Source organism: Aegilops tauschii, chromosome 2, assembly GCF_002575655.3.
Source record: "Aegilops tauschii subsp. strangulata cultivar AL8/78 chromosome 2, Aet v6.0, whole genome shotgun sequence".
Lineage (NCBI taxonomy): Eukaryota > Viridiplantae > Streptophyta > Magnoliopsida > Poales > Poaceae > Aegilops > Aegilops tauschii.
In genome coordinates, this window is record NC_053036.3 from 45355289 (window position 1) to 45427377 (window position 72089).

The window sequence follows — 72089 nt, forward strand, 5'->3', positions numbered from 1 at the left end:
CGCCATCGGAACAACCCATGAGCCTGCCATCTTGAAGTTGGTACAACGAGTTTGACTCATCAGTGGCCGACTCGCCATCAGAGCCGGCGGTCGCCTCATCACCAGACCCAGATGGATCAGAGGGCCCTCCATGGATGCATCCCACAAAAGCGCGCCTTAAGGCAGGCCGGGCCCGGGCGGGTCGTGCGTGCTGAGCCGTTTCGATGAGATCGGCGCAGAGATCCGGCTCACCAATCTTGCCAATGAAGACATGAATTCCGCCAAAGGGGACCCGGTACCGTACTCAATTGAGCCGGTGTCGGGGCCCCAGTCCGCATCGTTGATGTAGAGCTTGCCGCGATGACTCTTGGTCATCCGGCCCACAGCGTATCCCTTGAGCCCTTCGAAGCTGCCCTTCAAGAACTCAAATCCACCGTGCGCTGGCCCCACGGTGGGCGCCAATTGTCGTGGAATTGTCACGGCAGATGTCCTCGAGCTAGGACTTAGTCGTGGAGCCATCGCAACTAGGAAGCTTGAAGGGGCTATGTGGGACAAGGAACACGAGGGTTTATACTGGTTCGGCCCCTTACGGTGAAGGTAAAAGCCTACGTCCAGTTTGAGGTGATATCTATTAGGGTTACGATCGCCAGGGAGCTAAACAGCTATACCCGGCTCTCGATCCAATTGTTCTCGTCCTTAAACCGCTACCGGGTTGTCCCTTTATATAAGGAGGCTGACGCCCAGCAGCCCTTAGAGTCCCGGCCGGCTCATAAGAGTGTCCGGCTCGGACTCTAAACAATACTTGCCTTACACTACAAGTTCTACTATAATGATGATGGTAACTATGGGCCTTAAGCCATATCCGGGTCTCAGCCCATCTCTGGCCCGTTGTCTTCAAGCTTGGCTCCGGGCTTCTGGTAATGACCATGCGAGTAACCCGGCCCCTCCTGGCGGGTGACTCTAAGGTCTATATCCTCAACACCACCGGTCAAGTTTCGTTCCATTTGGAGGTCGTTTGGTACTCCAACGGTTAACCGGGTAACCGCAGATGCCTTCTGTGTGTTCCAGCAGACCCCCCTAAAAAACAGCCCAAAACCCACCAAACTCTCTTCCATGCTGTAGGTCGTTCGATCACGATCATGTGGGCGAAAACCGCACCTCATTTGGACTCTCCTAGCTCCCTCTAGCTATATAAGTGCATCCCCTCCCGTATACATTCGCAGTCCAACCCTAAAAATGGCCCTCCGGCGCCGCCGGACGTGTCCGTACGTCGCCGGACAAAGCCGCCGCCGCCTCCAGCCACTCACGCGCCGCCACGTCACCCCCGTACCCCGCACGCCGCCGAAGCCCGCGAGGGCCCAGCGCCGGCCCTCGAGCCCGGCCGCGCCCCGCGCCGTCGCCCGCTGCCCCGCCGCCTCGCCGTCTTCGCCGCCTCGCCGCAGTGCACCGCCGCCGCCGCGTCGCCTCCTCTTGCCGGCGACGAACTCCGGCGAGCCCGCCGGCGTGCTGCCGCGCCCCGCCGTCCTTCCCCGCGCCCGAGCCCCGAGCTCCTCTCCTCCACGGCACCACCGCGCCGGCGCCGTCCTCTCCTCCCCTCCGGCCACCGCTGCTTCCATCTCCGGTGGGCCACGCCGCCGCCGTCGAAGAACCCTAGCCGATCCGATCTGGGTCAACGCCAGAGGTTGACCCGAGACCCCCGATTTTTCCAAAGTTTTTGCAATTTCATATTATATACCCATGTTCATAGCATCTTAACTCTCTGCATATAGCTCCGTTTCGTGTGTGTAATATGTCAAATTGTTCGTCTCGTGATGCTCTACATTTTGTTCAATTGCACGATGTTCATTGGAGGCCATATTGATGCCCAAATCTCTGGTGCAAGAGTGCTAGTTGCTGTTATCTGCTGGTTCTTAGCAGAACTTGGAGATTTGTTATTTTTGTATCATTTAATCTGTGCATCTTATGGTCATGAGCCCTACATGTGTTGTGTTGTATGACATGCTATATTTCCAGTGGTGCATGCCATGTATTTTTGTGATCTCTGTGGTGACTAGCACAAGCATGCAAACTAGGTCCCGTAATGTTTCTGATTTCAGGGACTTGGTGATTTCTCTAAGTCTTTGTCTGCTGTTATTTTGTTGCCATGTAAACTTGATGCTACAGGGAGATCTATGCATATTTTGGAGATGTTCAGTAAGGATGTTTTGTAGCTATAGTTGTAATTGATCCATTCCTTCCCTTGTTTGCAATTAGGGAGCACCATAGCATGACTCAATATTGCTCTACTTTTGCTATAAAATATTTCTGGCAGATTGTTTACGTGTTATTCAATTTTGCCAAGCTTATTGAAGTTGATCCATATATGCTATGCTTTTGTTCTTGCTATGGATAGCTTCATAAACATGTCATCTTGCTGTAGGTATGCTTGTTTTGTCATGCATAGCTCTGTAGTGAGTGCATCAAGCTCACAAAGATGCCTTCATATTATTGTTTCTGCCATGCTCTGTTTTCTGCCAAGTCCGAAACCTGTTAACGAAACTTGCTATGTTTACATGGGTGCCATCATATCTTTTGGTCCTTTTTGGCTTATGTTCAGTAAGGGACTTTTGTTATATGCATTTAGTAGGATACTGCCATGCCTTGCTTTGCTATGTTAAGTTCCTGTAGCATGTTGATTTCGTGCTCTGAACATTGCTACCTGATGCTGTTTCAGGCATGTCCAGTAATTTCACCAAGTCTGTGAACCTGTTATCTTTTGCACTTTTGCCATGCTTGTTTGAGTTTGTTATGTTGTGAACTAGCCGTAGATCAGTGTCCATCTTTTGTCAAGCATCTCCTGTAGATTACTTTCATATGCTTTGTTGCTATGTTGGAGTGCTGTAGCATAGTTTCTTGATATATTCTAAGTGCTATCATGCTGTTAATCGCAGATTCGTGTCATTCTTGTTTTGCTTGCCATTTGCAACCGTGCATCCGTTTCGGGTGATCTTTATATCGATTTCGACCGAAATCATCTCATCTTTCCAGTGACATGCTTGGGTTGCCAAGTTACTGCCTTGTTCATCATTTTCCTTCCGGAGCACGCATATGCATCGCATATCATATCTTGCATATCATACATGTTTTGCATCATGTTGCTTGTGCATTTCTCGTGATTGATTGTGGTTCCGTTGCTTGTGTTCTTGTCTTGGGTAGAGCCGGGAGATGAGTTCGTGAACGAGGAACCTGTTGAGTACGCTTACGAGGATCAAGCTTTCGACAACTCTGAGAACCTTGCAGGCAAGATGACCACCCCTCGAAATCACTTCTATCTTTGCTTTGCTAGTTGTTCGCTCTATTGCCATGCTGCGCTACCTACCACTTGCTATGTCATGCCTCCCATATTGCCATGTCAGCCTCTAACCATCCTTTCCTAGCAAACCGTTGTTTGGCTAAGTTACCGCTTTTGCTCATCCCTTCTTATAGCGTTGCTAGTTGCAGGTGAAGTTGAAGTTGGTTCCATGTTGGAACATGGATATGTTGGGATATCACAATATCTCTTATTTAATTAATGCATCTATATATATTTGGTAAAGGGTGGTAGGCTCGGCCTTATGACTGGTGTTTTGTTCCACTCTTGCCGCCCTAGTTTCCGTCATACCGGTATTATGTTCCTTGAGTTTGTGTTCCTTACGCGGTTGGGTGATTTATGGGACCCCCTTGACAGTTCGCCTTGAATAAAACTCCTCCAGCAAGGCCCAACCTTGGTCTTACCATTTGCCACCTAAGCCTTTTTCCCCAGGGTTTTCTAGAGCCCAAGGGTCATCTTTATTTTAAACCCCCGGGCCAGTGTTCCTCTGAGTGCTGGTCCAAACTAGAGCCCTTTGCAGCGCCACCTTGGGGAAACTCGAGGATTGGTTTTAGTTGTACGGACTGCTCATCCGGTGTGCCCTAAGAACGAGATATGTGCAGCTCCTATCGGGATTTGTCGGCACATTCGGCCGGCTTTGCTGGTCTTGTTTTACCATTGTCGAAATGTCTTGTAAACCGAGATTCCGAGACTGATCGGGTCTTTCCGGGAGAAGGTTTATCCTTCGTTGACCGTGAGAGCTTATGATGGGCTAAGTTGGGACACCCCTGCAGGGTATTATCTTTCGAAAGCCGTGCCCGCGGTTATGAGGCAGATGGGAATTTGTTAATGTCCGGTTGTAGAGAACTTGTCACTTGACCCAATTAAAGTACATCAACTGTGTGCGTAGCCGTGATGGTCTCTTCTCGGCGGAGATCGGGAAGTGAACACGGTTTGAGTTATGGATGACGTAAGTAGGAGTTCAGGATCACTTCTTGGTCATTGCTAGATGACGACCGATCCGTTGCTTCTCTTCTCGCTCTCTTCTGCGTATGTTAGCCACCATATATGCTTATTGCCTGCTGCAGCTCCACCTCATTACACCATCCTTCCCTATAAGCTTAAATAGTCTTGATCTCGCGGGTGTGAGATTGCTGAGTCCTCGTGACTCACAGATTCTACCAAAACAGTTGCAGGTGCTGACGATGCCAGTGCAGATGATGGGATCGATCTCAAGTGGGAGTTCAACGAGGAACGTGGTCGTTACTATGTGTCTTTTCCTGATGATCAGTAGTGGAGCCCAGTTGGGACGATCGGGGATCTAGCATTTGGGGTTATCTTATTTTCATTTGGATCTTGACCGTAGTCGGTCTATGTGTGTATTTTGGATGATGTATGGATTATATTTATGTATTGTGTGAAGTGGCGATTGTAAGCCAACTCTTTATCCCATTCTTGTTCATTACATGGGATTGTGTGAAGATGACCCTTCTTGCGACAAAACCACAATGCGGTTATGCCTCTAAGTCGTGCCTCGACACGTGGGAGATATAGCCACATCATGGGCGTTATAGCGACTGAGCGGCGCGCGCCGGATTGGACCGTAAGCCTGCTCTTGTATTAAGGGGGCTAGGTCTGCTTCCGGCCGCCCACGCAACATGCAGGTGTGCAATGGGCGTTGGGCCCAGACCCCTGCGCCATAGGATTTAGACCGGCGTGCTGACCTCTCTGTTGTGCCTAGGTAGGGCTGCGACGTGTTGATCTTCCGAGGCCGGGCATGACCCAGGAAAGTGTGTCCGGCCAAAGGGGATCGAGCGTGTTGGGTTATGTGGTGCACCCCTGCAGGGAAGTTTATCTATTCGAATAGTCGTGTCCCTCGGTAAAAGGATGACCCGGAGTTGTACCTTGACCTTATGACAACTAGAACCGGATACTTAATAAAACACACCCTTTCAAGTGCCAGATACAACCCGGTGATCACTCTCTCACAGGGCGACGAGGAGGGGATCGTTGGGTAGGATTATGCTATGCGATGATACTTGGTGAACTTACCATCTACTCTCTTCTACATGCTGCAAGATGGAGGTTGCCAGAAGCGTAGTCTTCAACAGGACTAGCTATCCCCTCTTATTCTGGCATTCTGCAGTTCAGTCCACCGATATTGCCCCTTTACACAGATACCCATGCATATGTAGTGTAGATCCTTGCTTGCGAGTACTTTGGATGTGTACTCTCGGTTGCTTTGCTCCCCCTTTTCCCCCTTTCCTTTCTTCCTGGTTGTCGCAACCAGATGCTGGAGCCCAGGAGCCAGACGCCACCGTCGATGACGACTCCTACTACACCGAAGGTGCCTACTACTACGTGCAGGCTGTTGACGACGTCCAGGAGTAGTATTGGAGGATCCCGGGCAGGAGGCCTGCGCCTCTTTCGATCTGTATCCCAGTTTGTGCTAGCCATCTTATGGCAACTTGTTTAACTTATGTCTGTACTCAGATATTGTTGCTTCCGCTGACTCGTCTATGATCGAGCACTTGTATTCGAGCCCTCAAGGCCCCTGGCTTGTATTATGATGCTTGTATGACTTATTTTGTTTTTAGAGTTGTGTTGTGATATCTTCCCGTGAGTCCCTGATCTTGATTGTATACATTTGCGTGTATGATTAGAGTACGATTGAATCGGGGGCGTCACATTATTCCCCAAAGATGAGGATCGCTGGGGGCGGGTGTGGGCTGGACTGCAGCGCATGATTCAACATATTAAAACCATGAGGTAAATAAGTTGGATATATGTGTGTATAAGTGCCTTTGAGTACTTACGATTTGACCAGGGGCTTCTCCCTGGGGCGCCACTCGGAGCTGCTATCAGTGTCCAACACGGAGTTGTCCGCAAGGGAGACATTCCCCTTCTTGGACGCCTCTGCCTCCAGATCCGTGGAGGCCGCCGTTTTCTTCCTTCCCCCCCTCGGGGGGGGGGTGAGAGTTTCTTTCCTCCTCCTCCTCCTCGGCGGCGGGGGAGGAGTGGGTTTCGGCGTCTTTGGATGTCACGTCCGAAGTGCCTTTACGGCGAAGGCCGCCTCTTCCCACCTGGCCCTTCTTCTTGGCCTTCTTCTCTGGCGCTTGGTAGGGCGCCGGGACCAGCATCTTCATCAGAAGTGGGATAGCTGGGTTTTCAGGCAGCGGAGCCGGACACTGGATCCGCTCCGCCTTCTTTGTCCAGCCCTGAAAAGACAAATGGGGAAGCTTAGACATCTTCCTTGAATGTACAGGTGAAGGATACACCTTGAAATACGAAAAACTTACCGGAATGGCGGGATGGGTCAGGTTGTACCCACGGTCCTCGGTCGTCTTCGGCCACGTCTCATTGGCCTTAAAAAGCACCTTCTAGATTCCTTCGTGTGTAGCGCCGAAGAAATGTTGCAAGGTCTTGTGCTTGGCCGGATCGAACTCCCACAAATTGCAAGTCCGGCTTTGGCAAGGAAGGATCCGGCAAAAAAGCATCACCTGGATCACATTGACAAGCTTGATGTTCTTGTCCACCATGCTCTTGATGCACGTCTGCAGCGCTGACACCTCGTCCGACGACGCCCAGTCCAGGCCCTTTTCTAGCCAGGAGGTAAGCCACATTGGGGCCCCGGACTTAAATTCGAGAGTCGCGGCTAGGGCTGGGCGTTCGGTTTATATGGTTAATTCGGTTCGGTTTCTTCGGTTTTCTGTAAATTCGGTTTTGAGAAAATGAACACCGAAATAGTTACATAAAATTTAGACACCGAACCATTTTAACCGAAATATATCGGTTCGGTTTATTCGGTTAACCAAAAAACCGAATTACATGCACCCATCAGTCTAAGTGTCATGACTAATGTGTAGTGTGGGCATTGTACAGAATGCACAAAATAACTAGATCCATGAGACATATGTACGCATATTTACTTTTCTTCACCAACTTTTTTGTTCCGGGGATTCACTAGCTCTTTGACCATCGTTGCATCCAAAACAAAGATAAAATATTCCAAATGGATTAAACTAATCATTAGCATGGTGTCACGTATAATTGTGAGATTGGAACTAAGCATTGTATGGTGTTACGTATATTGACAGATAAGAACTTTCATTTTAGAATGTATCAACACATTCGAACTTGAAGAAGCTAGGGAAGTATGCGACCGGTCGGCTGGACGTCGTGGAAACCATATATTAGTTTTTGTTACGAAAATATATGATTGTGGGGCATAGCGGGCAGTACTAGGCGCCGGTCGACCGGCCGAATTTCGGCCGGTCACCGTGCAGCCGTTTGATTAGGCCCACACCAACCACTTGATTCGCGAGTGAATCGTTCCCCATCTCTACCGAACACTTGGTCAACGCAATCCATGGCCAAGGAACATGGGACTTGGCCGGCGATGACGCTCCAGCCCCCACCGAGTCGTGCTCGCTGCCGATCAAGCCGCCGGCTCCAGCAAAACTTACGCCTCCCTCGCCGGAGCACAGCCATGGCCTAGTAGCTTCATCCGTCTAAGGTTGCAGGAAAGTTGCCTCGACGTTGCAACACGGCGTCGCTCCCTTCAGCCTCGTCGCCCCGCCGTTGCAGCTTGGTGCCTCGTCGCCCCGCCATTGCAGCTTTGTCCTCGTCGATGGTTGCAGCAAAATGCGCCAACGGTTGTAGCACTGCGGCTGCCGGTTCCAGCAAAAATAACCATGCCCCCACGTCGTCTCCAGCAAAAGACACATCGATGGAAAAATCTTGGAACCAGCGAGATGATTTGCTGGAACCGCATCTAGCAGATGCTGGAACCAGTGGCCGCATTTGCTGCAATCAGCCAGTCGCCTCCAGCAAAAACCACGGGCAACGGGTGTTGGAACTAGCGAGATTTTGTGCTGGAACCCGTGCTCGCGTTTGCTGCAACCAGCAGTCACATTTGCTGGAACCGGCCATGGTGACCGCGGTGCCTGCGGTGACTACTGAGTCCCTGTCCTCTGCTGACAGGGGTTGTAGCTCCTGGCCTCAACGGCAGCTCCCCATGACGAGGATGCAGCTTCTGCGCGCAAGTGGTCCCAACATCCCGTGGTCATGGCCCCTGCTCATCGCGCCGCCGTTGTAGCTCACCCCACGGTGACCATCGCAGCTCGCCATGGTCGCGGATCCAGCAAAGCGGCGGGCTCGGCCGACGCAATCCGGGAGGAAGAGGCGAGTTATGGTGGGAAAAGCAGTCTGAGAGAGAGAGAGAGAGAGAGAGAGAGAGAGAGAGAGGAAGGAAGGGCGTGAGCTCGGCTGACACAATCCATGGCGGTCTTGTGGTGGTTGGGAGCCTCGGACACGCGAGAAGAAACGGAGGATGAGGCTAGGCGAAGAGATAAGGCAAGAAGAAGAAAAGTGGTCGATGGGGACACACGCGAAGGTAAATTAGGGCCGCTCGATTGAGATGCATCCAACGACCCACACGAGGCCGGCGGAAATTTCGGCCGGCGCCCCGGCTGGAAGCGTTTCCCATTGGGTTAGGCCGATCAGCACATTAACTCGGTTGCTGGCTGTTGCGCTTGCATTTACGGTAACCAGCCAAACTAGAATATAGACAGATCAGTTTCTCGGTGAATTCGGTTTCTTAGCGATGGAAACCAAACATGACACCAAACACCGAATAACGACCATATTTCACACCGAACCATACAACCGAACATCGAATAAACTGACAAATCGGTTCGGTTCGGTTTGGTTTTTTGGTTTTCGATTTTGAAGTGCCCACCCCTAGACGCGGCCCAGGTGGTGTCGCGGGGCTCTGTAACGTAGAACCACTGTTGTTGCCACCCTTTGACGGTCTCCACGAAGGTACCTTTGGGCCATGAGACATTGGAGAGCTTGCTCACCATAGCGCCTCCGCACTCTGCGTGTTGACCGCCCACCACCTTCGGCTTCACATTGAAGATATTTAGCCACAATCCGAAGTGGGGTGGGATGCGGAGGAAGGCCTCGCACACGACAATGAATGCCGAAATGTTGAGGAAAGAATTTGGAGCTAGATCGTGGAAATCTAGCCCATAGTAGAACATGAGTCCGCGGACGAAGGGGTGGGGAGGACACCCTAACCCGCGGACGAAGTGGGAAATGAACACCACCCTTTCGTGGAGCTCCGGGGTGGGGACGATCTGCCCCGTGGCCGGAAGCCGGTGGGCGATTTCCTGGGCCAAGTACCCCGCCTCCCGGAGCTTCGTGATGTTCTTCTCCGTGACGGAGGAGGCCATCCACTTGCCCTGCGCTCCACATCCGGACATGGCCGGAGTGCTTTTTTGAGGCGGAAAGGATGGAAGCTTGGACGCTGGAGCTCGAGAATGGGTGGGCAGAGAGAAAGAAGGCATGGGTGAAAGGGTGAATCCTTATCTCTTTATAAAGGCAGCGAATACCAAGCGCCTCCCCATTTGCCTTAAAACTCGCATATTCCCCAAGGGCCGTGCAGGCGGCGCGGTTGGATTACCCACGCCCGTATTGATGAGAATCCTGCAATAAGGGGATACGATCTCTGCTTCGACAAGAGGTGCCAATGAAAACCGCATCTCGAAACATGGAGCGGGAGGCTAAAAAATGGTTCGAAATAATGACCGGGCAGGGACGTAATGTCTCGCTACAAAAGTTGTCAGTAGATGGGACCCATGAAATATTACTCTCTCTGCGGTTGTGTGTGGTACTTGTTTTGCAGAGCCGGACACGTTTTCTGTGTTCGAGGGCTGCTTTGGAGTATTCGGAGGATGTTGAGGATATAGACCTTAGAGTCACCCGCCAGGAGGGGCCGGGTTACTCATATGGTCAATGCCAGAAGCCCGGAGTCAAGCTTGAAGACGGTGGGCCAAAGATGGGCTTAAGACTCGGATATTGCTTAAGGCCCGTAGTTGCAATCATTATTATGGTAGAACTTGTAGTGTAAGACAAGAATAGTTGAGAGTCCGAGCCGGACACTCTTATGAGCCGGCCGGGACTCTGAGAGCTGTTGGGCGTTCAGCCTCCCTATATAAAGGGACGACCCGGCAGCGGTTTAGGGGAGGAACAATCTCATCGAGAGCCGGGCATAGCAGTTTAGCTCCCTGGTTATCGAAACCCTAATCAATACCACCTCAAACTGGACGTAGGCTTTTACTTTCACTGTAAGGGGCCGAACCAGTATAAACCCTCGTATTCCTTGTCCCGCCTAACCCCTTTAAGCTTCCTAGTTGCGATGGCTCCACGACTAAGTCCTAGCTTGAGGACACCTGCCGTGACAATTCCACAACAGTTGGCGCCCACCATGGGGCCAGCGCACGGTGGATTCGAGTTCTTGAAGGGCAGCTTCGAAGGGCTCAAGGGATACGCTGTGGGACGGATGACCAAGAGTCGTCGCGGCAAGCTCTACATCGACGATGCAAACTGGGGCCCCAACGCCGGCTCAATTGAGTACGGGTACCGGGTCCCCTTCGGCGGAATTCATGTTTTCATTGGCAAGATTGGTGAGCCGGGCCCTGAGCCGGATCTCTGCGCCAATCTCATCGAGACGGCTCAGCGTGCACGACCCGCCCGGGCCCGGCCTGCCTTAAGGCACGCTTTTGTGGGATGTATCCATGGAGGGCCCTCTGATCAATCTGGATCTGGTGATGAGGCGGCCGCCGGCTCTGACGGCGAGTCGTCCACCGATGAGTCAAACTCATTGTATCAACTCCAAGATGGCAGGCTCATGGGTTGTTCCGATGGTGACAGTATTCCGGACCCGTTTGAGCCGCCAAGTCAGGTTGGAGTCTTTATGGCCGGTGCGCAGCCTGTTCAGAACCCCGCTGCTGGAGCGGGAAACCCGGTGCCTTCTCCGGCTCAGGTATTGATGGATCTCACGGACAAGATGACGGCCCTGTTAACCGCCACGGTTGACCCGGCAGATCAAGCTCAGCACGATGTGGAGGTGGCACAGTTAAAATTGGATCTAGTGAAAGCTAAGGAGGATCTTGCAGCGGAAGGGATCAGGATGGCTGCGGAGAGGGCGGCTCTCGACGCCCAAACTCAGCTGATCCAGGCGCAGTCCTTCCAACTCACGATGGATCAGAACGCGTCCAATGAGGTCATGAGAAGGAGGCATCAAAAGACCCAATCTCGACTCCCTCCGGTTTACGATCCACGCAACCTCTTCAACACGCCAGGTGGAGGGTCTAGTAACCCGCCAGGGGTCATAGTGCCTGGGTCTGGGACCCCTATTCAGCCACGAGTGATGGGGCCTCCCCAAGTGCCCCCTGCCCCGCCTCAGTACGTGCCAACAACCCCGGGTCATTATAATAACCCGCTGCAGAACACGGTCGCTGGGGCAGCACGGCTGGCGGCTCTCCTAGTTGACGGCGACTCTCCAACGGCTATTGAGACCCGCCGGGTCAGGGAACTCCTTCAGACAACACTGGCGCAGCAAGAGGCGTACTCCTACAGCCGGGACAGGATCCACTCGACCCCTCGTCCAGGCCGGAGCCCGAGTTATAGCAGACACATAGTCTCAGCGACCGGCTCAAGTAACGTCCGACGCCATGACCCGCCTCCTGGCCATGGCCCGGCTCATAATGGAGCCTTTCACGCAGCAGACCAGGACAGAGCGCGGCAAGAGGCGGAGCAAGTGCCTCAATTGACGGCTTACCAGACTCCCCCGGCTTATCCGACGACTTCCGTCGACGTGGGTATCTCTACCAGAACTGGAGGTGTCCCTTGTTTAGTGCCAGCTATCCGTAATGAACGTCTACCTAAGGACTTCAAAGGCCCTAGGAAGGTGCCTAATTACACAGCTGACTTACAACCCGCAGCCTGGATCGAGAGTTACGAGATGGCCATGGAGCTGCTGGAGTTCAGTGAGGTGGCAATGGCCAAGTATTTCACCATGATGTTAGATGGGACTGCCCGCACTTGGTTGAAAGGGCTACCGCCGAATTCCATTGGGTCTTGGGCTGAGCTGAAGGCCCGGTTCATCCAAAACTTCAAAGATACCTGTAGGCAGTGTATGTCAATTGTGGATTTGACTAACTGTAAACAGCAGGAGGGTGAGTCTACGACGCATTGGGTTCGCCGGGTTAAAGAAATAATACATTCGTCTGATAAAATGGATGCCGGCTCTGCAGTCTTAATGTTGGAGCAGAATTGTCGCTTCGTGCCCCTGAAGATGAAACTCGGGCGGCTAAAGCGCGACTGCAATGATATGGGTACACGGATGGCGGCTCTCGTCAAATACGCCGATTCTGATGGTACCAAGGACCCCGCTTCAGATGATGAAAGGACAGGGAAGGGAAAGAAGAACGGCAATGGCAAGAGTCATCAACCTAACCCGGGGAACCAAGGTGGTGGCAAGCGTAAGGCGGATGGCAGCCTAGAGTTCGTGGCCAACACCAGCTCACAAGGTAATAACCAGCGACGCAAAGGGAGGCCCCCTCCCCGAGGCGGCAGGTCAGGCCCGACGCTGGAGCAACTGTTGAATGAGCCTTGTCCAAGGCATGGCTCTAGAGAGAAGCCAGCGACTCATCTATGGAAGGACTGTCCAATCATGAAGGCCTTTAAGAATTACAATGGCCCGGGCGGCGGCTCAGGCGCCGGCGGTTTTCATGGCCCGGGCGGCGGCTCAAATTCTAATCCTCAGAACGGTCAAGGTGGCTTTAATCAACAGTCTGGCCAGGGTCATCAACAGCAGCAGGGGGGTTATCAGACCAATCCAAAGCAGCTTAGCGGTGGACAGTATCATGTGTTTACCACCAGTTTGTGTAAGCGAGATTAGAAGCTTCATAAGAGGGCTGTGAATGCTGTTGAGCCGGCGGTTCCACGCTACTTGCGGTGGTCTGAGTAGCCTATAGTGTGGAGTAGGGAGGATCACCCTCCTCGGGTGGATAACCCGGGCCACTTGGCCTTAGTGGTGGCTCCTCAAGTAGGAGGATATAAGTTCACTAAGGTGCTCATGGATGGAGGCAGCAGCATCAACATCCTCTATTATGAGACTTTTCGCCGTATGGGGTTGGTTGATAAGCACCTCAGCCAGTCAAACACTATCTTCCATGGTGTGGTACCTGGTAAGTCGGCTTATCCAGTCGGCAAGATCGAATTGGAAGTGGCCTTTGGAGATGAGAACAACTACAGGGTGGAAAAATTGACCTTTGAGGTGGTCAAGATAAGAAGTCCGTACCATGCTATATTTGGGCGGCCGGCTTACGCCAAGTTCATGGCACGGCCGTGTTATGTTTACTTACAGCTCAAGATGCCGGGTCATAATGGGACCATTACGGTTCACGGCAGCCGGAAGGTGGCCTTGGAATGTGAGGAAGGCGATGCAGCTTATGCAGAATCTGTTTGTGCAACAGAGGAGTTGAAGTTTTACAAAGACAATGTTGACCCAACTGATATGACCTCTCTGAAAAAGCCGACTACGGAGCATGAGCCGGCAATGAAATTTAAGTCGGCTGATGAGAATAAACTTGTCGATTTCGTTCCAGGAGATTCATCTCAGCAGTTTAGCATCAGTGCCAACCTGGATCCAAAATAGGAAAGCGCGCTCATCGAGTTCATCCATGAGAATAGGGACATCTTTGCATGGAAACCTTCTGACATGCCAGGTGTACCTAGAGAACTCGCTGAGCACACCCTCAATGTTGATCCGAAATTTAAGCCGGTCAGGCAGTTCCTTTGGCGGTTCAATGAGGAGAGGCGGAAAGCTATTGGGGAAGAGGTGGCCCGGCTCTTGGCGGCCGGGTTTATTGTTGAAGTCTTCCACCTAGAGTGGTTAGCTAACCCGGTGCTCGTACTCAAGAAGAACGGCACCTAGCGGATGTGCGTGGACTACACGGACTTGAACAAGGCGTGTCCGGCTGATCCTTTTGCCCTCCCCCGTATTGATCAAATCATTGATGCTACGGCGGGTTGTGCACGCTTAAGTTTCTTGGATGCTTATTCCGGATATCATCAGATTAAGATGGCAGTTAAGGACCAGGAGAAGACGGCGTTCATCACTCCCTTTGGAGCCTTCTGTTATGTGTCTATGCCCTTTGGGCTCAAGTGTGCACAGGCGACTTACCAGCGCTGTGTACAGAACTGTCTTCATAAACAGATTGGGTGCAACGTTCACGCTTATGTGGACGATATTGTGGTTAAGTCCATAAAAGAGGAAACCCTGATAGATGATTTAAGGGAAACCTTTGATAATCTCCGGGTCTACAAGATGATGCTTAACCCAGCCAAGTGTGTCTTTGGTGTTCCTGCAGGCAAACTCTTGGGTTTTTTGGTTTCTGACAGAGGCATTGGAGCTAACCCGGAGAAGATCAAGCCCATCACCTCCCTGGCTAAGCCGGCGTGTATAAATGACGTTCAGCGCTTGGCGGGTCGCATCGCTGCTTTAAGCCGGTTTATAAGCCGTTTGGGTGAGAAGGCCATGCCATTATATCAGTTGATGAAGAAAGCTGATAACTTTGTCTGGAATGATGCAGCTAATACTGCCTTTGAGGATTTGAAGAAGCAGCTGGCAGAGCCTCCAGTCCTTGCTGCTTCGGTTGATAAGGAGCCCTTATTATTATATGTGGCGGCGAACACACGAGCCGTCAGTGTGGCTATGGTGGTGGAGCGCAAGGAGGAGGGTAAGGAGCATCCGGTTCAGCGGCCGGTTTATTATGTCAGCGAAGTGCTTATTGAGTCCAAGCAGCGGTATCCGCATTGGCAGAAGCTTGTTTATGGTGTGTTCATGGCGAGCCGGAAACTTAAGCATTATTTTCAGGGTCATCCCATCACTGTGGTCAGTTCTGCCCCTCTTGGTGATATCATTCAAAACAGAGAGGCCACAGGGAGAGTAGCTAAGTGGGCTATAGAGCTTGGACCTCATGGTCTCAAGTACGTGCCACGCACTGCTGTTAAATCTCAGGCCTTGGTGGATTTCATCAATGACTGGACAGAGTCACAAGCGCCTGAGCAAAAGCCGGATAACACATATTGTACTATTCACTTCGATGGGTCCAGGCAGTTGGAGGGCTCGGGGGCTGGAGTCATGTTGGCTTCCCCTAAAGGTGACAAGTTCCATTATGTGCTACATTTGCTGTTTCCTTGCACTAACAACGCGGCTGAGTACGAGGCCTTGCTCCATGGTCTTCGGATGGCTAAGGAGATGAGCTTAAGCCGGGTAAGGTGCTTCGGCGACTCAGACTTGGTGGCTCAACAAGTTTCAGGAAAGTGGGATTCCAAGGACCCCCTCATGGCGGCTTATCGCCGTGAGGTTGATGCCATTGCTGGGCACTTTCAGGGTTATCAAGTGGAACACATCGATCGCAGGAAGAACGAGGCGGCGGATGCTTTCAGCCGGCTGGGCTCTCAGCGAAAACCGGTGCCGCCTAACACTTTCCTGGACGTCCTGTATAGCCCTTCTGTTAAGTTGCCTACAGAGGAAGACTTGGCTGTCCCTGACCCGGAGGCGCGACTGGTGGCGGCTCTCCATATCATACCAGACTGGACAATGCCATATCTGGCTTACATGACCCGGGGCGAGTTCCCTGAGGATGAAACTTTGGCCAGGCAAATAACCCGGCGGGCTAAGTCAATGATTGTTATCAATGGGGAGTTGCATCACCGCAGTGTTACGGGGGCGTTTCAGCGTTGTATTTCCCCTGAGGAAGGTCAAGAGATCTTGCGTGAGATCCATGAAGGGGATTGTGGCCGTCACGCCGGCTCCAAGTCTCTTGTGGCCAAGGCTTTTCGTCATGGTTTTTATTGGTTGATGGCTCATGCTGATGCAGAGGACTTGGTCAGTAAGTGTGATGGTTGCCAAAGGTTCTCGCGACGGGCTCATGTACCGGCTCAAGAGCTGAGGATGATCCCAATTACTTGGCCCTTTGCGGTCTGGGGGCTTGATATGGTTGGGCCTTTCAAAAGGTCCAAGGATAAGAAGACCCACCTTTTGGTGGCGGTTGACAAGTTTACCAAGTGGGTTGAAGCGGAGCCAGTTAGCAAGTGTGATGCAGCCACGGCGGTTCAGTTTATGAAAAAGGTGATCTTTCGCTTTGGTTTTCCGCACAGCATTATCACTGACAATGGCACCAATCTCTCCAAAGGCGCCATGGAAGAGTTTTGTCAACGAGAGCATATCCGACTTGATGTTTCCTCAGTGGCTCATCCTCAATCCAATGGTCAAGCTGAGAGGGCTAATCAGGAGATTCTGAAGGGCATCAAGCCCCGGCTTTTGGTCCCTTTGCAACGGACGCCGTGTTGTTGGGTGGAGGAGTTGCCTTCCGTGTTATGGAGCATCAACACTACTCCTAACAGGTCTACAGGCTTTACGCCTTTCTTCATGGTTTATGGGGCAGAAGCAGTCCTCCCCAGTGACATCCGTCATGACTCACCTCGAGTGGCGGCTTATGTTGAGACGGATAATGAACAGGCGCGCCAAGATGCTCTTGACTTGTTGGACGAACAGCGTGATGTGGCAGCAGCCCGTTCAGCAATTTACCAACAAGACCTGCGCCGTTATCATAGCCGCCGGGTTAAATCCCGGGTCTTCCAGGAAGGTGATCTCGTGCTTCGGCTCATCCAGGATCAAACAGATGTACACAAGCTATCCCCGCCTTGGGAAGGGCCCTTTGTGGTCAGCAAGAATTTGCACAACGGGTCATATTACCTCATTGACATTCGGGAGCACAAAGATTCACGTAAATCGGAGGAAGAGACCCGTCGGCCGTGGAACATAGCTCAGCTTCGGCCTTGCTATACTTGAGCCACCGGCTCTCATGATGTATATACTTCTCTAAACCATGTATATATTATGATCAATAATAAAGCAGGACCTCTGTCCTTTTTTCTCCTCCAAATGTGCACGTGTTGTTTTCATTGCCAGATTACATGATAACTTGAAGGAGGATCCGGCTTATGATCGTATTCGAATCTAGCCGTAGGCGATAAGGTCACTTGGGGGCTTCCTGTTCAAACATAGGTCGTATTCGAACCAAAGATAACACAGCTGTCGATACCCATTTGATTGGCAAAGTGGCGAGCTCATTGGGGAGTTTTCTTTGATCATATTTGAATCTTAGTTTAACCCCTTTGAGAACCGACGTGGATCGTATTCGAATCAGCGTCGTTAAACAAATCTTAAAGTCATTTGGGGGCTTCCTGTTCAAACATGGGTCGTATTCGAACCAAAGAGAACATAGCTGTCGATACCCTCTTGATTGGCATCGCCACACCCACTGGGGGCTATATGATCGAATTCGAATCCTAGCATAACCCCTTTGGGCCGGGTCTCTGGTCGTATTCGAACCGGAAGCCCCTAAGTTCCTCTGCTTTGTCACAAGTTTTCTCTGATTATTTTCAAATGTGTACGACCGGGTCTCACTTTGCCGGCTTAACTTTGGGTTACAGTGATAGTTGAATACACTGGGTGTCATTAAGGTTAGCAAATCGGAATTAAGGTATCAACCTTCTTATCCGGGTTATCTAAACCGGAAGTATGCTTGCAGACCGTTAATTGTGTTATTACGGCTGTATTAAGGACATACCTGAGAACCAGTCTTTTTTGATTCATAATCCGGGTTATATGTCTAAAACATATGATTCTCCGAGTGGTAAGCCGCCTGGAGACTTGCGATTTGTCTTTTTATGCAGGATAGTTAAAAGCAGTTATTTGAGACTAAGGGGAAAGAATGACCCGGAGAAATATAAAGGAGATAACTTCGATAAAATTTCAAGCATTCAAGGCGTGCACGATGACACGGCAAAGATAAAGTGTTGATCCTATTCTATTACACGACTCGTTGAGTCCAAAAGGGTGAGGCATTGGTTGGTAAACCGCCAGCTGAGTTACGACGCTTGCTGAGTTGAAGTCTCTGGCTCGTTCCTATCTCCTCCTCCGGCTGATCCCAAGACCTGGAAAGTTGATGACTTCCAGTCGATGCCGTTGAGAGCTTCGAATTGGGCTTCCTCGTCAATTAACCCCGCCGGGTCAATTTCCGGGGCGAAGGTGTGCTGACGAGCTGGCGGGATCAAGTTGAGGGCTTCATAGCGTGGAGTAGGGATCCTCTGATTTTCTGCATCGTAACCCGGCTGATACTTCGTCAGATCTGTATCATTGCCAATCAGAGTGGCCACCGGGCGTACGGCCTTCACGCAAGCTGCGAAGTCCTTCTGATCGAAAGCTGAGCTGTCTTCCTTCAGGCTTGGATAGCCAAGGGCGATGTCCGCCGGGTCTAACTCCGGCAGGAATGCCTTGGCCCGGCTCAGTGCGGCGATCGCTCCGGCTCTTGCAGAGGCCCGTCGCAGCTCTTGGATCCGTTGAGGCAGTACAGCGAGCCGGCGAAGGACTTCTACCAGGTGAGTCGGCACCTCGTTGGATAGGGCCACCACAGCTAAGGCACGCTGTGACCCGGTGTAGAGCTGCTCCACCAGGGTATAAACGGCCTTCAGCTTGGTTACCACGCTCTGGTTGAGGTTGGCACTTCTGGGACCTGTTTAACAGAATCAGGTAAACCGTTGACAAGGATGAATTATGAGATATAAACATTCTCAACTTGATGAAAGCCGGTGAGGCGACTTACCGAAGATTGCGGCCACCATCTGGGACACCTGGCGCTTTAGGCCGGAGAGCTCAGCGGCCTTCTCAGAGAGAGTCTTCTCCGCCTGTTCAGCCCGGGTCAACAATGCGGCCTTTTCTTCGGCCCATGCCTTCCGCTCAGCGTCAAACTCCGTCTTCAGATTCTCTTGAGCGGCGATGCTAGACACAAACTTGGCGTTTGCCTTCCGGGTCTCCATCTCTTGCATCTTCACCCGGTTCTTGAGATCAGCCATGTCGGCCTCTAGCTTCTTACCAGCAGCCTGCATACATTTCCGGGTTATGACATGAACAGTTACTATATAAGTCCCAAGCGTTTTCCAAGCAAAGACACTTGGCACTTGGGGGCTAATGCATATTGAACGTATCTATCTACAAACTACCAGCTCAATTGAGTAAGCCGGAACCTAAGTCTACAACATATTCAATCATAAGTCGTCGACTTGGGGGCTAGCATGGTAAGTAAGAGGACAGCAGAATGATACCTCAGATTTCTGCTGGATCTGGTTCACCATGGCAACCTCTGCGTCCCGGCTCTTGTGCACTTGGCTGATGTAGCCAGAGACGAGCTCTCCAATGCTCAGGTTGGCGTAGTCGGAGAGGTTCAGGTTCACCCGGTGGGGCTGCAGCAACTCCCCCTTAGCGGAGCACTTGGCTAGCACGGTAGGTCTCCCCGGCTCAACGAACTCCGTCCGGGTGATTACCACGTCCGGGTCGTCTGCTGGTGGAGCCGAGCTGGAGGCCTCCTGGTTAACAGAAGCTTCTGTAGTTGCCTTGGTAGTTGGGGCAGCGGCCTCAGGTGCAGAGGCGGCTGGCGGCTCTTGAGCGGCTGCCTCCGGTTCAGGCAAGTCCGGAACTCCGGCTGACTTGGTTTTCTTCGCTCTCTTGGTGAGCTTTGCCTGGGCACTGAAAGGACAACAAAGGTTAAGCACAAAAAGGGTAAGTAAAGACAAGTATAATATGAGATGGTTGTCATTACCCGGGCGCGGTCTTGAAAGCCGTAAGACTCGACTGCATAGAGTCGCCCGAAGAGGGGGAGGTCTCCTGATAATTTGAGTCAGAAGAATTGAGTGGCTGACGGATAACACCCGCCAACGGATGAAAAGGGTACAAGTGGGAAAAAACCTCAGTTCGGCGCTTCCTCGATGCGTCAGGTAGCCCGGAGGAGAGGTCGGCATCCTTGTTGGTCCGGGTGTGACGCCGGCTCTCATGAACCTGTCGCTTCAAAATAAATTGAGGATCTTGATAAGCTAAGGGATGTGAAAAGCTTACTTTCCGGGTTACCCTTCGGACTTTCAGCCTTGGCAAGGGCTCCGAGTCGGAGGAAAATGACATTACCTCTTCAACCACCGGGTTACTGGCTCCGGTGTCATCCTGTTGATGAACAAGTGTTGGTAAGGCGGACAGAGATAAACAATACAACATAACAAAGAGCTTACAGGTTCAGGGGTTACCTCTGACTCGGAGCTGTCGCTTAATTGCATCAGCTCCGAAGCAGTTGGTCTACTCCCCTTCTTACGGGGAGCGGCTTTCTTAGCGGCTTTCTTCGCCTTTCTGGCCTTCTTGGCCGCTTCGTGGTCATACTTGACCCGCCAGAACTTGTCATCAGCCTGAAAGAATACAATGAGGTTTTCTTAAAAATGTTTCAGATGAAAGATATATACAGAAGAAGATAAAATGTTCAGTTCAGCGGCTTACCGCTGGGGCTGGGTTGGTCTTACAGAAGGGGGCTAACCCGGTCCTTCCGCAATCTGCCAAGCTCTCATTCAATAGAGCCTTGGTCATCTCCTCTGCAACATCCTCAGGAAGGTCATTGCGGCTGTGTCTCTGAGGGTCATCTTTTTGGCCCGTGTACTCGCACATTAAGCCGGGGCGGCGGCTTAATGGGATCACCCGCCAGGAGATCCAGACCCGGACCAGGTCGATTCCGTTCAGACCATTGCCCAGGAGAGCCTTGATCTAGTTGATGGTTGGGAGCAGAGGTTGGCGCTCTGCTTGAGTCAGTTTGTCTGACAGTGGGTGAGTCGGCTCCAGACGGGAGGGGCGAAAGCCGGGCAACGGACTCTCGTCAGCCGGCGACGTGTCTTGGCAGTAGAACCACGTCAAATTCCAATCTTTGGGGTGGCTTGGCGGCTCTGCGTATGGGAAAAGGCAGTCCCTCCGCCGCTGGATAGAGATGCCACCTAGCTCCAGACTTGGCCCGTTGGCGCACTCGTTCTGACGGTTTAAGTAAAAAAGCTCTCTGAAGAGCAGCAGGCTAGGTTCCTCTCCAAGATAAACCTCGCAGACACTTGGAAGTTGCAGATGTTGGACACTGAGTTGGGGCCTATGTCCTGAGGCCGCAGGTCGAAGAAATTCAGAACATCTCTGAAAAACTTTGAGCCGGGCGGTGCAAAGCCCCGGCTCATGTGATCCGCAAAAATGACTACCTCCCCGTCCCTTGGCTGTGGTCTCTCTTCTGACGGGTCAGGGGCACGGTAGGACATGACATCTTTCTTCGGCAGGTGGCCTGACTTTACAAAGTCCGCTAGTGTCTCGTCGGTGACATTGGACCTCATCCAATTGCAAGTGATGGGAGCTTTAGGAGCTTTGGGAGGCATGGTGAAAGTCGGCAGCCTATGATAAAAGGAAAACGTCCGGTTTAATTATAGGCCGGAGGAAATCTACCGTTCTATGATAAGGTGGCGGCTTATGAAGGGGACTAATGGTATATGTCTAAGTGCACCGGGTCATTTAAGCCGCCCGAGGTATTGAGAGTAATTCGATTGTCTACGGCCTTATCATAGATGAGCCGGAAAATTCTATGGCGCATGGTTTCCTTGAAGCCGGAAGTTTCTACGGCACGTGGTTTCTTTAAACCGGAAATGTAAACCGCCATGATTCAATACTTGTAATTTTTTTTACTAAGTGTGGTAAAACAAGTTTCACACATTGCAGTAAAAATTTCGGATCAAAATGGTCGACTAAAAGGAAAAATTCCTAGACCTAAAAACAGAGGCAGGAGAAGTTCTTGGGTTCGAACAAGGTTCTTATGCAGTACAAAGAGGGCTACTCGCGTGTGAAATGGGTCTTAAACATCTACCGCAGTGGTTATGTACAGAGTTAAGATCAAAAAAGGGCAGTAAAAGTCAAATCCACCAAGGGACGCGACGAACTACGAAGAACAGAGGATAAACTCTGGAGCCCTAATGCGGATCTACCCTATGAAGTGTTGAGGACTTACCGGTGCTGAAGAGTCGCGGAGGTTGACGCGTTTGTCTGGACCAAATCAGGGTGATGCAGCGGCCAAGAACGACGACGACGTGGAGCTCTGTTGCGGGGGAGACGGCGGCGGAGTTCGAGCAGGCACGGGGGCAGTGAGAGGAAGGAGACGACGGAAGAGGGAGAGTAAGGAAGGCCCGTCGGGCCGGTCTATTTATAAGGACGAGCTCATAAAGCGGGCGCGAGAATCAAGGAGACCACGGCATGGTTACTCCCCACGAAACGCCTCGATTTTCGGGATGACAGTAAAGAAAAAGATCCGTTGCGGATCTGGCGGAGTAAAAAACGAGCTTAATGGAAGATGATGTCACAGCGGATTATCCGGAGTCCAGAGGATGACGTCACGCCGGGTTATGGCCTTCACACAATTGTAAGCCGGAGGTTTTCTGTCGAAGGAATGGAAAATTGACATGAGCCGGCTCAAATCAATTTGGGGCCTAATGTTGAGGATATAGACCTTAGAGTCACCCGCCAGGAGGGGCCGGGTTACTCATATGGTCAATGCCAGAAGCCCGGAGTCAAGCTTGAAGACGGTGGGCCAAAGATGGGCTTAAGACTCGGATATGGCTTAAGGCCCGTAGTTGCAATCATTATTATGGTAGAACTTGTAGTGTAAGACAAGAATAGTTGAGAGTCCGAGCCGGACACTCTTATGAGCCGGCCGGGACTCTGAGAGCTGTTGGGTGTCAGCCTCCCTATATAAAGGGACAACCCGGCAGCGGTTTAGGGGAGGAACAATCTCATCGAGAGCCGGGCATAGCGGTTTAGCTCCCTGGTTATTGAAACCCTAATCAATACCACCTCAAACTAGACGTAGGCTTTTACCTTCACCGTAAGGGGCCGAACCAGTATAAACCCTCGTATTCCTTGTCCCGCCTAACCCCTTTAAGCTTCCTAGTTGCGATGGCTCCACGACTAAGTCCTAGCTTGAGGACACCTGCCGTGACAATTCCACGACAGAGGAGGAACCCACCTTGCAATGCCGAAGACAATCTGCGCGCCGAACACATCGTCATTGAAGCCTGGTTCAGGGGCTACTGAGGGAGCCCTGGATTAAGGGGTCCTTGGGGCGTCCGGGCTATGTGATGTGGGCCGGACTGATGGGCCATGAAGATACAAGACAGAAGAATTCCTCCCGTGTCCGGATGGGACTCTCCTTTGCGTGGAAGGCAAGCTTGGCATTCGGATATGAAGATTCCTTCCTCTGTAAACCGACTCTGTGCAACCCTAGGTCCCTCCGGTGTCTATATAAACCGGAGGCTTTAGTCCGTAGAGGCAATCACGATCATACAGGCTAGACATCTAGGGTTTAGCCATTACGATCTCGTGGTAGATCAACTCTTGTAATCCTCACATTCATCAAGATCAATCAAGCAGGAAGTAGGGTATTACCCCCATCAAGAAGGCCCGAACCTGGGTAAATATCATGTCGACACCGACAGTGGTAGCCGGCCGCAAGGAAGAACTCGATGAACTCCCTTGCGCTCCTCCACCTTGATATCGCCCACACCCGAAGTGTGTTCTATACATAGACTCCGGCAGGGTAGAGCCTCTCCGGCACCCGGGGGGCGGTAGGTCGGATCGTTGTACTGCATGGCTGTCTTGGCTTGATGGCTTGCTTTGGGTCTGCTTTGTGGAGAAGAAGTAGGGCAAATGGGAGAGGATGGGATATGGATGAGTGTGAGAGAAAGAGGAAGACGATAGGTGGTTTAACTAGCTATAGTGCGACGTGTTGATTCACCGTGGCAGTAATAGACGGATGGCGGCATCGGGAGTGTACACGCATGGGAAACCGAAGGTTGCATCAATAGCCATAATGCGACAATTCAGTGTTGCCCACATGGGGTGGGCTGAGAGCGCGTCACTTGGCGTTATACCTGGCCATATCTCGGGCCGGGACGGGCTTCGGGCCGGGCCTAGCCAAGCCCGACGCAAAAAACCAAGGCCCGAGGCCGGCCCGGCCCGGCCGTCGGGCCTGTTTTCTGGGCCCGAGCCCGGCCCGAACACGTAAAAGCCCGTCGGGAAAATCTAGGCCCGGGCCCGGCCCGGCCCGGTCTTCGGGCTCAAAATCTAGGCCCGAGCCCGGCCCGGGAGCGGCGTCGGGCCGGGCCGTTCGGGCCGGGCTGCCCATGGCCAGGACTACTTGGCGTGCTCTCAGCCGCCGCATGTCGCGCTCTAGATGCTCCCTCCGGATTTTTTTCGCATGCATTTTCAGATTTGTAGATGGGCTTTTTTCCCGGTTTTCTACCTGTCTTTCTTAGTTTTTTGACAAAAACAAATTTCAAAAAAAAACTCCCGCCAAAAAAGCAATTTTTTTCTCGTGAGAGGCACGGTTTGCTTCCGTGAGAGGCACGGCCGTGTCTCTCGTAAACGGAAAAAAGAACGTGTTTTCTCTTTCTTTCTTTTGTTTCCACGAGAGGCACGGTTTTGCTTCCGCGAGAGGCATGGCCGTGTCTCTTCTAAACAAAAAAACGCGTTTTATCTTTGTTTTTTCCATAAGAGGCACGGTTTTGCTTCTGCGGGAGGCACGAAAAAAACGAACCGATATCAAGTTTTCTTTTTCCTTTTCGGACCTATCAACATGGGATCTATTTTGAAGATCTTGATGCCAGAAATCCAACGGTGAAATCGGTTCGAGATTTGGATGCACGAATTAAGAGATAAAACGTTTTGAATAAACGAATCTACGAAAAAAGGAAAAACTCCCAGGTTGCGACAAGTGATGCACATGCAACGCGACACTTATCACATCTTGAGGAGGGGGTCATCTTTGGAAGGAGTACTCCTCAATTAGGGATTTCGCATCTGGACTGATCGCGGTTGATAAGTTGACCGGTCAACCGTTAACTTTGAAAAAATTGATAAAATAACTAAAAATATCACAAAAATTGTAAAAAAGTATATTAAAAAAATGTTCATAGATTTAAAAAAAGTTAACAAATTGCAGAAACAATTGAATGATTTTGAAAAAGTTCATCGAATTTGATAGAAAAGTTCACAAAAATTGAAGAAAACTTCATCCATTTGGAAAAAAGTTCATCGAATTTGAAAAAGGGTTAATTGATTTTGAAAAAAACTTCATCAAATTTAAAATAGTCCATTCATTTAAAAAATAAAAAAGTACAGAAAAAGGAAAAAGATTAAAGAAAAGAAAAAAGAGAGAGAGAAAACCACATAGAAACCAGTCCAGGAAAAAAACTGCAACGAGAAAAGAAAAGAAACCCCAGCTAGAAGCTTTGCAAAACCAGGGCTTCCAAGAACTGGTGAAAGTATAAATAGGAAAAGGGATGTTTCTATGCATGCGTAATTCGATGTTCTAGTGGTTAGCTTGCTTCCCTCTGAACATAGAGATCATGAGTTTGGAACCTGCACGCGCACCATTTTTTGGTTCAAAACGAAAAAAAAGGTTAATGGGCCGGCCCAGCTCAAAGAGGGGGTGTGCGCTTGTTGGGGAAAACGTCTATAACTGGCACATAAGGCGCCAAATAGGGTTTGCCCTCTTTTTCCCCTATATTTGTTTGAGTTCTTTTGTGCGGAAAGAGTTGGAAGCTCACAATTAATAATCCAGCATTACATCCCTCACAAGAAGGAAAGAACAACAAGGGTTAAGGGGAACAACACGAACACCACCTCCAGGATGGGTTGATGGCACGCCGCCAGTACGTACTGTCTTGCTCCGCAACCGGGGCCTATCCAAGCATGTATGAACCGCTTGACGGTAAGTCGCTGGATGGGAAGTCATCGAGTCGGCGTCAAAGGACCATCATACCAAAGGAGGCGTCGCTGCATCTGGACCATCGCGAACGCAGACGAATCCGGAATGCCTCTGAGCGGTAACAGAGCCCGCACCGGTTAAGCAGGGAAGAAGCCTCAGAATCAAAATACTCTAACGTTGTGTTATTTCTAGATGGACCAAGCGACTAGAACCACCATACCGTTCAGCTTGTTTTTCTCGACGACTAGGATACCAGTTCTAGCCAAGGACTATCAATCTGAGAGAGGTGCGTTAATGGCGAGGGAGACCGGCCAGCAGGCTGTTTACTGCATCGAAATATTTTGGGTTTAGGGTTAGGGTGGAGGCACGCAACGAAGGACCAGCGTAGTCTCTCAAGGACACGTGATTAGGGTTGATGCATGCCATTGAGCAGCCGATTGATTTCAATGGTTTTCCTTTGCCTAAGGGACACATCGGCCTTTTTCAAGAATTATAATCCTTTTTTCCTTTTTATTTTGCGAAAATCCTTTTTTAGGGGATCCTTTTTTTCTTGAGAGAGAACGACGGCCACACGCCGCCTGAAACGTTGTGTTCTGTCCAGATGGACCAAGCAACTAGGATGACCATACCGTTCAGCTTGTTTTTCTCGACGACTAGGATGCCAGTTCTAGCCAAGGACTATCAATCTGAGAGAGGTGCGTTAATGGCGAGGGAGACCGGCCCAGCCGAGCGATTAGCTCAATATGATGCTAGAGATTGAGCATCCGACTAGCAGGTGTGTGGTCAGCATCTTCAGCACGACAGAGCAAAGGACGTAGCGCTCGTTATGGGAAGCCCTCGTTTGGCAAAGCGAACGGCAGTCCAGATCCTCTTGCGCACCACAAGATGAACTTTTTGTTTAGTGCATCGACATTTATATTCATGTATGTATATAATTTTATTTCTCGGACGGTGTATATGGGTAGGGATGTAAACGGATCGGATCGGATAATGCCTTTACCATATTTTTTGGTCGGATTCGGAGCGGAGCGGATAATGACCGGATGCGAATTCGAATGCGGATTATATCGGACTACGGATTCGGAGCGGATGCGGAGTGGACTCGGACCGGAGACGGACAAAAAAATAACCGGGTGATACGTGCAACAAGACATGATTTTATTAGTACTATGCAAACAATATGAACACACATTTTTATCCAACCCCGTAACACTAGAGAGTGACCAAGCATTTTAAAGTCATAACTCATCCCAGTATGGCAACAATAAGCAGGACCGATAAAGTTATGATGGCATTAGACACAGACTGCAAGACGAAGATTTATTATAAAGTTATGATGGAGTACTTAATTTTAAGTTTAATTAAAGTTTTTATTTATTAAAAAGGCTAGTATATTATTATAAATACTTAATTCTAACTACTAGTACAACTTGGTGCTCTCAAGTCTATTACACGGCCACAAGAGTTTAAATATTACCTAAGTTAGTTAGTACAATATGTGTTCACAATTATACCAGCTACACTTGTGCGTGCATGGAAGCAACCAAACATGATTGCTCAAGCCCATATTGGTGCAATTAAGCGTGTTGACACCGGCGTATACGTACTCAGACCGCCGTCCCGACACGCCGCTGGCTTACATATGTACGCAGACCGCCGTCCTGACGCACATCACGCAGGGGCAGCAGTTGGACCCGGACTTGCCCGTTGTCATGTACGGGCGTTGATCATGGCTACGAGTAGTGCCGATTCTGCATGGTGATCTACCACCACGACCAGCTGTGTAAGTAGAGCAAGCTGCATGGTAGGATGGCGTGGATGCATACCCTGGAGATGCTCTAAACCAACCAACGTGGTTCATTGCATCTAGAAAATCATGAAATTTTCAAATAGAGTGCCCATCTCCATTGGCCAGACCGGCGCCGGCATCTTTGCCCATTGTGTCGGACAGCTGACTTGCCGGAGAGATGCGGCCGGCCACCAGAGAAGACCATCATGCAATGACCACGGCTGCCGCCTGCCTGTGATTATGGTCATCCCATACAGTCTACGGTGCTAGTACTAGTGTTTGGTTAGACACTATTTATACTAGTAGAATGCCCGTGCGTTGCCACGGGCTTTAAAAATTAAGATGCTACCCACGGAGCTGAAGTAATCGAGAATAACGGACATCTCAGCTGACACATATCATACTATCAGACACAACAATACATTATTAACAGCTTTAATAAATATATGTTATTGAAACATGTTATTGACAACTTTAAAAAACTACATATTATTGAAACCAATTGAACGCCAAGAGGGTTGTGATACCCATCCATGGGTGAGTGCATAATTCTGGTGGTGGTGGTGATGTACCTACATTGTTATCTGTATTTCTTTATCCTTTTATCGAGGCACGGAACAATTTTACTATCTTGCTCTTGTTTAATTCAAATACAAACACAATCATAGAAATCTGGAGTTCAAGTCACTGTTCTCATTCCTCACCCGATCGATTTTCTGTGGGGAGCACATTTGAGCCACCACTGGTTTCTAATAATCTTTTATACAAATGCACACCCCCTGATATCTCAACGTCGCAACCTTCTAGTCATGGAGATTACCCAAAGGAAGTTTTTTTTTTGCCATTATCACTTCTTTATCTGGTAGTAGATGCCATATTTTTACGAAAGTATGACATAATTTTTTAGACACATACAATGATATTGTTTCATTATGAATAATGCATTTGTACATAAAGTCGTCCAAGTTTGGTTCCACATTCGCCGGACATCCTATGAATTTTCGAGATTCGGTTACACAACCAAGCATGGCATGATGTGAGAAAACCAACAATGATGTGTGCTTGAGCATCTTTCACCATGAAAAAAGGCATTTTGGGAGTCTTGATCATCACTGAGGGGTAAGTTGATTGATGCATTGCGGAACCTTGAGCATTTTTAGAACCCAGAAACCTGGACAAAGAATTTGAACTGTATGGACGAAGAATTTGAACTGTATGTACCAATTTCATAAGTGAGGCCCTGATATTGGCATGTATTTGTGGTGGTTCTTCAAGTATGGCTGCAATGCAAGTTCTATTTATATGCAAAAATGTAGTTAGTCCCCTAAAATAATTACTCTATTCACATGAATTTGACAAGTTGGAAAATACCTTGGGCGGTTCTTACGATAATGTTTCCAATGGAATTGCTATCAAAATTGTGTTTCCAATATACCTCCTTCACCGCCCTCTTCATATTCTTATGTAGCAAAACTCACTACTTTATGTTAGCATAACTTAACTACTAAAGTTGGATGTATGGCATGCACAGAATTTAGATAAAAAGCAAAATAATCAGTATTAAAAAAGAGATCGACAATATGCCCTACAAAGAAAAATAATATGGTAGGCTAACATGAATGGAGAATAAACCTTCCTCTTAGTCCTTTTACCTGTGGGGTCTATGTCTTTATTGGGCTTGGCCAAAATCTCAGTGGTCTATCTTGACTTGTCAAATGTACATGACTTGTGTCAGATTCAAGAAGCCTTATTGCCTATCCACCCTAATTGTAAACAACTTTAAATATTATTCTGCTTCATAAGTTCTAGGAGTTTAAAATGTCATAGTTCTCAAGATGCTGAAATATAAATTTCATAATAACAACAAGGACTCAAACCCTACCAAGCAAACTTTTTTCTTTGTTCAGAACAACATCAATAGTTTCATGTGAAACACAGTTCAAAAACACGACACATTTATTATATATCCCAGAACATTAAAATAAATTGATGTGTGTACTCGTATTTTTTGGGAACAAGATTAAGCCCCCATCCAACCAGATGAGGTACCAACAGTTTTAGTAACATATTTACCCACTGGTGTTCTTAATCCTGAAAATCTGGCTGTGTACTGGTCCAGAAAATTACCTAAGAAATAATTGCAAGTGATAGCAGAAACCTGTGCCCATTTAGAAATGGTAAGAAAACATTACAAAGAGGTCATGATATATATGAAAAATGATTTGTACACTACAACAGATCACCATATACGAATAAGATTAGTTGAACGTAATTCAACACCCATTATGAGATGCTAAGATTTGAATCATTAACTATGCAATTTAGTGGGAGTTTGGAGTATCACATCTCTCGTGTGCTCCGCAACGAGAACATTGTACATACATATAGAAAGAATCAGATCAATTTACAAATAGAATAAAGAGTGGTCATGGGAGTTCACATGTTCGTTGTTCTCAGAACAAACAAATATGATCAGCAGTCCCTTACTAACAAATCTGAAACCGAGCATAAAATCGAGATCCAGGAGGTTGTTGGACTGTAGGTGATGACAGTTAAGGCGAAGGGGGAGACGATGATGACTCCCTAAGCCTAGAAATGATCGTGAAATTGTAGCTGACAAACTGCACTAAGATCCTTGAATTTATTTTACTTGTCATCCGTCTACGTACATGCAAATAAACTAATATGTTGGATCTGATCCATGATGCATAATCAGTGTGAAAGTTTAGTCAAGAAAGAAGAAGAGTGTATCGTCTGAGATGTGCACTACTAACGTGGAGGCATTCGGCAGGCTCATGTCTCCATCAGATAAAGTATATGTAAACATGAATAGATGACAATTTTCATCGCAAAATGCCTATATCAAAGCGAGCAGTATATCAAACTGCTTACTTGCCGCAAAGATGAGATGGTCAGCACATAAAGGTGCTCACAAATGCTGATGCCGTACTTACATCGGAACTCTAGCCTCAATTTCTCAAACAGAGCTTCTTTCAAATAGTCATGTTGCACGCATTTATAATCAGAGAAGTTGTATTGGCCCCTTGATATGAGAAAAGGCAAGGACAGCAAGTGCTGCAGAGTACCCTCAACAAGAAGTAACTATTATACTGCAATAAATAAACCTCTACAATTGAGTAGAAAGTGACAAAAAAAAAGGAGCGCTCCATCTGCCTGACCTTACTTTTTAGAAATGTCACAAGCTGCTTATAAAAAGTTTAAAACAACTTACGTGCTAAGAGTACAAAATAACATCTACTCCCTCTATCCCATAATATAACATCTTATTACATCAAATGTAATAAGATCTTATATTAGGGAACGAAGGGGGTACCATCTTCCGGGTGTTTGGATTATAGAGCTCACCAACATAGGCATTCGGCTTTACGGCCAGCACTGATGATAGGAACTCCTCCTGTGCTTCAGCTCAAATCTCTAGTAGCTGAGTTTAGACCCATCTTGTTACTAAACAACTTCGTGCCACCAACCAAACATCCCTGCCACAATCATGGCCTCATATGACACAGTCATAATTCACACCCTAGCCTTGATCGTGCATGGAGCTGCGAATTGGATTTGATTACTCACAACCATAGAAAAGAAAGGGAAGACTAAAGATCAAATCCACCGGAGCAAACAATAGATTCTTTAGCAAAAGGTCGTCCATGGTTGTCGGATGGTTTATATGTGAGGAATCATTGTCGATGGACATAAAAAGTCGGGGCATCGTCTATGGTGTACGAGATTGATTGGACTGACCTTGCGACACCCTCAGGCCTCAGGTATGGCGATGTGCCGATGTCGATGGCCAGCTCGGAGCCCATATCATGTTACAGCAGCGCCGAGTACCTGGGCACGATGTCCCGGCGTTGCGGCCGCGAAGGCCGCAGTGACGTCAAACAGCTTCTTGAAGCCGGCTGCACCCAGTCGTGGGCTGTCGAACGCAAACACCGTGACCGGCCATTCTCGGCGATGTACAACGCATTCAGGGTGGCCAGCTCCGCCCCGAGGCTGTGCCCCATTACCGTGATGCTCACCTCCTCGTCCTTGTACGTATCCAGCAGTTTCTGCACGTCAGTTATCAATGAATCCTAGCTTTCCCTCCTTCAAGAGGTACCACACTCAATAGAAAACACGAAGTACAATAATAAGTACAAAGAATCTGTAATCCAAATATAAATATGTGACTTGTAAATAGCAATGACAAGTGGATAAAGCATATGTGCAAATTCTAAGACACTAATATACTTATGCTCCAACTCAAATACTCAATCAATGGGACACACAAGAAAAACATCGACTATAATAAATAAATGAGCATTGTTTCTAGACAGCACCAACAATATCCCTCTACCTCCCCTTCAATTTTTAGATTCTGAATTAAGTTTGTGGTCTGGAATTAGAAGCCATATATTCAAAAATCCTCAGCAATGAATCAAGCTGAATAATATGCACCTTTAACTTGACGTCCGTTCCTCCATCATTACGCTTGTTACTCAGTAAGATTTTATTATCTCCATTAAGGTGAATGCAACAAACTGTCTGGCACAAAGGTCTCTAAATTAGAATGCTGGAATAAATCCATGCATGAAACTATTGTCTTAAGACATTGGCACCGAATAAACACCAGAACTTAATAAAGGTGCACACGAAGGCCTCAAGTAGGAAGGAACAAAAGATAAAGAAGTTTAACCGCGCTAACACATAAAGAAAAGATAATTATGAGGTGAAAAGAACTGAAAATCTAAGTAAATTGTACTGACAGAACCATCGGCATGCATCTTCCAGTTTGTACCACTCATGACCCCATGCCGGGAAAATCCTCCCTCTCTCATGCGAACCAGACAAAAATAGTAAAGACAAAAGTTTGACCTTCATTACATTAAGTACTAATTTGACTTTAATTGTAAATCTTAGCAAAAAAGGAACTAACCTGGTTGATTTTTCCTGGGTTTTTTTTCGTTATCGTTTTCGATAGTAGAACCCGATCCGTTTTTGGATTGAATGGACAAAAGGCACTAACCACACCCTTGTTGAACTTGAGAAATTGTACAATTGGACAAAAGCAGATTATAGATTCATATATAAGAGAAAAGGAAGACTCAGTCTAGTTGGAGCTATATGCATTAATGCATGGATGTCCTCCACAAAATCTTTGCACCTTTTAATTTAGAGTATTTTTTCTTTAAGATGTCAACCATAAAGTAGACATGAACTATATACACACTCGATATTCATTACATGAATTAGAAGTAGAAGCGCTACTTCAGGGCAAAAAAAAGATATAGTACAACCGGTTCTTCTATCCATATCTAACCATGAGTCATTAAGCTAAAAGTTTGGTTCATATCGGTCTCATCAGATGACTCATGAGATTGCCATTTGAGGATATGTGGTCTGCTGGGAACACCGGCGGCAGCGGTGAAGCGCACGGTAATAGAATAGTCCTGTGTGACATATGTTTTCTTGCATTGTCCTGTGTAACAGGTTGATATTTCTCTAGGAATGGTAGTAGAAAGATTGTGTGGTGCTGATATTGAACTTATAATAAAATTGAGTTCTAGAAACAATTCCCTACATTGTCTCATTAGTAATCACACCAAGAATACTTATCCTCCTATAGATCTGAGTTGACTCTGTGTTTTGGTGTGCAGAAATTGGTTACCGGTAGGAAATAATATAACTAATCGGTATCTTGAGTTGCAAAGAGATCACTCAGAATGGTGCCTGATATTATGCCATAAAGAACTCACATTTTTTATTGTCCCTCAGGATATGTACGCACCTTTCTCTGCTGGATGCATGCACAATTCTGAATTAAGAACAAATGACATGTTAATTAGCTATCGTACAAATGCTTTTCCGAGGGAACTCGATTATGCATTAAAAAAGCACTCTATGATGCTGTATAAATAAAGTCATGGACGGGAAAGCAATTTTTGACCCCGTGATTTCTCTGTACATTAGGCAATGCCATGAAGTAATTTTTTTACAAAGAGGGGAGCCCATCAATTTCCCTACTGGATTTTCTGGTGTCCCGTTTTATAATAAGTTCTTTGCTGGAAAAAACATACAAATAATTAGTTACTCTATTTGTCCCGACGTCGTGGACTATGTCTATAGTTTAATTTAATTTCTAAATGGAACCGAACGACGATTTCTATTTTCTACAGATAAAACATGGTGGCTTTAGACCAACATAAATATGTATACCTTCATTTAGGTTTCAGTTCAAAGGTCTCAATGCTCCAATTTCTCATTTTGAACCTGAAACTGAAAGGAATTTAACAAATCAACATAGCCTTGTGGAACCTTGATCTTAGTTGCATTAAGCCAATCAGAGTAAGAATGTAGCTTTGTATCCTAGCTGTGTACATCTTCTCTAAAAGTAATAATAAAGGCTACCATGTTCATTCAAGAATAAAAATTCCCATGTCAGGATAATCTTTCAGTACAAAAGCTTGGTGCATTTCCTTTAGACACACTAAAAACCGACCACTGTTATGAACTTCAGAGATGAACACTTGATTCATAATTTGGTTTGCCATAAACTATAAACCAAAAGATTTACACATTAAAGCAGCAGTGGGTAAGCATATGCTGGGTTCTAATAGGAGAGGAGTGCTTAGGAAAGAAAGAAATCGTAGCCATATTCAGATTCTTCCATGACTGTTAAATTTGAAGGAATAACTTACTGTATCAAAGACTATAATTTCATACAGAAGACATATCATGTGGAAACAGAAATATATGAGTATGGCAGGTGGGAACCATAGATCACAAGAAACAAATATTAGTTTAGTTGCACTCATATCATCAAGGGCATTGAGAAGTAACCTAACCTTGGAGATTGCATTTTGCTTCACCCAGTCCTTATGACTTCTCAATCAACCTTCCACAACTCTTCTGCATGTGCCGCCTGCAAACCGAGGAGAAGACAATGTTGGGTGGCCATGTGTTAGAGTGAAGGCGGATTAGGGAGAAGCATTGATATGAAGAAAGCTCGTGAAACACAAACCTGATTGCCATTGTATCTCATGAAAATATACTTCTGATGAAAACAAATATTTGCCATCGTTGTACCTGCCTCTCAAACAAAATATGATATGTTCTAATGAAAACGAAAGAAGATGATATGCATACCCCACAGAGGAAAATCATCTTGATTGTAGAAAAAATAGGGGGGCAACGTATTCATCAAAATGATACAGTACGAATTAAGCCTATAAGATGAACTGAGTCTGGAACTCTGGATCCACCATTACCGAGAGATCCATCCATCCCCATGACCCGAGTCATAGACCAGTACTTCTCTCCTTCCGCTCCTCTTTTGCCTGGATCCAAGCCGCCAAAAAGGGATCCTGCCAAGGCGGCTGCGGCGTTTACCCGGATGGACCCGAGTTGGGATGTCTTGCACTGTGAGTCAGGGAGTCTGTAGGAAGTGGCGGCGGCGACGGGGGCGCAACAATGCAATCCTCGTCTCCACGTCGTCACATCCACGACATCCTCAATGCATGGAGAGGCAGCCCCATCGGGCGTGTAGGAGCCGACGGCCAGGCACGGAGGCATCGTCCTCCGCGGGTGGTGTGGTGATCCGATCATGGGCGGCGGCATAGAGGGCGCTAGGCATATCCATGAGGCGCTGGCGGCGGCCGACGTGGCGACCCCGTGTCCCGATCAGGCGCCCACGGCCGAGGCCGAGGGTCCCTTCTTGTCGGCCATGGATGCCATGGCCTTCATGGCTCATGGCACACGAGCTCCACGCCCGAGCAATTGCGATGGGAGATGGCGGCGGCATGCGGGAGGGGTGCACCGTGCGAGCGGAATGGCGGCAGTGGCGTACGAGCGGAATGGCGGCGGGGCGGAGGATTCGGCGGCGGTGGTGGCAACGATCGATGGGAGTGGGCAAGGATGGGGATCGATGGAGTTTTCTCGCGGCGGCGGCGGAAACGATAGATGGGATCGATGGGAGTGGGCAACGAAGGATGGGGTCGATGGATTTTTTTTGTTGGGTGTGGGTTTTTTTGGTGGCTGCGTGGGATGGGGTGGGGTGGGGGAGGTGACGAAAAAAACCTGTCGAAAAAAAACCAGACGAAAGTGGGGAGACTATTCAACCAACTCGTCCATTAGAAGTAGAGATGTGGTGATTTTATTTAGTACTCCCTACGTCCCATAATGTAAGACGTTTTTTTGATACTAGTGTAGTGCCAAAATACGTCTTACATTATGGGAGGGAGGGAGTAGTATACTTGGTATTTGGGCTTGTTGATGGGCTAAATTTATCGGATAATCCTATTTGATAGCCTCGGAAATCTGCAAAAAATACCGGATAATCCATATCCGCCGGATATTATCAATTTCATATCCTCTATCACATCCACCGGATATCTGGTTGATCAAAATCCGTATCCGCATCCATATCCGCGGGATTTATACAAGTGCATACCATATCCTCAAAAACGGATGCAGAAGCGGATTCGGAGCGGAAATTATCCGTATCATTTACATCCCTATATATGGGGCTAGGAAGTGTTCACATGTCAGTTACTGCCAGCATGGCGAAAATTATGCAATTTGCAAGCCAGTGATGTGTACACGGCTACACTGAGACAATGGATGGTCGCCGTCACCAATCTCTGTGCAGTCGGGAGCTACTTCTAATAAACTCCTAATAACTTGACAAAAAAATTCCAACAGAAAGGAGGAAAGAAAATCTTGACCCGTACCCAAATGTACGTACGCTCATGCTTCCAATATTCCAAACGGCTGAAACGAGAGGGAAAAAGAAGTCCAATTTCCAATCTACAAACTCTATTCTACTGCACAGATGAACACACTAATTGAACACAATAATTAAATGAACAGAGTCTCCCAGCTAGCTATGCTTTGTGACGACGGTGGCCTCTGTGCACCGGCGTCGCCGACGCGGCCGGCGATCTGGATGACGTCGTCGTCGTCGAGGAGGAGGAGGACTTGGCGGCGCTTGGCTGCAGCAGGAGCTCGAGGGAGGGGAGGGCGTCGTCGGCCATGGAGGGGCGGCTCTTAGGGTCGTTCTGGAGGCAGCGGAGCGCGAGTGCAGCCATGTCCTGCGCCTGCCTCTTGGGGTACTGCCCGCCGAGCCTGGTGTCCATGACCCGTATCACCTTGGGCCGCTCCCCCTGCAGCATCGGCATCGCCCAGTCCACCAGCAGCTCCGACGCCACGCCGCGGGCCTCGTCCAGCGCGCGGCGCCCCGTCATCAGCTCCAGGAGCACCACGCCGAACCCGTACACGTCGCTCTTGGCCGAGAGGTGGCCCGTGGCCACGTACTCGGGCGCGGCGTAGCCGCGCGTGCCGACGACGCGGGTGGAGACGTGGCTCTTGCCGCCGGTGGGGCCGGCCCGGGCGAGGCCGAAGTCGGAGAGCTTGGCGCGGTGGTCGGGGCCGAGGAGCACGTTGGAGGACTTGAGGTCCCGGAAGATGACGTCGCGGGAGTGGAGGAAGGGGAGGCCGCGGGCGACGTCGACGGCGACGGAGACGCGCGTGGACAACGGCAGCGGCGGCTGGCTGCCCCGCCGGAACAAGTGGTTCTCCAGGCTGCCCTGGGGCATGTACTCGTACACCAGCAGCTAGTTGCTGTCGGAGTCGGAGCAGTAGCCGACGAGCTTCACCAGGTTCTCATGGTGGAGGTCGCCGAGGTAGGTGACCTCGGTGAGCCACTCCCGGTGGCCCTGGAAGCTCTCCTTCTTGAGCTTCTTGATGGCCACCATCATGGCGTTGGTGGCGCCGGGCCTGGCGGGGGCGAGCGTGGCCTCGTCGATCCACCCCTTGTAGACGCACCCGAATCCGCCCTCCCCGTGGTAGGACGTGGAGCCGAAGTTCTTGGTGGCCGCCCGCAGGTCCGCCATGCTGAACGACTTGAGCGACGCCGGCGGCACCGCCTGCGCCTCCCCCGCCGTCGTCGGCGCCTCCGCCGGCTTCTCCGGGCCGGAGCTGCTCCGGCGCGACGCCTTGGAGTTGGAGTTGGAGGTGCTGCTCCTCGGGTTCACCTCTGAACGAAACACAATCCACGCATCCACATGATTAATTCCCTCCCTTGATCGATGATCTCTCGACAAAAAAAAATTCAAGAAACAAAGAGATCGAGGACGGCGGCGAGCGGCTTACTTGATTGGAAGGGGGTGGACGCGCTGGCGCACTTGGCGGAGCCGCCCATGCACACACAAAGGTTCCCCATGGCCGCCGAAGCTTAGCTTATCTGCTCTGCTCCCCGGCTAGGTGATGCAGAGCTCCGGCCGATTGATCCAAACGGAGCAACAAAGTCACGGTACGGAGGTGGAAGACGAAGAAGGATATAACGAGGGGGGAAGCGACCGGACAGGTTCGTTGGGTTGGCGCCTCTGATGACTTCTCGAGAGTGATATGCGGCAGCACCGGCAGCAGCTTGCTTGGATCGACCACTCTGTTGACTGACCTCTCCACGGGGGCTTCCGCTTTGGCATAGCAAGTCAAGCACGAGCACGAGCCGCCCTACACGTCGATCTCCAGCCTCAGCCTCTTGATTAAAACGTGTAGGATATTTTATACCAGATGTAGTATTTCATAATTTCCACCGCTAGAAACCATGGCGTACGTACGTATTTTTGTTGCGTTCCGCTAGCTTGCTCGGCCTGTCCACGTCGACAAGTTGCAGTTTGAGAGGGTTTGGCCTTTTGAGGCGTGGAAATGTAAGTAGCACGGGCAGAAAAATGTCCGGGGGGAGGAGAAAGGAACGTGCAACAAATTACAGTTGCTTCAAAATTCCAATGTTGATTTCACATTTTCTCAAACCATAAGAACAAACATTTTTTTTCCGTTTTTCCTACACTAGCTGGACAAATTATTACTACATGGGTAAGCACGTTTCTAGATTATTATTTCGTTTTGCTTTGCGGGGGAATATGTGAGGTTTTTATATAAATGTATGAATAAACTTTTAAAATCAACTCACAATTAGGTAATGCACAATTGAGCGAGATAGTAATCACGGGATGGTAAGGCCTCTTTGATTCATAGAGAAATGGAGGGAAATAATAGAAAACAGGGAATTTTGCTTTGGTGACACAATGTATCCGTTTGATTCGAAAAAAAAGGTAAATAGAAAAGAGGATTATTTATTTATTTTTTGCTTTGTTTTTAGTTTCAGCGAAAGGAAATTTTATGATCCACTCAACCTTCTATTTTGCATAACTATGCACTACGAACATGGCAAAGTTCATAAGTTGCACAATGATAACCTAACCTAAATCCTTGCATATGCTCTCAAGTTGATTTGAGTCTTGAACATGTTTTTTTAGGATTATAAAGTGTTCGTCATATTCGAGTACGGCTATTCTGCACCCAGGTGTAGATGCTCCCGGCTATGAACAGTAAAATCATTTAAAATAGCAATTAAAATAAAAAAAATTGATTTTTTTGTGGTGCAAGATGGTTGAATGTGTTATGTCCATGCCAAATTTGGTGAAGTTTGGACATCTGAGGATCTCGTGGCAAAAAAGACAAATTTTAGGCCTATGAGTAAGTTTGAAAAAACTCATAGCCGATTTTGTCTTTTTTACGCGGGCTCCTCGAATGTCATTTACCCATGAATTTTTGCACGCACCTAGCGCACTCAAGCGTCTTGCATGCAAAAAAATATATTAAATTTTCTTTTGAATTTTTCTGCTATTTTTTGAATTTTACTGTTCATCGGGTGCAGATGAGCACAGGCACCGTTTCGAATTATCAGTCATATTCCCGCAATCAAACCCTCAGTTTTGTAAATACTCATGTTTTCACAAATCTCTGTTTTGCACATGGAATACTATAATATTCGTGTGGTTTTACTGTTCATCCATTTTCAGAACCCTCCACAAGAAAGAATCCCAAAAAAAAGCTGGTATAGCAAAAAGTTGGTGCCTCTCTTATGCTTCCCTGGCTATTGGTACCAGGAGGGACAAGAGCGAACAAGTGCGAAGCGGACAGTTTGGTTGCGATTCAGGTGACGTCTCATAGGATTCATCTCACATTGACGGGTTTGCGCCTCCACTTAATCCAGTCAGCAGGGTGCAGGCCCAGGGCTTGGGTCTCTGACGCGTGGGGCCGCGGGGTCCACGCGTGGTCAACTCTCTCCTCCCGCCTCCTTCTCCTTCTTCCCCCGACACCGCACGCAGAGCAGAGGAGAGGCCGCCGGCGCCGGCGCTCGTTCCGGCCACTCGGGCCACCTCCGGCGGAGCTTGGACCGCCGGAGTGCTCAGGACAGCGAGGCGCACCCGTCCCTCCACCACTCGAACGTCAGGGAGCATCGGGCAGGGCGGGACCATGGCCACGGCGGACAGGGCTCTCCGGGCTCCGGGGAACTCGTGGCCAGAGGCCACAGGAGAAGGAATGGGGGCACTGGGGTGGATCTAGGGTGGATGAGGAGGCCTCTGGTGGTGCTAGAACGGAGGGAGAGAGCTCGACTCGCTCGGATTTAGGCCGGACGGGGCGGCGGCCATGGCGGACGGAGGACGAGCAGAGGGGCTCCAGTGCTCGGGGAAGAGGTTTGGGAGGGGTAGTGGAGTGAGGCAAAGGCGATGGTGAGGTCGAGAGGCCTCGGGGTGGGCTTGTATAGGCGAGAGGCAAGGAGGCCGAGTTGGCGCCGTCGTGGATACGTGTCCGTCGCCGCGGACGCGTGTGCGTGCTCGAGAGCTTGGAGGTAGGCGACGAGAGGGAACAGGAGGGAGAGCTCACGGGGAAGAGGCGGCCAAGGGAGCGCAGGAAGGAAGAAGACGGCGAGCTCTGAGCCAAACCGCCACTGTTCGCCCGTGGGCGCGCGGCGGCTTGCGTCGGTGAGGAAGCTGCCGGAGGCGGTGAGCTGTCCGGGGGAACGGCGACGACAAGAGGAAGACAAGGGACATGATCACGCGCGCGAAGGCGACGAGAGGAGGAGGTGCCGAAGCACAAACGGCCACTGGACGCGGCCACTGCGCACAGAGCGCGCGCACTGTGATGCCATTAACGTGGTCACCGCGTGCACTGGCATGTAGCGAGGGCGATGGGCTGGAACCAGTTGTCTAGTGGTAAGTTCTTCCAGGGGAGGTTTCAACTATGGTGGTAGATCGATGAAAAACGCTCCGGTTAAATGGTAATCACCGTCTGAAGTTTACTGCAGTAAACATGGTCGTGCACTGGTGATCGACAGGGAAATGATTGGAGCCAAAGAGTTTGTCTGGGGTGATTAGCTTAGGAAGGACTCTAATCCTGGAGAGTTTGAGGATAACTGGACCACAAAACAACATGGTTGCTTTGTAACTGGCCTAAATGGTCCAGAATCAAGATCATGATGGTTCACTCACATGGAGTATCAACTTGATCTGAAATTTGGCAAGACTTAAAGATTTGGACATAGTAAGATGCGTAAAAATTTCATACCAATTGGATTCACCAAAATGGTACTTCCTTCACAGCTATTCTCTCTGTCCAGAAACTTGCAAAAATTCTAGAGGAATATTTGCTTAATTAATTGATCCCAAAATAGGCGGAGAAAGGTTTTAAGGCTAATAGAATGCTCTGGTAAATTTTCAGCCAAAACGAAGCAATATAAAATATACTTGCTTCACAACTTGCAAATATTGCCAGAGTCAAAGATTTGGTCATGTGCTCACATAGATGATAGGATTGAGCTGAAACTTGGAGGGGTTTGCTAATATGAGCACATGAAGGAGTGTGAAAAATTTCAACTCATTTGGATAACCCTAGTTAGTACTTCCTTCATAATGCCTTCTGTCTGACAGAAAGTTTGAAAAATCACTGAGGAAGATTGGCTAGGCAAATAAAGTTGAATTTTGGCATGAGGCCATTATTTGGACATAAAAGAATGCCTAAAAAATTTGGGATCAAACAAAATAAGATAAATGACTCTTCCTTCACAAAGTGCCACTCTGGACAGAAATGAAGAATAATTGTTGGAGAATTATTCTTGGGCTAGGACAGGAAAATTTGGGCATATTTGAGCAAAATATGAGCCAAAAGAATTATGAAAATTATTTGGGAATTTTTGGATGGACACAAATATAGGTTGCTTCACAACCTAGGGCAGACAGGGTTATTCCTTTAATAGAAAAAGGAATATTCCCGAGAAAAAGTAATTAGGGTTTGGTCAAGCAGTGAAGTGACATGATCTTGGCAAGATTTTTGCTCAGTCAAGCAGTGAAGTGACATGATCTTGGCAAGATTTCCCAGGTGGCAAGGCCACAAAACCACTCGAAAAAGAAAAACTGAGCAAAAATCAATAAATCAAAAAGAAAAAGAAAAGGGCCAAAATCCAGGTTGTTACATGGCCTTTCACCGTTTCTTAAATTCCAGGAGATCCGTAACTCCGATTGGGATAAAAATTTAACACGATTTTTATACAGATATTTGCTTTCTTACGCCAGAAGAAGAGCACCAACCGCCTTACGGCGCGCCCTACCCCCTGGGGCGCGCCCTCCGTCCTTGTGGGCCCCTCGGGCATCGTCTCACGTTGATTCTTTTTCCCAAAAATCACATATATTCCAAAAATAATCTCCGTAAGTTTTTATCCCGTTTGGACTCCGTCTGATATGGATTTTCTATGAAACATAAAACATGCAATTAACAGGAACTGACACTAGGCACTGGATCAATATGTTAGTCCCATAAATAGTATAAAAAGTTGCCAAAAGTATGTAAAAGTTGTAGAATATTGGCATGGAACAATAAAAAATTATAGATACGACGGAGACGTATCAGCATCCCCAAGCTTAATTCCTGCTCGTCCTCGAGTAGGTAAATGATAAAAAAGATAATTTTTGATGTGGAATGCTACCTAGCATAATCTTTATCATGTAATCTAATCATGGCATGAATATTAAGACACGAGTGATTCAAAGCAGTAGTCTATCATTTGACATAAAAACAACAATACTTCAAGCACACTAATAAAGCAATCATGTCTTCTCAAAATAACATGGCCAAAGAAAGTTATCCCTACAAAATCATATAGTCTGGCTATGCTCCATCTTCACCACACAAAGTATTTCATCATGCACAACCCCGATGACAAGCCAAGCAATTGTTTCATATGTTTAATGTTCTCAAGCCTTTTCAACTTTCACGCAATACATGAGCGTGAGCCATGGATATAGCACTATAGGTGGAATAGAATATGATGGTGGAGGTTGTGTGGAGAAGACAAAAAGGGAGAAAGTCTCACATCAACTAGGCAAATTAATGGGCTATGGAGATGCCCATCAATTGATATTGATGCAAGTGAGTAGGGATTGCCATGCAATGGATGCACTAGAGCTATAAGTGTATGAAAGCTCAAACTGAAAACTAAGTGGGTGTGCATCCAACTTGTTTGCTCATGAAGACCTCGGGCATTTGAGGAAGCCCATCATCGGAATATACAAGCCAAGTTCTATAATGAAAAATTCCCGCTAGTATATGAAAGTAACAACATAGGAGACTCTCTCTATGAAGAACATGGTGCTACTCTGAAGCACAAGTGTGGTAAAAGGATAGCAGCATTGCCCCTTCTCTCTTTTTTTTGTTTTTTTGTTTTTTTCTGTTGGGCCCTCTCTTTTTTTGGCCTCTTTTTATTTATTTTATTTTTTTCGTCCGGAGTCTCATCCCGACTTGTGGGGGAATCATAGTCTCCTTCATCCTTTCCTCACTGGGACAATGCTCTAATAATGATGATCATCGCACTTTTATTTACTTACAACTCAATGTTACAACTCGATATCTAGAACAAAGTATGACTCTATATGAATGCCTCTGGCAGTGTACCAGGATGTGCAATGATCTAGCATAGCAAAGATATCAAAAAATGGACAAGCCATGAAAATATCATGCTAGCTATCTTACGATCATGCAAAGCAATATGATAATGAACGCTCAAGTCATGTATATGATGATGATGGAAGTTGCATGGCAATATACCGCGGAATGGCTATGGAAATGCCATGATAGGAAGGTATGGTGGCTGTTTCGAGGAAGATATAAGGAGGCTTATGTGTGATAGAGTGTATCATATCACGGGGTTTGGATGCGCCGGCGAAGTTTGCACCAACTCTCGAGGTGAGAAAGGGCAATGCACAGTACCGAAGAGGCTAGTAGTGATGGAAGGGTGAGAGTGCGTATAATCCATGGACTCAACATTAGTCATAAAGGACTCACATACTTATTGCAAAAATTTATTAGCTATCAAAAAAAAGTACTACGCGCATGCTCCTAGGTGGATAGATTGGTAGGAAAAGGCCATCGCTCATCCCCGACCGCCACTCATAAGGAAGACAATCAGAAAATAAATCATGCTCCGGCTTCATCACATAACGGTTCACCATACATGCATGCTACGGGAATCACAAACTTCAACACAAGTATTTCTACAATCCACAATTACCCACTAGCATGACTCTAATATCACCATCTTTATATTGCAAAACTATTGCAAGGAATCAAACATATCATATTCAGTGATCTACAAATTATGTAGGATTTTATGACTAACCATGTGAATGACCAATTCCTGTCAACCCTCTAAATAGATATAAGTGAAGCAAGAGAGTTTAATTCTTTTCTACAAAATATATGTGCACATTCTAAAAAATATAAGTGAAGCAAAAGAGCATTCTACAAATGGCGGTCTTCTATGTGTAGGGAAACGGGCAATCCAAACTTCAAATGATATAAGTGAAGCACATGAAGTATTCTATAAAGCCATACTCAAAAGATATAAGTGAAGTGCAAACAACATTCTATAAATCAACCAAGGACTATCTCATACCAGCATGGTGCATTATTAAAAGAAAAATAAAAAGCACCCGACGCTCCAAGATTTACACATATCATGTGACAAATAAAAATATAGCTCCAAGTAAAATTACCGATGATCGTTAGAAGAAAGAGGGGATGCCTTCCGGGGCATCCCGAAGCTTAGTTGCTTGGGAGTCCTTGAATATTACCTTGGGGTGCCTCGGGCATCCCCAAGCTTAGGCTCTTGCCACTCCTTATTACTTCATCCATCGTGATCTCACCCAAAACTTGAAAACTTCAATCACACAAAACTTAACAAAACCCTCGTGAGATCTGTTAGTATAATAAAACAAATCACCACTTCAAGTACTATTGCAAACTCATTCATATTTTATTTTTGCATTGTAGCTACTGTATTATAACTTCTCTATGGCTTATACCATTGATAAAATCGATAGTTTCATCAAAACTAGCAAAACAATGCATCAAAAACAAAATCTGTCTTAAACAGGACAGTCCGTAGTAATCTGAACATCAACCATAATCAAAACTAGCAAAACAATGCATCAAAAACAAAATCTGTCTTAAACAGGACAGTCCGTAGTAATCTGAACATCAACCATACTTATGTAACTCCAAAAATTCTGAACAATTAGGAAAAAATAAAAAATTTGTATAGAAGTACTGTGCAAAAAGTTTCAGAAACATTCGACGTTCCAGTAAAAAATGAAAATTCACGCACTACAACCAAAGTTTCTGCGTTTGCACTGCACACACCAAACAATCAATCTAATCATCCTAAAGGCAAATCTTGGCACATTATTTTTATAATACAATGGATTTATACAAGGGGATAATTATTTTTTTGAAAAGTTTCTGTAATTTAGATTCACAAAGTTTTCATGGGCATGAACAAAGTTCAAGGCATGCTCCCACTTTAACAATGCTCGTCTCTCTCACTTGCACTTTTCTTTTTGAAAAAGTTTTAGGTTCCCCTCTTTATTTTTTGTTTTTAAACTATATAAAAGCACACAACTGAATTAAGTGACTCTCTAAAACTTCTAGGTTGTCTCCCTGGCAGCGCTTTCTTTAAAGCCATTAAGCTAGGCATAAGGTGCTCAAGTAATGGATCCACCCGGATCCCAAGGTATATCAAAGCCAATTTTAATTAAAAATGATTTGTGATTTAGTAGTGAGCACAACGTAACTTATATCATGCAACATCAAAGTCTAACTCTCTTCCTATGCATCGGCATGTCATAAAGGAACAATTCATGCACATCAAGTAAAGGCCGATGCATAGTATAAACAGTTCCTTGCAATTTTATCGTATTGGAAACATAGAGAGGTGGAGATGTAGTTCCTCTCTCATAATAATTGCAAGTAGGAGCAGCAAGCGCATGCATATTATATTTATCAAAATCATCATGTGCAATGATACGTCTCCAGCGTATCTATAATTTTTTATTGTTCCATGCTATTATATTATCTATCTTGGATGTTTTATATGCATTTATATGCTACTTTATATGATTTCTGGGACTAACCTATTAACCTAGAGCCTAGTGCGAGTTTCTGTTTTTTCCTTGTTTCTGAGTTTCGCGGAAAAGGAATATCAAACGGAGTCCAATTGAGCTGAAAATTTACGACGATTATTTTTGGACCAAAAGAAGCTCACGGAGTACCGGAGATGCACCAGAGGAGTCCTGAGGCCACCACAAGGGTGGGGGCGCCCCCCCCCTAGGGCGCGCCCCCCGACGTTGTGGGCCCCTTATGGACTCCCCTAACTTGTTCCCGACACCAACACCTCCTATATATCCCCAAACCTCCAGAAATAAACCTAGATCAGGAGTTCCGCCACCGCAAGCCTCTGTAGCCACCAAAAACCAATCGGGACCCTGTTCCGGCACCCTGCTGGAGGGGGAAATCATCACCGGTGGCCATCTTCATCATCCCGGCTCTCTCCATGACGAGGAGGGAGTAGTTCACCCTCGGGGCAAGGGTATGTACCAGTAGCTATGTGTTTGATCTCTCTCTCCCGTGTTCTTGTGTTGGCACGATCTTGATGTACCGCAAGCTTTGCTATTATGGTTGGATCTTATGATGTTTCTACCCCTCTACCTTCTTGTAATGGATTGATTTTTCCCTTTGAAGTTATCTTATCAGATTGAGTCTTTAAGGATTTGAGAACACTTGATGTATGTCTTGCATGTGCTTATATGTGGTGACAATGGGATATTCACGTGATCTACTTGATGAATGTTTTGGTGATCAACTTGCAGGTTCTGTGACCTTGTGAACTTATGCATAGGGGTTGGCACACATTTTCGTCTTGACTCTCCGGTAGGACTTTGGGGCACTCTTTGAAGTACTTTGTGTTGGTTTGAATAGATGAATCTGAATTGTGTGATGCATATCGTATAATCAACCCCACGGATACTTGTGGTGACAGTGGTGTATCTAGGTGACATTAGGGTTTTGGTTGATGTGTGTCCTAAGGTGTTATTTTAGTACGAGCTCTAGGGCTGTTTGTGACACTTATAGGAATAGCCCAATAGATCGATCAGAAAGAATAACTTTGAGGTGGTTTCATACCCTACAATAATCTCTTCGTTTGTTCTCCGCTATTAGTGACTTTGGAGTGACTCTTTGTTGCATGTTGAGGGATTATTATATGATCTAATTATGTTATCATTGTTGAGAGAACTTGCACTAGTGAAAGTATGAACCCTAGGCCTTGTTTCTAAGCATTGCAATATCGTTTTTGCTCACTTTTATTACTAGTTACCTTGCTGTTTTTATATTTTCAGATTACAAAAACCTATATCTACTATCCATATTGAACTTGTATCACCATCTCTTCGCCGAACTAGTGCACCTATACAATTTACCATTGTACTGGGTGTGTTGGGGACACAAGAGACTCTTTGTTATTTGGTTGCAGGGTTGTTTGAGAGAGACCATCTTCATCCTACGCCTCCCACAGATTGATAAACCTTAGGTCATCCACTTGAGGGAAATTTGCTACTGTCCTACGAAGCTCTGCACTTGGAGGCCCAACAACGTTTACAAGAAGAAGTTTGCGTAGTAGACATCATGCAATAGTAAAACGCAACCCATCAATATAATCCTTAATAAGAGCAAACTTCTCCGATATAGTGTAGTTGGGAGAATTCCAAAAGATAATAGGACTATCATGCATGAGTGCAATAGCAACAATTTCATTCATAACATAAGGAACTATAGCAAGTTCATCTCCATAAGCATAATTCATATTGGCATCATGGCCACAAGCATAGCAAGCATCAATTTCATCAAAAAGGGATATTTCAAACGAATCCAAGGGATCATAGCAATCATCCTTCGGTAAGCACGAAGGGAAATTAAACAATGTATGAGTTGAAGAGTTACTCTCATTAGAAGGTGGGCACGGGTAGCTAATCCGCTCTTCCTCCTTTTTCTCTTCGCTCTCCTTGTCATCTTTTTCATCTGATGAGTTCACGGTGTCATCAATTTCTTCTTCCATAGTTTCCTGCAAAATATTAGTCTCTTCTTGGAGAGCGGAGACTTTCTCAATAAATGCATCAATATCGGAATTATATTAATAATTCTCATAGCAATATTTAAGTATAGCAAAATTTTCAGGCCTATAAACATCATCATCAAAAGCTTCATACTTTTCAAACAAAGATTCAATTTCATAAGCACCCTTAAAAGCAATGAATTCTTCTATTCGTTCCACATCATAGTAATCATATATACCATTAGCATAAGAAGCTAAGGTTTCATTATCGTTAAATTTGCATGAAAAGGGAAGGTGTGGAGCCTTCATCCTAGAGCAACAAGTATAATCATATCTGAAGCATAGTTGCCGAGCATACCAATGCAACATATGAATTTGATCCCATAACAGTTTCCCTTTTTGAGTCAAGTGATAATCCCTAAAGTATTCACGTTGATCCAACATGTCTCCCATTACATAATTGAAAGGGGTTTTCTCAGGATTATTAAAGTAGTGCATAATATCTTTCACATAATGAGCATCGAGGGTTTTAGGAGGTTCCCCATCTCCATGAGTAGCAAGTAAAAACCTATTTTTTGGTATTTCATGTTCCATATCCATAACTAAAGATAGAGAACAACTTAGAACATCAAATAAAATCTACTTAGTGATAAAGCAAACAAGCACACATGAGAATATTCACCCCACGCTATTGCTCCCCGGCAACGGCGCCAGAAAAAGGTCTTGATAACCCACAAGTATAGGGGATTAATTGTAGCCTCTTTCGATAAGTAAGAGTGTCGAACCCAACGAGGAGCTAAAGGTAGAACAAATATTTCCTCAAGTTCTATCGACCACCGATACAACTCTACACACGCTTTACGTTCGCTTTACCTAGAACAAGTATGAAACTAGAAGTACTTTGTAGTTGTTGTAGGCTAGGTTTGCAAGATAATAAAGAGCGCGTAAATAAAAACTAGCGGCTGTTTAGAGAGCTTTTTGTCACAAGAAAGTTATTTGTCCCTAGGCAATCGATAACTAGACCGGTAATCATTATTGCAATTTTATATGAGGGAGAGGCATAAGCTAACATACTTTCTCTTCTTGGATCATATGCACTTATGATTGGAACTCCAGCAAACATCCGTAACTACTAAAGATCATTAAGGTAAAACCCAACCATAGCATTAAAGTATCAAGTCCTCTTTATTCACATACGCAAACAACCTACTTACTCGGGTATGTGCTTCTGTCACTCACGCCACCCACCATAAGCAAATCATGAACATATTGCAAACCCAGCGGGGATCCCTCACGCTTGCGTGACACGGAGAGCACCATAGGACATCACCAATAATAAAATATGCAACTCAAACCAATCACGATCATCAATCAACCCATAGGACAAAACGGATCTACTCAAACATCATAGGATAGCCATACATCATTGGGAAATAATATATAGTGTTGAGCACCATGTTTAAGTAGAGATTACAGCAGGGGGAAGGGGTGTTAAACCGCTGCATAGAGGGGTAGAGAGTTGGTGATGACGGCGGCAAAGTTGTTGCTGTAGATCGTCGTCATGATGATGGCCCCGACGGCGTTTCAGTGCCACCGGGAGAGAGGGGGAGAGAGCCCCCTCCTTCTTCTTCCTTGACCTTACCCCAAGATGGGAGAAGGGCTTCCCCTCTGGTCCATGGCCTCCATGGTGGCGGAGGGGCGGGAGCCCCTCCGAGATTGGATCTCTCTCTCTGTTTCCTTCTGTTTCTGCACTCCCAGATTCTGGCCTTTCACCGTTTCTGAACTTCCCGGAGATCCGTAACTCTGATTGGGCTGAAATTTTAACACGATTTTAACCAGATATTAGCTTTCTTGGACCAGAAGAAGCGCACCAACCGCCTTACGGGGTGAACACAAGGTCCAGGGGCGCGCCCTACCCCCCGGGGCGCGCCCTCCGTCCTTGTGGGCCCTTCAGGCATCATCTCGCGTTGATTATTTTTCCCAAAAATCACATATATTCCAAAAATAATCTCCGTAAGTTTTTATTCCGTTTGGACTCCGCCTGATATGGATTTTCTGCGAAACAAAAAACATGCAACAAACAGGAACTGGCACTGGGCACTGAATCAATATGTTAGTCCAAAAAAATAGTATAAAAAGTTGCCAAAAGTATGTAAAAGTTGTAGAATATTGGCATGGAACAATCAAAATTATAGATACGACGGAGACGTATCACATCCCAGTCGGCCAGGAAGACCTCTGTGAGAAGAAACCATAGGTAGGCCCTCGCATACTGCTCCACGGTCCTCGGATCCGCATCTTCAGGTCATACAGTCCGGTGGGTTAGTAGCCAGGCCAGTGGTACACCACACGTTTGGTTGTTCTTCATGGGAGGGCAGTCGCCGGTGAGGGTGTTAACCCTATCGGGCCAGTTCTTCCTCTGCACGCGCCCAATGAGAGCCTGGCCCTAGATCGGTAGGGCCGTGATCATGGCGAAGTCCTCGAGAGTCACCATCATCTCACCACATGTGCGATGGAAAGAGTGCGTCTCGGGCCGTCAATGGTCCACCAATGCTGTGAGAGCCGTGTGGACAAGCGTCGGCGGCACCTGCTTGAACTAGAGCACGAAACCCAACAGCATGTATCTCCTGTAATACGGCTCGTAGCGGTTGTCGTACTCCATCTCAGCGACCTTGGTGTGGCCCCTCATACCTAATGGCAGAAGTTGTTGGGAAACAGAGCATGCAATTTCAAAACATTCCTACGCTCACTCAAGATCTATCCATGGAGATGCATAGCAACGAGGGGGAGAGTGTATCTACATACCCTCGTAGACCGAAAGCGGAAGCGTTTGACAACGTGGTTGATGTAGTCAAACTTCTTCTAGCTCCGACCGATCAAGTACCGAACGTACGGGACCTCCGAGTTCTGCACACATTTAGCATGATGAACCTCGCCTTCTTGATCCAGCAAGATGTCGAGGTAGTGGATGAGTTCCGTCAGCACGACGGCGTGGTGACGATGATGGTGAAGTGATCCGAGCAGGGCTTCACCTAAGCACTACGAAGATATGACCGGAGGAGTAAACTATGGAGGGGGGCTCCGCACGCGGCTAACAATCAATGTTGTGTGTTCTAGGCACCCCCTCCCCACATATATATAGGTGGGAGGGGAGGGGAGGCAGCCAAGGGCCGCCCTAAGTAGGCTGAATCCTACTTGGGGTTCCTCCCCAATTCGCCCCCCCCCCTTACCTATTTCATCGGACAGAAAAGGGAAGGGGAAGAGATAAAGGAAAGGGGGCCGAACCCCCTTTATTCCTTCTCCAATTCGGCCTCCTGCCTAAGGGAGTCGTGCCACCCCATGTGGGATGGCGTGCTCCCCTCTTATGGCCCATATGGCCCATATCTTCCCCCGGGGGTTCCGGTAACCCCCCCGGGTACTCCGATAAATACCCGATACATTCCGAAACACTTTCGGTGTCCGAATACTATCATCCTATATATCAATATTTACCTCTTGAACATTTCGAGACTCCTCTTCATGTCCATGATCTCATCCGAGACTCTGAACAACATTCGGTCACCAAATCACATAACTCATATAATACTAAATCATCATCGAACGTTAAGCATGCGGACCCTACGGGTTCGAGAACTATGTAGACATGACTGAGACACTTCTCCGGTCAATAAATAATAGCGGAACCTGGATGCTCATATTGGCTCCTAAATATTCTACGAAGATCTTTATCGGTCGAACCTTATGACAACATACGTTATTCCCTTTGTCCATCGGTATGTTACTTGCCCGAGATTCGATCGTCGGTATCTTCATACCTAGTTCAATCTCGTTACCGGTAAGTCTCTTTACTCGTTTCGTAATACATCATCCCGTGACTAACTTAATAATCATTTTCTTGCAAGGCTTATTATGATGTGTATTACCGAGAGGGCCCAGAGATACCTCTCTGATACTCGAAGTGACAAATCCTAATCTCGATTCATGCCAACCAAACAAAACACCTTCGGAGATACCTGTAGAGCATCTTTATAATCACCCAGTTACATTGTGACATTTGATAGCACACAAGGTATTCCTCCGGTATCCGGGAGTTGCATGATATCATAGTCAAAGGAATATGTATTTGATATATATGAAAGCAGTAGCAATAAACGGAATGATCATTATGCTAAGCTAACGGATAAGTCTTGTCCATCACATCATTCTCCTAAGGATGTGATCCCGTTATCAAATGACAACTCATGTCCATGGTTAGGAAACCTTAACCATCTTTGATCAATGAGCTAGTCAAGTAGAGGCTCACTAGGGACATGATATTTGTTTATGTATTCACACATGTATTTAAGTTTCCGATCAATACAATTCTAGCATGAATGATAAACCTTTATCATGAATAAGGAAATATAAAATAACAACTTTATTATTGCCTCTAGGGCATATTTCCTTCAGTCTCCCACTTGCACTAGAGTCAATCTAGTTCACATTGTCATGTGATTTAACACCAATAGTTCACATCGTCATGTGATTAACACCCATAGTTCACATCGCCATGTGACCAACACCCAAAGGGTTTACTAGAGTCAATAATCGCCATGTAATTGACACCCAAAGAGTACTAAGGTGTGATCATGTTTTGCTTGTGAGAGAAGTTTAGTCAACGGGTCTGTCACATTCAGATCCGTATGTATTTTGCAAATTTCTATGTCTACAATGCTCTGCACGGAGCTACTCTAGCTAATTGCTCCCACTTTCAATATGTATCTAGATTGAGACTCAGAGTCATCCGAACCAGTGTCAAATCTTGCATCGACGTAACTCTTTACGATGAACTCTTTATCACCTCCATAACCGAGAAACATTTCCTTAGTCCTCTTTAGGTGCCTAAGGATAATTTTGACCGCTGTCCAGTGATCTACTCCTGGATCACTATTGTACCCCCTTGCCCAACTCATGGCAAGGTACACAATAGGTCTGGTACACAGCATGGCATACTTTATAGAACCTATGGCTGAGGCATAGGGAATGACACTTTCATTCTCTCTCTATCTTCTGCCATGGTTGGGTTTTGAGTCTTACTCAACTTCACAACTTGCAACGCAGGCAAGAACCCTTTCTTTGAATGATCCCTTTTGAACTTCTTAAAAAACTTGTCAAGGTATGTGCTTTGTGAAAGTCATATTAAGAGTCTCGATCTATCTCTATAGTGTTGGGGAACGTCGCACGCAATTTCAAAAAAATTCCTACGATCACGCAAGATCTATCTAGGAGGTGCATAGCAACGAGAGGGGGAGAGTGTGTCCACGTACCCTCGTAGATCGAAAGTAGAAGCGTTAGGTTAACGCGTTTGATGTAGTCGAACGTCTTCACGATCCAACAGATCCAAGTACCGAACGTACGGCACCTCCGTGTTCAGCACACGTTCAGCTCGATGACGTCCCTCGAACTCTTGATCCAATAGAGGGTCGAGGGAGAGTTCCGTCAGCACGACAGCGTGGCGACGGTGATGGTGATGTGATCCACGCAGGGCTTCGCCTAAGCACTACAACGCTATGACCGGAGGAGTAAACTGTGGGAGGGGGCACCGCACACGGCTAAGAGAATTCTTGGTGTGCCTTTGGGGTGCCCCCCGCCCCTGTATATAAAGGGGGAGAGGAGGAGGCTGGTGGCCAGGAGGGTCGCGCCAAGGGGGGAGTCCTACTTGGACTCCTAGTACAAGTAGGATTCGCCCCCCCCCTTTTCCTTTCTCCACCGGAGGGAATAGGAAGGAGAGGGGGAGGGAGAGGGAAAGGGGGGGTGCCGCCCCCTCCCCTAGTCCAATTCGGACTCCCATGGGGGGCGAGCGGCCACCCCTTGCGGCCCTCCTCTCTCTCCACTAAGGCCCACTAAGGACCAATATTTCCCCCGGGGGGTTCCAATAACCCCTCGACACTCCGGTAAAATATCGGAATCATTTGGAACCATTCCGATGTCCGAATATAACCTTCCAATATATGAATCTTTACCTCTCGACCATTTTGAGACTCCTAGTCATGTTCGTGATCTCATCCGGGACTCCGAACAAACTTCGGCCACCAAAACACATAACTCATAATACAAATCGTCATCGAACGTGAAGTGTCGTGGATTTGTCACGGCAGATGTCCTTAGTGTGAGGACTTAGTCGTGAGGCCAACACATCTATGTGGTAGCCTGAGAGGGGTTGAGTGGGACGAGAGGCACGAGGTTTTACCCAGGTTCGGTCCCTCATGGTGGAGGTAAAATCCTACATCCTGCTTCATTGATATTGATGATGATGATGCTCACGATTACAAGGGCGCTATCTCGCCACCTCTATCTCGAGAGCTATTGATTTGTCTGTCTCCACTTGTGAAACTTGTAAATCTTGTCCCTCTTGGGGTGTCCTGTCCCTCCTTATATATGTTGGAGGGGCGGGTTACATGTGGAGTCCTACCAGGATTAAGACTAGTCTATCTTCTAATACAAGCCGGATACAAGTCCGGGTCTTGCTTCCATGTAAGGAAATATTCCTCATGCCTTTCCTCTTAAGCCGGCCCACCTGAACATAAGCCGGCCTTCCCACGAGTCGCCTTCTGGGCCGTTGGGTCTTGTCAATCGTATGACCCGCCCACCGGGTCCCTAATAGGTCGCCGAGGCTCAGGCGGGTCTCCAGTGAGTCGCCAAGTGTCAGCTGGGTCTCTGGTGAGTCGCCAAGTCCGGCTGATACTCTTCAACATATCTATAATTTTTTATTGTTCCATGCTATTATATATTCTGTTTTGGATGTTTAATGGGCTTTATTATACACTTCTATATGATTTTTGGGACTAACCTATTAACCCAAGGCCCAGTGCAAATTGCTGTTTTTTTGCCTATTTCAGTGTTTCGCAGAAAAGGAATATCAAACGGAGTCCAAACGGAATGAAACCTTCGGGAACGTGATATTTGGAACAAACGTGATCCAGAGGACTTGGAGTGGACATCAAGAAACAACCAAGGAGGCCACGAGGCAGGGAGGCACGCCTGCCCCCCTGGGCACGCCCCCACACTCGTGGGCCCCTCGTGGCTCTCCTGACCGACTTCCTTCGCCTATATATACTCATATATCGTGAAAACATCCAAAAGCACCACGAAACCCTATTTCCACCGCCGCAACCTTCTGTACCCGTGAGATACCATCTTGGGGCCTTTTCCGACGCTCCGCCGGAGGGGGCATTGATCACGGAGGGCTTCTACATCAACACCATAGCCTCTTCGATGATGTGTGAGTAGTTTACCTCAGACCTTCGGGTCCATAGTTATTAGCTAGATGGCTTCTTCTCTCTCTTTGGATCTCAATACAAAGTTCTCCTCGATCTTCTTGGAGATCAATTCGATGTAACTCTTTTTGCGGTGTGTTTGTCGAGATCCGATGAATTGTGGGTTTATGATCAAGATTATCTATGAACAATATTTGTATCTCCTCTGAATTCTTTTATGTATGATTGGTTATCTTTGCAAGTCTCTTCGAATTATCAGTTTGGTTTGGCCTACTAGATTGATCTTTCTTGCAATGGGAGAAGTGCTTAGCTTTGGGTTCAATCATGCGGTGCTCGATCCCAGTGACGGAAGGGGAAACGACACGTATTGTATTGTTGCCATCGAGGATAAAAAGATGGGGTTTATATCATATTGCTTGAGTTTATCCCTCTACATCATGTCACCTTGCCTAATGCGTTACTCTGTTCTTATGAACTTAATACTCTAGATGCATGTTGGATAGCGGTCGATGTGTGGAGTAATAGTAGTAGATGCAGGCAGGAGTCGGTCTACTTGTTGCGGACGTGATGCCTATATACATGATCATGCCTAGATATTCTCATAACTATGCTCAATTCTATCAATTGCTCAACAGTAATTTGTTCACCCACCGTAATACTTATGCTATCTTGAGAGAAGCCACTAGTGAAACCTATGGCCCCCGGGTCTATTCTCCATCATATAAGTTTACAATCTATTTTACTTTGCAATCTTTACTTTTAATCTTTATCATAAAAATACCAAAAATATTATCTTATCATCTCTATCAGATCTCACTTTTGCAAGTGGCCGTGAAGGGATTGACAACCCCTTTATTGCGTTGGTTGCAAGGTTCTTATTTGTTTGTGTAGGTACGAGGGACTCGCGCGTGGTCTCCTACTGGATTGATACCTTGGTTCTCAAAAACTGAGGGAAATACTTACGCTACTTTGCTGCATCACCCTTTCCTCTTCAAGGGAAAACCAACGCAGTGCTCAAGAGGTAGCACCGGCCGGGTCATATTTCCGGCCGGGTCATACCGCGGGGTATATCCCCGACATTAAGCGTGCGGACACTACGGGTTCGAAAACTATGTAGACATGACCGAGACACATCTCCGGTCAATAACCAATAGCGGAACCTAGATGCTCATATTGGTTCCTACATATTCTATGAAGAACTTTATTGGTCAAACCGCATAGCAACATACATTATTCCCTTTGTCATCGGTATGTTACTTGCCCGAGATTCGATCGTGGGTATCATCATACCTAGTTCAATCTCGTTACCGGCAAGTCTCTTTACTCGTTCCGTAATGCATCATCCCGCAACTAACTCATTATTCACATTGCTTGCAAGGCTTATAGTGATGTGCATTACTGAGAGGACCCAGAGATACCTCTCCGATAAACGGAGTGACAAATCCTAATCTCGATCTATGCCAACTCAACAAACACCTTCGGAGACACCTGTAGAGCATCTTTATAATCACCCAGTTACGTTGTGACGTTTGATAGCACACAAAGTGTTCCTCCGGTATTCGGGAGTTGCATAATCTCATAGTCAGAGGAATATGTATAAGTCATGAAGAAAGCAATAGCAATAAAAATAAACGATCGTAATGCTAAGCTAAAGGATGGGTCTTGTCCATCACATCATTCTCTAATGATGTAATCCCCTTCATCAAATAACAACACATGTCTATGGTTAGGAAACTTAACCATCTTTGATTAACGAGCTAGTCAAGTAGAGGCATACTAGGGACACTCTGCTTTGTCTATGTATTCACACATGTACTAAGTTTCCGGTTAATACAATTCTAGCATGAATAATAAACATTTACCATGATATAAGAAAATATAAATAACAACTTTATTATTGCCTATAGGGCATATTTCCTTCAGTCTCCCACTTGCACTAGAGTCAATAATCTAGATTACATAGTAATGATTCTAACACCCATGGAGTCTTGGTGCTGATCATGTTTTTCTCGTGGAAGAGGCTTAGTCAACAGGTCTGCAACATTCATATTCGTATGTATCTTGCAAATCTCTATGTCTCCCTCCTTGACTTGATTGCGGCTGGAATTGAAGCGTCTCTTGATGTGTTTGGTTCTCTTGTGAAATCTGGATTCCTTCGCCAAGGCAATTGCTCCAATATTGTCACAAAAGATTTTCATTGGACCCGATGCACTAGGTATTACACCTAGATCGGATATGAACTCCTTCATCCAGAATCCTTCATTTGCTGCTTCCGAAGCAGCTATGTACTTCGCTTCACACGTAGATCCCGCCACGACGCTCTGCTTGGAACTACACCAACTTATAGCTCCACCATTCAATATAAATAGGTATCCGGTTTGTGACTTTGAGTCATCCGGACCAGTGTCAAAGCTTGCATCGACGTAACCATTTACGACAAGCTCTTTGTCACCTCCATAAACGAGAAACATATCCTTAGTCCTTTTCAGGATGTTCTTGACCGCTGTCCAGTGATCCACTCCTGGATTACTTTGGTACCTCCCTGCTAAACTTATAGCAAGGCACACATCAGGTCTGGTACACGGCATTGCATACATGATAGAACCTATGGCTGAGGCATAGGGAATGACTTTCATTTTCTCTTTATCTTCTGCAGTGGTCGGGCATTGAGTCTGACTCAACTTCACACCTTGTAACACAGGAAAGAACCCTTTCTTTGACTGCTCCATTTTGAACTTCTTCAAAAATTTATCAAGGTATGTGCTTTGTGAAAGTCCAATTAAGCGTCTTGATCTATCTCTATAGATCTTGATGCCCAATATATAAGAAGCTTCACCGAGGTCTTTCATTTAAAAAAATTCTTATTCAACTATCCTTTTATGCTATCTAGACATTCTGTATTATTTCCAATCAACAATATGTCATCTACATATAATATTAGAAATGCTACAGAGCTCCCACTCACTTTCTTGTAAATACAGGCTTCTCCAAAAGTCTTTATAAAACCATATGCTTTGATCACACTATCAAAGCATATATTCCAACTCTGAGATGCTTGCACCAGTCCACAAATGGATCGCTAGAGCTTGCACACTTTCTTAGCACCTTTCGGATCAACAAAACCTTCTGGTTGCATCATATACAACTCTTCTTTAAGATATCCATTAAGGAATGCAGTTTTGACATCCCTTTGCCAAATTTCATAATCATAAAATGCGGCAATCGCTAACATGATTCGGACAGACTTAAGCATCGCTACGTGTGAGAAGGTCTCATCATAGTCAACTCCTTGAACTTGTCGAAAACCTTTCGCAACAAGTCGAGCTTTGTAGACAGTAACATTACGTTAGCGTCGGTCTTCTTCTTGAAGATCCATCTATTCTCTATGGCTTGCCGATCATCGGGCAAGTCAACCAAAGTCCACACTTTGTTCTCATACATGGATCCCATCTCAGATTTCATGGCCTCAAGCCATTTCGCGGAATCTAGGCTCATCATCGCTTCCTCATAGTTCGTAGGTTCGTCATAGTCTAGTAACATGACTTCCAGAACATGATTACCGTACCACTCTGGTGCGGAACGTACTCTGGTTGACCTACGAGGTTCAGTAGTAACTTGATCTGAAGTTTCATGATCATCATCATTAACTTCCTCATTAATTGGTGTAGGAATCACTTGAACTGATTTCTGTGATGAACTACTTTCCAATTCGGGAGAAGGTACAATTACCTCATCAAGTTCTACTTTCCTCCCACTCACTTCTTTCAAGAGAAACTCCTTTCTAGAAAAGATCCATTCTTAGCAACGAATATCTTGCCTTCAGATCTGTGATAGAAGGTGTACCCAAAAGTTTCCTTTGGGTATCCTATGAACACACATTTCTTCGATTTGGGTTCGAGCTTATCAGGTTGAAGTTTTTTCACATAAGCATCGCAGCCCCAAACTTTAAGAAACGACAGCTTAGGTTTCTTGCTAAACCACAGTTCATATGGTGTCGTCTCAACGGATTTAGATGGTGCCATATTTAACGTGAATGCATCCATCTCTAAAGCATAACCCCAAAATGATAGTGGTAAATCGGTAAGAGACATCATAGATCGCACCATATCTAATAAAGTACGGTTATGACGTTCGGACACACCATTACGCTGTGGTGTTCCAGGTGGCATGAGTTGCAAAACCATTCCACATTGTTTCAAATGAAGACCAAACTCATAACTCAAATATTCACCTCCACGATCAGATCGTAGGAACTTTATTTTCTTGTTACGATGATTTTCCACTTCACTATGAAATTCTTTGAACTTTTCAAATGTTTCAGACTTATGTTTTATTAAGTAGATATACCCATATCTGCTCAAATCATCTATGAAGGTCAGAAAATAACGATACCCGCCGCGAGCCTCAACACTCATCGGACCGCATACATCAGCATGTATTATTTCCAATAAGTCAGTGGCTCGCTCCATTGTTCCGGAGAACGGAGTCTTGGTCTTCTTGCCCATGAGGCATGGTTCGCAAGCATCAAGTGATTCATAATCAAATGACTCCAAAAGCCCATCAGCATGGAGTTTATTCATGCGCTTTACACCAATATGGCCTAAACGCCAGTGCCACAAATAAGTTGCACTATCATTATTAACTTTGCATCTTTTGTCTTCAATATTATGAATATGTGTATCACTACGATCGAGATTCAACAAAAATAGACCACTCATCAAGGGTGCATGACCATAAAATATATTACTCATATAAATAGAACAACCATTATTCTCTGATTTAAATGAATAACCATCTTGCATCAAACAAGATCCAGATATAATGTTCATGCTCAACGCTGGCACCAAATAACAATTATTCAGGTCTAAAACTAATCCCGATGGTAGATGTAGAGGTAGCGTGCCGACGGCGATAACATCAACCTTGGAACCATTTCCGACGCACATCCTCACCTCGTCCTTAGCCAATCTTTGTTTAATCCGTAGCCCCTGTTTCGAGTTGCAAATATGAGCAACATAACCGGTATCAAATACCCAGGCGCTACTACGAGCATTAGTAAGGTACACATCAATAACATGTATATCAAATATACCTTTCACTTTGCCATCCTTCTTGTCCGCCAAATACTTTGGGGCAGTTCCGCTTCCAGTGACCAGTCCCTTTGCAGTAGAAGCACTCAGTCTTAGGCTTAGGTCCAGACTTGGGCTTCTTCCCTTGAGCAGCAACTTTCTTGTTCTTCTTCTTGAAGTTCCCCTTCTTACCTTTGCCCTTTTTCTTGAAACTAGTGGTCTTGTTAACCATCAACACTTGATTCTCCTTCTTGATTTCTACCTCTGCAGACTTTAGCATTGCGAAGAGCTCGGGAATAGTCTTTTCCATCCCTTGCATATTATAGTTCATCATGAAGCCTTTATAGCTTGCTGGTACTGATTGAAGAACTCTGTCAATGACACTATCATCAGGAAGATTAACTCCGAGCTGAGTCAAGTGGTTAAGGTACCCAGACATTCTGAGTATGTGTTCACTGACAGAACTATTCTCCTCCATTTTGCAGCTATAGAACATGTTGGAGACTTCATATCTCTCAACTCGGGCATTTGCTTGAAATATTAACTTCAACTCCTGGAACATCTCATATGCTCCATGACGTTCAAAACGTCTTTGAAGTCCCGATTCTAAGTTGTAAAGCATGGCACACTGAACTATCGAGTAGTCATCAGCTTTGCCCTGCCAGACGTTCATAACATCCGGAGTTGCTCATGCAGCGGGTCTTGCACCTAGCGGTGCTTCCAGGACGTAATTCTTCTGTGCAGCAATGAGGATAATCCTCAAGTTACGGACCCAGTCCGTGTAGTTGCTACCATCATCTTTCAACTTAGCTTTCTCTAGGAACGCATTGAAATTCAAGGGAACGGTAGCATGGGCCATTGATCTACAACAACATAGATATGCAAAAACTATCAGGACTAAGTTCATGATAAATTAAAGTTCAATTAATCATATTACTTAAGAACTCCCACTTAGATAGACATCCCTCTAGTCATCTAAATGATCACGTGATCCAAATCAACTAAACCATGTCCGACCATCACGTGAGATGGAGTAGTTTTCAATGGTGAACATCACTATGTTGATCATATCTACTATATGATTCACGTTCGACCTTTCGGTCTCAGTGTTCCAAGGCGATATCTGCATATGCTAGGCTCGTCAAGTTTAACCCAAGTATTCTGCACGTGCAAAACTGGCTTGCACCCGCTGTATGTGAACGTAGAGCTTATCACACCCAATCATCACGTGGTGTCTCGGCACGACGAACTGTAGCAACGGTGCATACTCAGGGAGAACACTTGTACCTTTAAATTTAGTGAGGGATCATCTTATAATGCTACCGCCGTACTAAGCAAAATAAGATGCATAAAGGATAAACATCACACGCAATCAAAATATGTGACATGATATGGCCATCATCATCTTGTGCCTTTGATCTCCATCTCCAAAGCACCGTCATGATCTCCATCATCACCGGCTTGACACCTTGATCTCCATCGTAGCATCGTTGTCGTCTCGCCAACTATTGCTTCCACGACTATCGCTACCGCTTAGTGAATAAGTAAACTACCGCTTAGTGACAAAGTAAAGCAATTACATGGCGATCACATTTCATACAATAAAGCGACAACCATAAGGCTCCCGCCAGTTGCCGATAACTTTTACAAAACATGATCATCTCATACAACAATTTATATCTCATCACGTCTTGACCATATCACATCACAACATGCCCTGCAAAAACAAGTTAGACATCCTCTACTTTGTTGTTGCAAGTTTTACGTGGCTGCTACGGGCTTCTAGCAAGAACCGTTCTTACCTACGCATCAAAACCACAACGATTTTTCGTCAAGTGTGTTGTTTTAACCTTCAACAAGGACCGGCCATAGTCAAACTCGATTCAACTAAAGTTGGAGAAATAGACACCCGCCAGCCACCTGTGTGCAAAGCACGTCGGTAGAACCAATCTCATGAACGCGGTCATGTAATGTCGGTCTGGGCCGCTTCATCCAACAATACCGCCGAATCAAAGTAAGATGCTGGTGGTAAGCAGTACGACTATTATCACCCACAACTCCTTGTGTTCTACTCGTGCATATCATCTACGCATAGACCTGGCTCGGATGCCACTGTTGGGGAACGTAGCATGCAATTCCAAAAAAATTCCTACGATCACGCAAGATCTATCTAGGAGATGCATAGCAACGAGAGGGTGAGAGTGTGTCCACGTACCCTCGTAGACCGAAAGAGGAAGCGTTAGGTTAACGCGGTTGATGTAGTCGAACGTCTTCACGATCCAACCAATCCAAGTACCGAACGTACGGCACCTCCGTGTTCAGCACACATTCAGCTCGATGACGTCCCTCGAACTCTTGATCCAGTAGAGGGTCGAGGGAGAGTTCCGTCAGCACGACGGTGTGGCGATGGTGATGGTGATGTGATCCGCGCAGGGCTTCGCCTAAGCACTACGACGCTATGACCGGAGGAGTAAACTGTGGGAGGGGCACCGCACACGGCTAAGAGAATTCTTGGTGTGCCTTTGGGGTGCCCCTGCCCCTGTATATAAAGGGGGGCAGGAGGAGGCCGGCAGCCAGGAGGGGCGCGCCAAGGGGGGAGTCCTACTTGGACTCCTAATCCAAGTAGGATTCGCCCCCCGCTTTCCTTTCTCCACTGGAGGGAATAGGAAGGAGAGGGAGAGGGAAAGGGGGGTGCCGCCCCCTCCCCTAGTCCAATTCGGACTGCCATGGGGGGGGGGGCGGCCACCCCTTGCGGCCCTCCTCTCTCTCCACTAAGGCCCAATATTCACCGGGGGGTTCCGGAAACCCCTCGGTACTCTGGTAAAATATCGGAATCACTTGGAACCATTCCGATGTCCGAATATAACCTTCCAATATATGAATCTTTACCTCTCGACCATTTCGAGACTCCTCGTCATGTCCGTGATCTCATCCGGGACTCCGAACAAACTTCGGTAACCAAAACACATAACTCATGATACAAATCGTCATCGAACGTTAAGCGTGCGGACCCTACGGGTTCGAGAACTATGTAGATATGACCGGGACACATCTCCGGTCGATAACCAATAGCGGAACCTGGATGCTCATATTGGCTCCTACATATTCTACGAAGATCTTTATCGGTCAAATCGCATAACAACATATGTTATTCCCTTTGTCATCGGTATGTTACTTGCCCGAGATTCGATCGTTGGTATCATCATACCTAGTTCAATCTCGTTCCCGGCAAGTCTCTTTACTCGTTCCGTAATGCATCATCCCGCAACTAACTCATTAGTCACATTGCTTGCAAGGCTTATAGTGATGTGCATTACCGAGAGGGCCCAGAGATACCTCTCCGATACACGGAGTGACAAATCCTAATCTCGATCTATGCCAACTCAACAAACACCTTCGGAGACACCTATAGAGCATCTTTATAATCACCCAGTTATGTTGTGACGTTTGATAGCACACAAAGTGTTCCTCCGGTATTCGGGAGTTGCATAATCTCATAGTCAAAGGAATATGTATAAGTCATGGAGAAAGCAATAGCAATAAAACTAAACGATCATAATGCTAAGCTAACAGATGGGTCTTGTTCATCACATCATTCTCTAATGATGTGATCCCGTTCATCAAATGAAAACACATGTCTATGGTTAGGAAACTTAACCATCTTTGACTAACGAGCTAGTCAAGTAGAGGCATACTAGGGACACTGTGTTTTGTCTATGTATTCACACATGTACTAAGTTTCCGGTTAATACAATTCTAGCATGAATAATAAACATTTATCATGATATAAGGAAATATAAATAACAACTTTATTATTGCCTCTAGGGCATATTTCCTTCATATAGATCTTGATTCCCAATATACAAGCAGCTTCACTGAGGTCTTTCATTGAAAAAATCTTATTCAAGTATCCTTTTATGCTGTCCAAAAATTCTATATCATTTCCAATCAATAATATGTCATCCACATATAATATCAAAAATGCAATAGAGCTCCCACTCACTTTCTTGTAAATACATGCTTCATCGTAAGTCTGTACAAAACCATATGCTTTGATCCCCTCATCAAAGCATATATTCCAACTCTGAGATGCTTGCACCAGTCCATAGATGGATCGCTGGAGCTTGCACACTTTGTTAGCACCTTTAGGATTGACAAAACCTTCTGGTTGCATCATATACAACTCTTCTTTAAGAAATCCATTAAGGAATGCAATTTTGACGTCCATTTGCTAGATTCCATAATCATAAAATGTGTTGCTAACAAGATTCGGACAGACTTAAGCATCGCTACGGGTGAGAAAGTCTCATCATAGTCAACCTCTTGAACTTGTTGAAAACCTTTTGCAACAAGACGAGCTTTGTAGATGGTGACATTACCATCAACGTCTGTCTTCTTCTTGAAGATCCATTTATTCTCAATGGTCTGCCGATCATCGGGCAAGTCCACCAAAGTCCACACTTTGTTCTTATACATGGATCCTATCTCAGATTTCAAGGCCTCAATCCATATGTCGGAATCTGGGCTCATCATAGCTTCTTCATAGTTCGTAGGTTCGTCATGGTCTAGTAACATGAGTTCCAGAACAGGATTACCGCACCACTCTTGTGCGGAACATGCTCTGTTCGACCTACAAGGTCCAGTAGTAACTTGATCTGAAGTTTCATGATCATCATCATTAGTTTCCTCTCTAGTTGGTGTAGGCATCACGGGAACGGATTTCTCTGATGTGCTACTTTACAAATTGAGAGACGGTACAATTACCTCATCAAGTTCTACTTTCCTCCCACTCACTTCTTTCGAGAGAAACTCCTTCTCTAGAAAGTTTCCATTCTTGGCAACAAATATCTTGCCTTCGGATTTGTGGTAGAAGGTGAACCCAATTGTTTCCTTAGGGTATCCTATGAAGACGCACTTCTCCGATTTGGGTTCGAGCTTATCAGGTTGAAGCCTTTTGACATAAGTGTCGCAACCCCAAACTTTAAGAAGCGACAACTTAGGTTTCTTGCCAAACCACAGTTCATACGGTGTCGTCTCAACGGATTTAGACGGTGCCCTATTTAGCGTGAATGCAGCTGTCTCTAATGCATAACCCCAAAATGATAGTGGTAAATCGGTAAGAGACATCATAGAATGCACCATATCTAATAAAGTACGCTTACGACGTTCGGACACACCATTATGCTGTGGTGTTCCAGGTGGCGTGAGTTGTGAAACTATTCCATATTGATTTAAATGAAGGCCAAACTCGTAACCTAAATATTCGCCTCCGTGATCAGATCGTAAAAACTTTATTTTCTTGTTACGATGATTCTCCACTTCACTCTGAAATTCTTTGGACTTTTGAAATGTTTCAGACTTGTGTTTCATTAAGTAGATATACCCATATCTGCTCAAATCATCTGTGAAGGTCAAAAAATAATGATACCCGCTACGAGCCTCAACACTCATCGAACCGCATACATCGGTATGTATTATTTCCAATAAGTTATTAGCTCGCTCCATTGTTCCGGAGAACGGAGTTGTAGTCATCTTGCCCATGAGGCATGCATGGTTTGCAAGTATCAAATGATTCATAATCAAGTGATTCCAATAGCCCATCTGCTTGGAGTTTCTTCATGCGCTTTACACCAATATGACCAAAACGGCAGTGCCACAAGTATGTTGCACTATCATTATCAACTTTGCATCTTTTGGCATCAATATTATGAATATGTGTATTACTACGATCGAGATTCAATAAACCATTTACATTGGGTGTATGACCATAGAAGGTTTTATTCATGTAGATGGAACAACAATTATTCTCTGGCTTAAATGAATAACCGTATTGCAATAAACATGATCCAATCATATTCATGCTCAACGCAAACACCAAATAACATTTATTTAGGTTCAACACTAATCTCGAAGGTAGAGGGAGTATGCGATGGTGATCTTATCAACCTTGGAATCACTTCCAACACACATCGTCACCTCCCCCTCAACTAGTCTGTTCATTTTGTAACTCCCATTTCAAGTTACTAATCTTAGCAACTGAACCGGGATGTGGCTTGAAGCTACGTCGGTATTTCCCAATGTTGAGGATATCGCTTATTGTTATCGTATCGGTCAACTAGGGATTAGAGATTAATCGGAAATTGGTTGATTAATCGATTTTATCGGTCGACTATTAATTGGATATTTTATTGCAAATCTCAGGTTCCAACACTGAAATACACTATATTCAACACTAAAACAATATTTGGCAGAAGTGTTACCTTGATTTCTAGCCTTTGAATCCTCGTAAAATGACAAACAAAATAGGGCAATAGTACATATTACGTAACAAGGTCCACAAAACATAAATAAATATTGTTTTTGCCAACATAGTGTGATGAATATGTCTAATTTATCAGTAGATTCCCGATAAATCGCTTGTCAGAACAATAAATCAATCCAAAAGATAAACGGCAAAGATAAGGCATAATCTTATCAGTCACCCCCCGATTAACGATAAATCAGAAGATTAATCGGTGAATCGGAAGATTTCTTGAATAGTGGTATTTCCCCAAAGAGGAAGGGGTTATGCAGCACAGTGGCGGTAGGTATTTCCCTCAGATGTGAAACCAAGGTTATCGAACCAGTAGGAGAACCAAGCAACATAACGTAAACAACACCAGCACACAAATAACAACTTCCCGCAACCCGACATGTAAAAGGGGTTGTCAATCCCTTTCAGGTACGGCGCCTCAAGATAGGCAAACGGACGTGAATAAATTTGTAGTAAATTGATAGATCGAACGCCAAATAAAATAAATAAGATATAATTGCAGCAAGGTATTTTTGTATTTTTGGATTAATAGATCTGAAAATAAAAAGCAATGGAAAATAGATCGCAAAGGCAAATAATAAGAGAAAGAGACCCGGGGGCCGTAGGTTACACTAGTGGCTTCTCTCGAGAAAATAGCAAACGGTGGGTGAACAAATTACTGTTGGGCAATTGACAAAACTTCAAATAATCATGACGATATCTAGGCAATGATCATTACATAGGCATCACGTCCAAGATTAGTAGACCGACTCCTGCCTACATCTACTACTATTACTCCACACATCGACCGCTATCCAGCATGCATCTAGTGTATTAAGTTCATGGAGAAACGGAGTAATTCAATAAGAACGATGACATGATGTAGACAATATCTATCTATGTAGAGATAGACCCCATCGTTTTATCCTTAGTAGCAATGATACATACGTGTCGGTTCCCTTTCTGTCACTGGGATCAAGCACCGTAAGATCGAACCCACTACAAAGCACCTCTTCCCATTGCAAGATAAATAGATCAAGTTGGCCAAACAAAACCCAAATATCGGAGAAGAAATACGAGGCTATAAGTAATCATGCATAAAAGAGATCAAAGAAACTCAAATACTTTCATGGATATAAAAAGATAGATCTGATCATAAACTCAAAGTTCATCGATCCCAACAAACACACCGCAAAAGAGTTACAGCATATGGATCTCCAAGAGACCTTTGTATTGAGAAATCAGCAAGAGAGAGAGGAAGCCATCTAGCTACTAACTACGGACCCAAAGGTCTATAAAGAACTACTCACGCATCATCGGAGAGGCACCAATGGAGGTGGTGAACCCCATCCGAGATGGTGTCTAGATTGGATCTGGTGGTTCTGGACTCTGCGGCGGCTGGATGAATATTTCGTCGACTCCCCTAGGGTTTTTGGAATTTTGGGGTATTTATAGAGCAAAGAGGCGGTCCGGGGGCACCCGAGGTGGGCACAACCCACCAGGGCGCGCCTGGGCCTCCTGGTGCGCCCTGGTGGGTTGTGCTCTCCTCGGAGCACCCCCCAGGCGCAGCCAGGGCCCATTATGTTCCTTCTGGTCCAAAAAGAATCTCCGTAAAGTTTCGTTGCGTTTGGACTCCATTTGGTATTCATTTCCTGTGATGTAAAAAACATGCAGAAAACAACAACTGGCACTGGGCACTATGTCAATAGGTTAGTACCAAAAATGATATAAAATGACTATAAAATGATTATAAAACATCCAAGATTGATAATATAATAGCATGGAACAATAAAAAATTATAGATACGTTGGAGACGTATCAGCATCCCCAAGCTTAACTCCTACTCGTCCTCGAGCAGGTAAGTGATAAAAACAGAATTTTTGATGTGGAATGCTACCTATCATGTCATATCATATTTCTTTTCTTTATAGCATGGACATTTGGAATTTTATATTGTTCAAAGCAATAGTCTAGTTTTGACATGATAATTTAAATACTCAAGCATATCAACAAGCAACCATGTCTTTCAAAATATCAACGCTAAAATAAGTTATCCCTAGCCCATCATGCTCAATCATTGGTCCGTTCATGAAACACACTCGCATATTAGCTACACCCAATACTCAAGTACGATCATATTGCCTCCTAGTTGGTGCTTTTTATAAGAGAAGATGGAGACTCAAATTCAAAATAAAAATTGCATAAAGTAAAAGAAAGGCTCTTCGCGGAGGGAAGTAGGGATTTGTAGAGGTGCCAGAGCTCAAAGCGAAAAACTTAGAGGTAAAAACATTTTGGGAGGTGTGTCCTTTCCCACCAACGAAAACGACTTAGAGTTCCCAACACTTTCCATGCTAGATATATCATAGGCGGATCCCAAACAGAAATTAAAGTTTATTCCTTTTTCAACTATACTTTCACCTTCCATGGCTAACCGTATCCACGGGTGCTTTCCATACCAACACTTTTCAAGGAATTTATTATTTGACAACATAAAGTAAATTCATTTTTCATTTCGGGACTGGGCATCCCTAATACCTTTGCCTTACCCTCGTGCAATGACAAGTGAATAAACACTCATCGTGAGAATAACACATCTAGCTTGGAAAATATTAGCCACCCATCAACGCTCCGCGAGCGAAACGAACACACAAAAGAGAAGTTTATTTTGAAAATTAGAGATGGCACATACAAATTTGCTTAGAACGGCAAAAGAATACCTCATATAGGTAGATATAGTGGACTCATGTGGCAAAACTGGTTTAAAGGTTTTTGGATGCACAAGTAGAGATCATACTTAGTGCAAAATGAAGGCTAGCAAAAGATTGGGAAGCGACCAACCAAGAAACAGATAATCTCATAAGCAAGCATTAATCATAATTAACACTGAATACTGCACCACAAGTAGGATATAATTTCATTGCACAACTATTGACTTTCGTGCTTGCATAGGGAATCACAAACCTTAACGCCAATATTCTTACTAAAGCATAATTACTCATCAACACAACTCACATATCACATCATCATATCTCAAAACTATTACTAAGAATCAAGTTTATTTTGTCCAATGATCTTCATGAAAGTTTTTATTATATCCCTCTTGGATATCTATCACTTTGGAACTAATTTTCATATGTTGCTTTTGACAAGCTCAAACAAATATAAGTGAAGATCATGAGCATAATATTTTTTTTCTTTCCCTCAAATTAATTTAAGTGAAGAAAGAGAGAATTTATTGAAAATTTTATTAACTCTCAAATAAATCTAAGTGAAGAAAGAGAGCATTTCTTCAAAAATACTAAAGCACACCATGCCCAAAAAGATATGAGTGAAGCACTAGAGCAAGTCCATAGCTCATAAAAATTTAAGTGAAGCATTGAGAGCAATTCTAACAAGTCATGGCATAATTTTGGCTCTCTCAAATAGGTGTGTCCAGCAAGGAATCAAGACTTAAAACACAAAAATAAAACAAGCAAAGACTCGTATCATACAAGACGCTCCAAGCAAAACACATAGTATGTGACGAATAAAAATATAGCTTCGAGTAAAATACCGATGGTCCTTAGAAGAAAGAGGGGATGCCACTCGGGGGCATCCCCAAGCTTAGTTGTTTGCTCATTTTTGGATAATAGCTTGGGATGTCGGGGCATCCCCAAGCTTAGGCTCTTCTTACTCCTTATTCCTTCATCCATCGTAAGATAACCCGAAACTTGAAAACTTCAATCACACAAAACTCAACAAAACCTTTGTGAGATCCGTTAGTAAAATAAAGCAAATCACTACTATAAGTACTGTACCAAACCAATTCATATTTTGTTCTTGCATTATATCTACTGTATTCCAAATTTTCTATGGCAAAAACTCATCAAAGAAAACCATAGAGCCATTAAAATAAGCACACAACGCAAAGAAAACAGAACAGTGTGTAGCAATATGAATATCTCGAATACTTCTGAAACTCCAAAAATTCTGAACAAATAGGACGACCTGAGCAATTTGTATATTGATCTACTGCAAAAAATAATTGGCTTTTTTCCACGCTCTGATAAAAAGAATTGTTTTCGTGAGCGCAAAAGTTTCTGTTATTTCAGCAAGATCAAACAACTATCACTCAAGAAGATCCTAAAGGCTTTACTTGGCACTAACTCTAATTAAAACACAAAATACACAATCATAAAAATAGCATAATTGTGCAAACACTCAAGAACAAAAAGAAAAAAGTAAAAATAAATTTTATTCATTGGGATGCCTCCCAACAAGCGCTATAGTTTTACACCCTTAGCTTGGCATAAGGCAAGGATCTAAGTTTTGTCATCTTTGTTTCGAGATCCATAAGATGACCTCATGATTGATTCATACGGTGGCCTAATTCTTGTTCTAGGGAAGTGTTCCATACCCTTCCTCAAGGGAAATTGGAACTTAATATTGCCTTCTTTCATATCAATCATGGCACTAATAGTGCATAAAAACGGCCTACCAAGAATAATTGGGCAAGATGGATTGCAATCAATATCAAGAACAATGAAATCTATGGGCACATAATTCCTATTTGCAAGAATAAGAACATCATTAATTCTTCCCATAGGATTTTAATAGTAGAATCCGCCAAGTGCAAATTTAAAGAACAAGAATCAAGATCGGTATTACCAAGCACATCACATAGAGATTTCCGAATTGTAGAAACACTAGCACCCAAGTCACACAAAGCAAAACACTCATAATTTTTAATCTTGACTTTGATAGTAGGTTCCCATTCATCATGTAAGTTTCTAGGAATTGAAACTTCCAATTCCAATTTTTCTTCAAAAGCTTTCATCATAGCATCAACAATATGTTTAGTAAAAGCTTTATTTTATTCATAAGCATGGGGTGAATTTATCATGGATTGCAACAAATAAATACAATTGATCAAAGAGCAACTATCATAATTAAAGTCTTTGTAATCCAAAAGAGTGGGCACATCACTAGTTAAAATTTTGACCTCTTCAAACCCACTTTTATTAATTTTCTCAACAAGATTTTCACCCTCCGAATTATCAGGACGCCTTCTACCTAAATTTGAATCTTCTCCAGTCCCTTTTTCATCAATCTTAACTTTACTAAACAAGGAATCAATATAAGAAACACCAACCATTTTAAGATCTTCATCACTTTTACGAAAGTAATCACTAGAAAATGCTTTTTCTAAAAATTCTCTTTTAGCTCTAAGCATAGCGGTTCTTTTCTTACTTTCATCCATAGAAACATAAAGAGCTTTAATTGATTCATCTACTTTAGGCACAAAGATTTTCCACATCAAGAGCAATTCTATCAACACTTCCAGACAAATCATCAATCTTATTCAACTTTTCTTCCATGGAAGTGTTGAAAACTTTTTGCGTGTTGATAAATTCTTTAATATTATTCTCAAGATCAGAGGTGTTCCTATTATTATTATAAGATTCATTTACATAGGAATTACCATAATTATTAGAGGAATTACTAGGGAAAGGCCTAGGATTAAAATTACCTCTATAAGCATTGTTGTTGAAATTATTTCGAGAGATAACATTCACATCTACAGCATCACTAGTTTGCT

General features: G+C 45.8%; 1 pseudogene; it reads right to left on the minus strand.

The window, feature by feature from the left end:
* Positions 1–36313: 36313 nt before the first annotated feature.
* Positions 36314–38123, minus strand: LOC109736059 (probable serine/threonine-protein kinase PBL18; annotated as a pseudogene).
* Between the last annotated feature and the right edge of the window lie 33966 nt (positions 38124–72089).